General features: G+C 49.4%; 1 protein-coding gene across 5 annotated transcripts; it reads right to left on the bottom strand.

The window, feature by feature from the left end:
• Nucleotides 1–1,905: 1,905 nt before the first annotated feature.
• On the bottom strand, nt 1,906–28,240 carry SEPTIN8 (septin 8). 5 transcript variants are annotated; one of them, XM_039221368.1, is made up of 10 exons: nt 28,122–28,240; nt 16,170–16,290; nt 14,986–15,181; nt 14,459–14,645; nt 13,778–13,939; nt 13,106–13,202; nt 12,744–12,912; nt 12,382–12,514; nt 12,096–12,286; nt 1,906–3,250 (listed from the first exon to the last, which is right to left on the bottom strand). In XM_039221368.1, exons 1-10 carry the CDS (start codon nt 28,149–28,151, stop codon nt 3,088–3,090), a joined length of 1,449 nt encoding a protein of 482 aa, XP_039077299.1. In that variant the 5' UTR covers nt 28,152–28,240; the 3' UTR covers nt 1,906–3,087. The 5 variants fall into 5 exon arrangements, with proteins under 5 accessions (XP_039077299.1, XP_039077300.1, XP_039077303.1 ...); XM_039221369.1 differs by having other exon boundaries at nt 1,906–3,253; nt 14,459–14,639; XM_039221372.1 differs by lacking the exon at nt 1,906–3,250 and adding an exon at nt 6,941–9,624.
• Between the last annotated feature and the right edge of the window lie 25,037 nt (nt 28,241–53,277).

Genomic DNA, 53,277 nt, shown 5'->3' with positions numbered 1-53,277 from the left:
CAATGTTTTGTGGCTGTCCCTCTGAGGGGTCTTAGCTGGGAAAGGACCTACTGTGTGATGAGGTGGGGTGTGTTTGTCTGGATCTGACCATTGCAGCCTGTGGCCATGATGCATTCCCTGAAAGTGCTGTACTTCCCACCATCTTTCATCCCCCTAGCAAAGGATCACTGACAAGTCATTGGTGGTTCTGAAATCAGGGGCATAGTCACCGGCCAAATGGAAAGCATAGCAGTAACCTGTGGAGGAATAAAATACATCTCTTTTTGAAAAAAAGGGGAAAAATACTTAAATTTCCCAAAGAAACCCACTGGTGCTTGACCATTTGTTCCTGGCGTTCATATTCTGGTCAAATGTGTTTGTTCCATACTGCAGATAAGAGAGAGATTACTCCATTGTGTCATGATTACTTCCTTGAGACTTGCTGCCAAATTTAACGAAGAAGAGGAGGTAGGCATCCCCGGGAGTCCACTTCGGGCAGCTTTTGAGGGATAGGAGTGTTACACTGGAGCACTCAGACTTCTCGGAAGGTCTGTGGCCTTAGGAATGGTGGGCTTTGTGGAAAACTCATTAAGTTCCCAGGATCTCTGCTGTGCCACCTTTAGCCTTCTTGGACCCCAGGACCCCAAAATGGGCACTTAAAACAGCTGAATTTTCCTGGTCCAGCAAACCTAGAGGCCTGACCTGATCAATCTATCTTTATTGATTGATGTTTGATCCCACCTCCCACTGAACAGAACCATTTGTTATTGAGCTAGGAAAAAGGCCTCCCAAACCATGTGGCCTAATGTCCACACCTAGAAACCTGTTGAGACTTAAGGACTTGTCTGTGTCGCTGAAGCTGGTCCTCAGGGACTCTGGGACCCTTCTCTTGAGAGAGGCAGGAGGGCCATGTGCCACAGGTAGAGACGATGCCCCCACAAGTGCTTCAGGCTTGGTTAAACTTGGCAGTTTCACTGTAGTTTCTGTTCACAAGATTTTCTCCCAATACCCTTCCCGGACCTCCCTCCTTCCCTCTCCACAACCTCTCCCCCTTTAGGGATAGTGAAGGCTGTCATTTCCACAGGGGCCCCCTTGGCTGAGTTCAGGGTGCAAGGGATAAGAAAAAATCGCTTGTGTGTCCAGTTCTAAACCTTCACTAAAAATGCTTTTAATCCCTGTTCATTAGAATATAATGTGTGCCCCCCTCCAAAGTTGCTTTTTTTCCAACTGAAAATCAAGTAAAAGACCCTTAAAAGAAGTGTTTGTGGAGGTTATAATACTTGGTTTACCTACAAAAGTAAACTAGTCTGTGAATTACCTGGTCCTTGAATGTGTACTCACAGACAAGCCTTACAAGTCTCTCTGGGAAAAAGTCCTTGTTTTTTCAGAACCGAACCTCCTGAAATCAAGGTTGAAGGAAACGTGTTTGTAGCTACGGTGTTGCCAAAACCATGAGAGGTTTTGTGAGTGAGCCTGCCTGGTGCATACCAGGAAGCTCAAAGACCTACCTTTGCTCTCTATGACAAGTGATCACGGTGGGGCTCGGGAACAGGAATGATAAGAATAAAAACCGTGGGTGAGTCCTTGCGGCTGAATGGGGGGGACACGGCACAGCCCCACCCTCCAAAGCACCTTTGGGCATGAGCTGGAGCGCGTTTGTGGATCGAGGCCTGTTTGCATTGAAACACCATATTGTACACCTGAAATGAACATAACACTGCAATTAAACAAAACCTTGTTTGCAGGGCGGGACCATGTGACAATCACTACACGTTGTCATAACTACCTGGGGCTTGACACATGGCCAAAATCCGATGTGGTTTTTCTGTCAGAAGCATTTTCTGTGGCACGTCACTAGAAGACAACTCTCCTAGGGTCACGGATGCCCAGTTCCCATGGATAAGAAAAGAAGTTACCATGACATGATACAGGGCTTTGGCCTCTTTATTTTCTTTTTACAGTTAATTCCACGCGTAAAAGACTTCATAAAGCACTATGGCTCTGGCTATACCCCGGGCGAGCTGCGGAGGATAGAGCTGGCTATTTTGGACAGACTGCACTGGGACCTCTATATTGCGATGCCGCTTGACTTCTTGACCATAGTAAGTACGAGGAGTTTGCAGAGTCTGCCCTAGACTCATGTGTGCGCCTTCGGAACAGCTGTTCACAACGTAGGATGGCAAAGCACAGGCGTGCACATGTCCTCACACGAACCACAGGGAGGTGACCCACAGGGCTCATGACACATGTAAGAGGGAAAATGGATATCTTAAATCCAACACAGTTCCACCAGACTCCCACTTCTAAAAGACAGTAGATTAACTTTATAAAGATTTTTTGACGGCACTGTTGTGGTGAGTTTCTCTTGAAATACACACTGCAAAAATATTTAACTTTCCATTCTATGAATACTGTACATAAAAAGCTCTCTGCTTGTGCTACACTTTACACACATTCACTTAGCTGTCTTTATTCACCTACACACGATCCTTGTTGAGGCTTTAGACCATATTGATCTGGCACTTAAAAAATATCGTATTAGTTGGTATTTTTTTAGTTAGGGAATGATGATCATCCTTAAGGAATGATTCTGTTAGTAAGGCAAAATTATGCAATGTGGAAATGTATGGGGTTTTGGTCGGTTAGGAAGCATGAAGATTAAATCACTAAGGGCTGTTTCATTCTGAAAACTGGCCACTGTTGCCAAGTTGCAGTGTCTTCGGTGTCAAACAGATACAAGTAACTTTTCTGCTATCTTAATCTTGAATAGTATGCTTCTGTTTTTCAGAACTGAAACATTGTCATCTAGGTACTTTAAGCTCTTAATGACCATGCCGTGAAACAGATTGTCTTTTCTCTCCAAGGCTGAAGTTCAGCTTGGCCACAGAATGAGTATTAAGCTTCAAGTCCCGTGTGGGGCCATGGATGGGAATGAGTGAAAGGGGCTGGGCAACACTGGATGCTCCCTGATGGAAATTAAACTTGTTTGCACTTTTGGTCATTGATATATGAAAGGTATGGGGTTTTCTGTTCTAACATTAAAAACCACGGTCTCTAGTTCCACGCCCTGGTGGTCCTGGGCTGGCCCCACTTGGTGGAGCTGCTGCCTCAGAGGAATCCTTCCCTCCACGTCGCGTCCCTGACCAGGCAGCTGCAGCACTGTATGGCGGGCCACCAGCTGCTGCAGTTCAAGGGCTCCACACTGGCCTTGGTCATCATCACCTTAGAGTTGGAGAGGCTCATGCCCGACTGGTGTACTCCTATATCTGATCTGCTAAAGAAAGCACAGGTAGACATCAACTTTGCCCTGGACCAGACTCTCAGTTTTGCCCCTTTAGCTGATGTACTCTGCCCCCAAAATGGCACACATCACCCTTCATGGCCCTTGTGGGCTCCAGAAAGATGTTACGGCCACAATGACTCTGTGAAGAGTCTACCTAAGGGCTAGGCTTTGCACACTTGGCATACCCTCTGGATGAGTACAGGGTACCTGTTTCCTTCACTGGACCAACTGGGTGGGTTTCTTGACCATGACAAGAGCTTTATCTCAAGGTAGCCCTTGTTAAGAGGCTGGGGTGAGGTCCAGGGGATGTGTCCTGCTCAGGAGGAAGCACCCCTGAGCTTAATATTGCAGCGTGTAAATTTCAGACCCCTCCCTTTTATGTGACTATATGGTACGGGGTACTGGAGTCCCATGAGTCAGGCATTGAAGGGTCAGAACACCTGAGGATGGACAGGGTAAGATGGAAATGCATAGTTAGACTAATGACAGTTTTACTGGGGTTGAAGGTAGATGTCCCTGAGATGGTGGGGTTAACGCTCTTAAGTCAAATGGTTGGACCTTCCTGAAATTACTCTATGCTAACATTTAAGTACTCAGCATTTTATTTGGAATGTAAAATGGTGCTGCTTCAAGGATGACCACTCTGTTTTAATTACAGGTCAGTATCGAGCAGTTGAGCCACTGCAAGGAACTTGTAAAGCAGCACCTGGGAAGTCTGTAGTCCTCCACCGGCTCAGACAACTTTGTTTCACCTCCCAGCCTCTGTGCCCCTACCCTAGTACCCTTTAGAGCATCATGGCAACCCCTTGTTGCTGGGACTCCTCTAAATTCGAGGCTTTATGGAACCTGTAACAAGAAAGGAAGAAGGCACTGAAAAGCAACTGAGAAAAAGCTCCCGACTCTTTAGAAGGCAATAAGGAGAAAAAAGGCAGGTCGGGGGCCCTCCTAGGATCTGACAGGTCAAGACCCTGCTCGCTCCTCTCCCATGGGTCTGAGAGCAGCGTAAATGAATGGATGTTCATACTGCAGCTTGGTTTTCCTTCCCTCTCTAGCACTGACTGGTGTGGGCCCCTAAGGAAAATGGAGTCAGGCCAGCAGTGGGACTTGCTCAGGACCAAAGCGCCAGGCTGGTTCTGCCTGACCAGATCGTTCGTGCTGCTCCACCTACCAGAGCTGGCCAGGGTCTACCAGCTTCCCAGACTTCTACCAAGCACATGTGTAGCACTCCAAGTGCCAGTGACCCTGCCCATCACTGCAAAAATGGGACTGTCTCTCCAAATGTATATCCCCTGACGTGGCCATGACGTATGTCTTCTGTTCATAAGAACTGGATCATAAAATACACTTTGTTTAATGTACGGTAACTGGATCAAGCTTCAAACATGTTTTCCTTTGTTACTGTTAAGCAAAGTAGGTTACTACCTTAGAGGAGTTTTATGTTCAAGAATGATCTTGGCGGCTGACCCCTGAGAGGGAAACAGTTCTGAGAGGTTTAGGTGGAGATGAGCAGGTTCTGAGGCTGAGCTTGGTCCCACCACCTTACCGCTAGAAGGAGATGACTCGCACGGCTGTGAGGGAGAAGTCAGCTGTCTCTCGGACAGCAGGACACTATGGAGCCATTGTCTGGGCAGGTGAGGCCAGCAGGCGGAGCTGCCCCCACGAAGCTGTGTAAGCAGTGTCGGGGACATGAATGACTGAACCACACATTTAGCAGTCATTTGTAAAGTCTTGCCACTGTGAACAGTTTTTTGTAAATAGGCTAAGCCGTGAGGAATACAACCTGCTACTAGAGGCAGAGTGGTCAGAGACCACTAATAGTGTCTGTGTGAATCTCTACCTGTTCTCCACACAAACTGGCTTGTTGGAGCTTCTGTAAAAATAAACCTTAATTCCTTTCAACCTCATCAGAATCTTATTTTTAAATGTACTGGATATCCAGCATTTAGACTCCATAGTCCCATATACTTGGAATATCACTTCCTGGGGCCCGGCCACGGCTGTCTGTAGTCCAGCACCGAGGCTGAGGTGGAGACACAATGTGCTGCTCACGGCAACTCCCCTGGGGCCACAGCTGCCCCCTGCCTCCTTCCTGGTGCTGGGAGTGGGGACTGCAGCGGTGGAGAACAGGCTCATTCTGAACTGCAGGGATGTCTCCACCTCTTAACTAGGTAGCTCTGCGTATAAGCTGGATCCTCAAAGCTAACCTCTCAGAGAAAGGAGAAGGTACATCTGTGAGCCCTGTCCTGAGAAAAGGGGCAGCCTGTTGCTCTGTCTTTTAGTGACTGTATTGTCTTTGTGAAAGCAAACTTCTGCACTGCCAAAGAACCACTCGGGAGTCTGAGACAAGTCTTTAGGCTGTTGAGTCTCGCCCTGGGATTCTAGGTCCATCTTCCTCTCTCTCTCTCTCTCTCTCTCTCTCTCTCTCTCTTTTTTTAAAGCAACTCCTATCCCACCTCAGATCAGAGATTGGGCATCGTGGTGGGAGAAGTATGGACACAATTTGTCTTGTTTTTGTCCCTGTCTACAGAAGGGGAGGGACTGGTGAAGGACTGTAGCTGCAGAAAATGGAGAGGTGAGAAAACTCAGGCAGATGGGCTAAGAACAGGGTAGGGGAGCATCTTGGGCCTTTTCAATACTTGTCCAAACATTCCTTCCCCTAGATGGGTGAGCTGAGTTGTACAATGCTGTTCCATCTACCAACGTGGCCTTTGTTTCCTCTGGTCTCCTGCAGAGTCTTCGTCCTTCAAAGCTCAGTGAAGGCTTTGCTTCCCTGCTACCTGCCTCCCCACAGGGAGACCTGAGCTGCACGTTCATTAGGGGTGTCTGCATACAAGTCTCCCTGGTGGGCTATCAGCTTCATGACCCTAGTCCCCCCTCATTTTGGTCTTCCCAGTAATTAACCTAGTGCCCAATAGAGAAAGCTCTTCGGCAAATGGATCCACAAGCTTGTCATCGCTTCCCTCAACCACCAGTCTGCCCTTCCTCAGCCAAATATTCACCTACCAGGGCATCCCACCTCCACAAAACCATCTCAGGTCCACCAACCCACACCGTCGAGCTGCACACTTTAATTTTGGCTACATTTCACTATAATTCCATCATCCCACCGGGTTGCCAAGGAGCAGATATAGCTCAGGAATTAAGGGTACAGACCACCAATAATCAAATCCCAATTCTACCAGTTACTAGCTGGGTGACCTTGGGTAATTACCTCTCTGTGCCTTACCTATAAAATGGGGTGAAATAGTACCTGATCTTGAGATTGTTATAAAGATTAGAGGAATTAATGCACGTAATGTAACTGAGAACAATGCCTGACACACCATAAGAACTCAGATGTTAGTTGTCCCATGTCAAGCCTCTTCCACAAGGATGTAAACTCTTAAAAGGCAGCACTTGCGTTCTCTCATGTCCTGCACCCAATCACGCACTCATGATTCATGGACCATAGGCTCTTTCCTAACTATGACTTCTCCTCCATCCCACACCCATTCCAGAGCTTTTCACATATGCCCACAGCAGGAGTCACTATTAAAACAGAACTGCTATAGAAGGTGATCAACCCCACAATGTTCACAGGAAAGACAAGCTGTATTTTACCACAGTCATAGCAGACTAACAGGCCAGGAAACGTGTTAAATCAGAAAAGCTGCTGCCCAAAAAAGACACCACAAAAACTCAAAATAAATGCAAAATTTAATGGGAAAAAAAAGTACAAAGTGAATGGAAAGGAACAAAAACAGTCAATGTATGAAGGAATAAATGAATTAACAAGTGAAGCAGTTTTAGAAAAGCTTGTTAACATAACAGACGAGCAAGCCACACTTCCCTTGGGACTCTTATCCAGTAATATGAGCCCCATTTAACAAGCACCCAAACACAGACACACAGAAACATATATGCGGTCAGTCTGCACAATTAGAAACCACCTCGATTCGGGCTAGCCATGACCGGGGTGAACATACATCCCAGTCCGCCGGAGCCCGTTCCAGCTCACTCCTGCTGATCTGGCATAATTATTAACAGGACCTGCTTTCACTCTGAAAAGTCTCAGTCTGGGCAATAAATTACGTGATTCTACCCAAAACCAACGTAGCTCATGAGTGACATGATGGTAAATGCTGGCATGACCCCGCTGACAGCCCTAATAATGCCAAAAGATGATTCTGAAAAGAAAAGGCAAATCAGATCCTGCAGACAGGGGTCGCCCCCTGGCGGGGGTAGCTTGTTAAATAATGGCACGTTTTAAGCTCATTTTGTGCACCAAGGATTAATTTGGTCTCAGCTGAAGTATTATAATAGACTTCCAAACACAAACAGCATGGGGAGAAGGGCAGCGAGGCTCACTAAAGCCGATGGGGCCTGTGGAAGCAGCTCAGACCCCAGAAAGTGTAAGAGTGACAGGTCTCCTGAGAGATGCCAGTAAGCCCTGCACCCACGGGAAGGTAACCAGCCACAGTTCCGACCTGCCAGTACGCCCCAGGTGCAGCCCTCAGCTATGGTGAATGGGTGGCAGAATCTGTCCCCAAATTGGTCTGTGAACCAGGAGTGTGTGTTTCTTAGATAACCAGAGAATCCTCTGGGTCACTGAGCCTCATCTTCAGAAATACATTATCTGACTGAGGCGATCTTAAACGCCATGCCTCAGCCCAAATGAATACACTCTTAGACGTATCATCAAGCCATTCACAGTCCACATGTGCCTTACGTATACGCTGACTTGCCTCTTGAATGCCCACACTGAAGCCCCTGACAATCTGGATCCGCCCTTGGTCATGGCATGACACTCAGAGCAGTTTCACTCTGGGCATCCGTGAGACCTTCTCTGCTCCTGGTGAGGAGGGAGGACAAGGCTGCCTTTTTCCTGCCGTGCCTCTGAGGACACACACACGGCTCACCCCCTCCTCCCCACTCCAAATGGAGCCCCATCTCAGAAGGGCAGGATGAAGCCAGGACTTGGTCCCGGAAATCAGTAAAGCAGGCCAAGGCAGAAAGGGGGAAACAGCGATGGGAAGGAGGACGGAGGACATGAAAAACAAACGACCAATCCAACAATAAATTAGCGCGGCCTCCCACGGCTTCCGACTAGGGAGTGCACTGGACTGGGAGCTCTTTGAGGGTAGGGCTGCATGTCACTCTGAGTAGCCTGTGCCCAGCACAGTGCTCCATCAACATTAAATGAAATCCCTTCATCTACTCAATTTTTATCTCCTATTTCATCACGCCATATTCTCAGTCCTGATACTCCCAGTGGCTCGCAGACCAAGGGGAACGTAGGAGAATCGATGCCGCTAGTACTTCCTTACAAGGATCCCCTGAAGAATGCAGTGGAGGCGGGAAAGCTCCTTGGCTGGTAGTGTTTTCTTAAATAGTCCACACACATCAGACACCTTCATGTCTTTGCCTTGCGACTCGGCCAGGAAAACAGAAAACAACGACTTTCCCGGCGGAGTACTCTTTGCATTTGGAATGTGCAGGATTGGTTTGGGGCGGGGGGGGGGTCTTAGTTGGAGTCAAACACTTAACACACACGTGGAGCGGTCCCTGTGTACGGGTGGCACCTGCAGAGCACACAGACAACGGCTTTGGGCTGCTGTTCCATTTACATCCACATTGAAAACGCTGGATGTGGTCTCGCTCGTGCCCCACTTTCATCCGTAAAGAAATTCCAAACACTGTCATCACAGGACGTTTATTACCCACCTCTCCCTAAATATTATAGGGATACTTTGTACATAAGAAAGGTTTAGAGATGTTTTTAGTTTTTAAAAACTCAGGGAATCTGGGTTACTTATGAAAATAACGGGAGAGGATATTATTTGTCTTTACGCTTGTGCCAAAATAAAAATTTAGAAGTATCTTAAAAGCTATTATTGAAATTAAGCTCTAGGTTAGAAAATTAAACTGAGGGGGGATTGGGCGGGTTTTGCAGCACGTATACCGGACCACGAGGCCACACCTAGGGCACCGCGTGAGTTGCCATCTCGACGCTGAACAATTAGGCCGAGCATCACCGGCCAGGGCCTTCGCTAGAGCGGCACATGACTGCTCCGTCAAGGAATAGTGACACTGTAAATGGAAGACCAGCCACTGGCTCTGAAAAAAATAAACCTTGTCAGTTTTGGGTTCCAGCATTCATGGCTTTGACGTGTTTGCATAGAGAGGGGTGGCCCACCAGGCCTAGGGCAGCCTGGGGGTGGGGATGGGGACAAAGCAAGGCTGTAAACACTGGAGTCTGTACCGGCTCCCAGTCCGTCCTCACACCATTGTTATGGGAGAAGGGTCACAAGGTGTAACTCAAGCAACTTAACACATGAAAGTCTAAAGTCCGCTCTTGACATGTAAGTCTGTGCGTGCGTTAACTGAAAAATAAAAATAAAACAAACAAAACAAAAACAGACACATTAAAAGATACACAGACAACCGAATCAAACAGAAACAAAAGACAGCAAGTTGGATGCTGGGAAAGGGCAGTCAGTTTGGCATTTGTGGCGAACAAAGCAGAGAATTTGCTTCAGTTTGTGGCATCCCAGGTAGAGGGTTAAGATCTGATTGGGAAGTAATTTTGCAAAAATGGATTAAAATCTGAAGACTACATATAACCAATAAAAGCAATTCAACTCGGTGGTCATGAAAAACCACCCCACCCCCTGAAAACACTCCTCGCACCCCCCATTCCCCAGACCAGGATGGGAGGAAGGGGCGCTCCTGGCCACCTTACTGACCCCACTCCTGGCCTCAAAAGGCCAGCACGGGAGGAGATGTCTCTCCCAGAGGCCAAACTGACTGAAGCTTTCTGGCATGTCCAGCAAGCGGCAAAGACCTGTTTCCCAGACCCAGGCCACCCTGGAAGAGTAGGGGGACCCGACACCATGGATGAATTCACACCCCGAGAGCTGTGCTGGTGCCCTTGCAGCCAGCTGGCACCCCACCTCCTGGCCATGACCTCGCCACACGACCTTGTCTTCAGGGTCTGGGTGGTCTTCCCATAGCTTATCTCCTAGGAGACTCTGTCTGCCTTTTCTGAAACAAGATAGCCTGGGCCAAGCTGGCAGGGAGCAGGGCACAGTCTCTTTAGATGCCAACAGCTGGGATGTAGACCCACACAGCCCTTCCAGGAGAAACCAGATTCCTAGCCACTACCTTGAAACTCACATAGAGTCCAGTTCACAGAGCCCCAAGGCTCACCAAGCCAAGAGCTGGACACGGGGCTGGGGCTGGAAGCAAACATAAAGCAGAGAGCAAATTCGTATGACTGAGGGGAATGTGAGGCTAGGGTCCTCCCTGGGGACAGGCAGGGGCTCATCTCTGACAACAGTGCCAGCAGATGGGGTGGGGCCACTGGGAAGCAGGATGAGGGAGACTATAGAAAGGAGGGGGGAGTCTGTCCCAAAGCAGAGGACAGGCCTTAGGAATAAGAACTAGCATTCATTTCTAAATGCCTGGCTTTGTCCCCCTCATCTCCCCCATGGAGCAGCTCATGAAGTGTTTTTTTTTTCTTCCCTTAGATGTCTCTGTGCTTATGTGCCCTGGGGGCTGCATGTGCTGGAGGACATGTGCCTGAGTCTATGCATGTGACGGGCTGGAGTGAGAGTAAGACAGTGTGTGCGTGGGTGTGGGGAATGCAGTACTGGGGGAGGGGAGAGTGCCGATGCCACAAACAGCGTCCCAGAGCCATGGCTGGCCATGCGCTGCACGGCCTTAACCACAAGCCTCCAGGCCACCAAGGAAAGAAAGGGCCTGAGCACACACATTCCCAAACATTCCAAGAACACATGGGAGTCCAAGGAACCTGAGAATGAGGGCAAAAATGGAATCACCTGCTTAGTTCCTCGGCTGACAAGAGAAAGATGGTACCTGACACAGGCCAGGGGCAGGGAGAGGCAGGGATGGATGAGATCGCACACTGTGATGAGGTACGGGACACTGAATGGGGTGGGTGGAGGTGGGAGACCCCTAGGAACCAGGGCATCTGGACTCTAGCTGAGAATGTGAAATGAGGCTTTGAAAAAAGCAGAAGAAACATGACTCAGAGTTGCCCCCACCTGGCCAAGAGGTTCACTGCACTCTTGGAGGCTGGGAAAAGCCTCCTTACTCTCCCTGGTCCTCCCTGCTCCAACTCTAACTTCTACTTGAAGGGCAGCTCCTCTCTGGAGCAGGACTCCCAGAGCCCCTTCAGGGAGCTGCTGTCCTTCCTTCCACCAGGCAGTGAGCAGAGTGCCCAGGGGGCCAGTGCTGTCTGGGCTCAAGCATCCACCTGCCAACCGATGTGGATCCTGCATCCACTGGATCAGAGACTGAGAAGGATGCACCACACCTGCCTGAGCAAAACCCACAGGAACTTTTGGAATCTGGAAATGCAGACATCCACAGTCCGGCCCCTCTCCGGGCTTGAAAGACCCTCCCTGAGACCTCTATACGCCCTGCCTATTTGGCCTCATCTTCACCATCCCAGCTCTGAGGAGGCTCCGGGGGGGGGGGGGGGGGGGGGAGAGAGGAACAGAGAGAGAGCCTGACACAGAGCGGGGGAGGGGGAGATGGAGAGAAAGAGAGAGAGGAAAAGGGAAAGGTGGGGAGGAGGGGTAACAAGGGGTTACTTGGGCAAGACAGAGCATGCACAAATACCCAGTATCCTGAGATGTCAAGCTCACCAGTGAGAGGAAAAGAAAGGAGGGCAAGAATGAGGTGGGGAAAGCAGGTGGGACCGAGAGCCAAATGGTGACCAGGCAGAGCATGGGTGAGAACCAAAGGAGACTCAAGGAGCCAGGAGTAGGACAGAGCAGGCGCCCAGGAGGGACCAAGAGCCAGCGTGGGCAGGAGGCCCACCACCTACTTCTTCTTGTCCTTGTCCTTCCTCAGAGGCTGCTGCGAGGTGGCGTGCAAGGCCTGGGACTGCAGGGCCTCCACCGCGGCCCTCCTGCGGTTGAAGGCGCTAGTCTCCTCCTCCAGCTCCCTGCGCTTCTCCTCCACCTTGCGCTTCTCCTCCTGGTGGACCCGCTTGAGGTGCTCAAACTTCTCGTGCAGCTGGGAGCAGAAAAGGAGGAGCGGGGCTTCCTGTGAGCCGGGCCAGGCCCCGCCCTCCCTCACCCGGCCTCACCCCGACCCGCACCCGCACACACCTCCCTCTCCTTCTCCTTCAGCTCCAGCTCTGTCTCCTTTACTTTGTTGACGAACATCTGCCTCATCTCTTCCTCCTTCCTCTGCAGCTCACTCAGGAACTCCTTGCGCTTGGCCTCGTAAGTCTCCTGCAGGCTGTGGAGACCCACAGGGAAGAGGCCAAGGGTGGGATTGCGCGGGATGGGATGGGGCAGAGCCAGAGAAGGGGCATCACGCAGGCACGGGAGGGGTGTGGGGGTGCCGGGGTCCCCACGCCCCTCTCCCTGGCTCACGAGACACCCCCACCACACCCAGGTGCAGCTGTCGGCATGGCAGGCCTGCCTGTGACTGTGGAGACGAGCTCACGCCCCACGCGGGATGTCACCTGAAGGGCTGGCTGTCACCATCGCCGTCCTGGAAGCCCATCTCCTCCAGCTTGCAGCGCCGGTACAGCTCGTAGTGCCGACTGTGGGTCTGTTCTCGGAGGTCCTCCATGTTCACCCTGATCAACATCTCCCGGAGCTTCACAAAGTCACAGTGGTTCTCATTCTCCACTGAAAGCACAGGCCCGTGGGGCATTAGGCAAGCACACAGATGGGCACAGGGAGGAAAGGGCACAGGGCAACAGTCAAAGTGCTACAGGCAGGCTCCGGAGGCAGCACAGGCACTGGATGGTCACAGGGAACACAGGCCAGGGGACTGAGTTTAGGACCCCCACCTGCAGATGTGCTTCCCCGAGTCACTTACCCTGCACCACTCCCCACGGGTACTGCCGTGCTCGGACCAGCTTGTTCCCCACCTTCACCTCCTCGGTGCTGCCGACCACGGCGAAGGGCAAGTGTGCCTGGAAAGGAGCCCAAGTATGGGTGTCCACTGGGCGGACAGACTAATGGACAGACCCTCCCTCAAAGTCCTGGCCCCAGGGAGGGGTTTACCAGACCTGAACAAGGCCTGGCTAGATGCTTACTTCCCGGCTCTCTTTTGGAGAAGTATCCTAGAACTTCCAAATAGGAGAGTGGGCTGAACTTGCACTCCCATCTGCCTCACATTTGAGGGCTTCTTTCAGCCCTTGGGCTCCCCAGGGGCCATTGGAGGCCCCCTCACAGGACCTGCGAGCCTGGCTTTCCTCCAGGTCCCCAAGCTCTGGCATCTTGCCTGCTTACTCTTACAGGTTTCAGTTCCTGCCCTGCATCCTTACCTTGTGAAACTTAAGCTTGGGAAAGGCCCAGCACCAGCCCAATACCCAATTCCTCCCATCTCCAGCCCGTAGGATATAGGACTAGCTGGCTTCTAGATGCCCACCCGTCTTTCGTGAAGAAGCTAAGGCTGGAATCCTGAGAGCCAGAGTCTCTGGGGCTGTGTCACAGATGTGCCGGCTCCAAGCCCCTTCTGGCCCCGAGGCCCGTGCCCAATGCTCACATTCATGACCGCATTAATCTCCGCAACAGCCTCGTCATCAGTGGGAAACTGGTAGATCTGAACCCCATTGCTGACCAGCTCGCCCATGATCTTGATCTTGAACTTGTGGAGCTCACTCTTAGAGATGGTGTCAGCCTTGGCAATGATGGGAATAATGTTCACCTGCCAGGATGAGGGGTGAGGGGCCACAGGTTAGTTCTCCTTGACTGTGGACAGCCCTGCGCAGGCCACATCCCTGGGCAGAAAGGCAGGAGGCCAGAGAGATGGAGCTGCTCCGACGGGCAGTCCCAGCCTGAACCCAGCCACCTGGAGCCTTTCTAATGGGTGGTAACAATTGACTATGGTGCTTCTTACAGCCCTGGTTCCCTCAAAACACCACCCAGCCCTAAAATGAGTTCTCTGGGCAAATCCAACTTTGACCTTAAAATAAGAAATAATTCAGCTAGAAGGGGCTCAGGACCAGACTGAGGAGACAGAGCTCTCCAGAGAGAGCCCAGGGTGATGAGGACCCACTGGAGCAGCAGGAACCAATGCAAGAGAAAAGAGAAGGGACCAAGCCCAGGGGCTATCTGCAGGCCCCTAAGCAGCAGAGCCCCTGAGGACCACAGCGGGCAGTCCCACTGCAGCCCCCAGCCCAGCAGAGGATGATGAAGACCAGGGAACAAGTATGGGGGGTGGTACCTTGCTGTCTAGTTTCTTCATGGTCACCAGATCCAGGGACTTGAGGGAGTGCCCTGTGGGTGTGATAAAGTAGAGGCAGACGTGGACCCTCGTGTCTTGGTAGTCGAAGAGTGAGCGGCGGATCTTCAGCTCCTCCTGCAGGTAGTTTTCAAACTGCGCGTCGATGTAGTCAACTATGGGCCTGTAACTAGAGACAGCTCCATCACTCCGGAGGCAGGCACTGAGCCACAGGGCATGGGGCTGCCCCCAGCCTGCTCTCTGTGGGGACAAGCAGCTTCTGACTGGGGTTGCCTGTCTAGCTAAGTACAGGTGGCTGACCCTATCTCCTAACCTCCAAAGGGGTCCTCAGGACCTCAGGTGTTCCCCAAGAGGCCCTCCTCCGGCCCCCATGGAGTGTGGGGCTTGCCGATTCGTATGGGGGCAGCTTGAAGGGAAGAGTGCTTGAGCAGAGAGTTAGAACCAAGACCACCGTGGGGGAAGCAGAGAGGGAGATGAGGGTAGGCAGAGCCGCCCTTCCCGCCTCTTGCCTCTCATCCTTATTGATCTGATCCCCAAAGCCCACAGCATCCACAATGGTCAGCTTGAGGTGCACGTTGCTCTCTTGGAGGTCGTAGGTCTGGGGCCGCAGGCGCACACATTCCTCGTGGTGACTGGCTTCCTCGGTCTCAAAGGTCGTGTTGAAGAGCGTGTTCATCAGTGTGGACTTGCCGATGCCAGTCTCCCCTGGGGAGTAAGGAGTAGAGGAGAGGAGATGTCAAAGGTTAGAAACGGGGCTGTTCCTGGATGCTGGCTAGGATGGGTGGGGCTCAGGCACCCTCAGGCTCCATGCAGAAGAGAGGGAGAGAGGGGCAGGCCTCCAACTCCATCCCTCGCTGTTCCCGTCCCCAGGAGCCACCTCTTCTTTTTCTTCTTGTGGAAGAAAAAGCCAAAAGGCTGACTTGGACATAAGCCATGGCTACGTGGGATGTGAGAAATGTTTCCTCAGGGTGTGGGGAAGAGGCAGAGCCAGGCAGCTGTGAGATCCACTGGACATTAGCCTCTACTGTCCTCAATGGGACCCATCACCTGCTCTGCACACCACCCTTCCTGGGCCTAGGCTGGTCATAAGCCCAGCATGGCCAGGGTCTGAAGCCATCAGGGGCCTCCTGCTCCACCTAGTTTTATCCGGTTCAGGACAGGCTGCTTCCTGAGGGGCACCCACAGACCAGCAGATGCCAGGGCTTAGGCACCTGTGGAGGGTGTGGCAGAGCTCTTTGTACCCTTGACCTTGAGGCTCACGTAACCCCTCAGAGCCTCCCTGTTTGGGGCTGTATTTGTTCAGATGCGTGCTGGAGCTCTTGCGTGATATTGTAATTGGACAGTCTCGTTTACCATAGTGTTCTTGACACACAGTAGAAACACAGAGTGAATGTTTTTAAAATAAACACACAAATCTAAACCTCTGTGATAAATACGCTCAGTTTACAAAGCACTTTCACACGCCTGATCTTGTTCACTCTTTGAGGCAACCGGAGTCGGGCCCCCAAGATTTGTCCTTGACCCTGGCAGAGACACCAATCAAATCCTCACCATGACCCTCAAAGTGTCTATCTGCCTAGGACGTCCCTTGTAGTTCCACAAGCAGACAGGGCACAGAGCTCACTCCATCCCTTGGAAGGCTCCTGTCCACCCCCTGTCTGGGGCCACCCCCTGGCCAGAATATGACACATACCCACACAGAGGATGTTAAAGCTGAAGCCCTGTGTGACTGACTTGCTGACGAGCTGGTCCGGGAGACTGTCGAAACCCACATGGCCACCAAGGGACAGGCTCCGGGGCTCTGGCTCTGCATTCTGCCAAGAGAGAAAAAGGACAAGGCAGTGAGCCCCCCGGGGAAGAGGGACCACGTGAAGAGAGGCTAAACCCCAGGGACACGCACCACCCCCTGCTCTTGTCTGATTCTTAGCAAATCTCAGGACATAGTGTGAGTCTCCCAGAGCTTCAACTCCAGGACAAGTTTCCACATAGGAACCCCAATGTGCCTAAGGGCCCCTGATTCCGTCCCAGAAAAGGGCTTTCTCCCACGGCTCTTCTCTACCTGGGCTGGCAAGTGATGCCTGGGCCTAGGGCATCCCTGGCACAGGTGGCCCAGGGAACCATCTATCCTGGTTGCTACCCCTGAGGGTTCACCTGGCCTCCTGCCCAGGAAGAGGCCCCAGATGGTCCCCGCATCTTAAATAAAGATTTCTAAGAGGCCAAAGTTGGATGGTGGGTGTGTTCCTGTGGCCCCCTCTCAGACCACACAGATACTTCTACTGAAGCGGGTCTGGTCCGACCCCCTCACACCTGATTTCCATCAGAGGGCCCTCCCTCATTGAGCCAGGCTCACAGCTCTCCATGTGCGCCCCTTGTTCCCCATGTACCCAAGCATGGAGTGTACAAATGGGCCCCGCTAAAGGGGCTGATGCTCCCTCACACCCACCACTGGGTCTCAAGGCTAGTGTCTGAGGCGTCGTGACTGAGGCCTCATCCCTAAGTGGTTTTTAGGGTCTCCCAGGCTTTGGCTTATACCACCCTCCCACACCCACTCCAGCCCTGGTTGTTTAGACAAAGGATCCTGGGTGAGAGTATGGAGGCCTGGCCTCAGGAGAGGGGCAGGCAGCAGGTCCCGCATGAGCCAGGGCCCCTGGAGCTGGCCCGCAGCTATAAAAAGCAACCAGCAGGACCCGAGGCAGAGGGTCAAGGTCAGACGCCAGTTGGTGCAGATGATTTCTCGGCTTCCCTGGGAATGGGGATAAAATGCTGTCCTCCAAAGGAAGGTTCCCAGGCTCAGCTTTCCTGGGTTTGGCCCTCTTAAGAGCAGGCTGCAAACAGCTCCAAGTTGGGCAGAAACACGTCTCCTCTATTCTTGAGCCCCTCTGCCCTGACTGCCCACCAGAAAGAGCAAGGACAGACAAGGGCAGTGGGTGTGCGGACCATCCTGCCGTCCTGCCCACAGCTCCAGAGGGGCGGAAACAAGCCCAGATGGAGGCAGCCCCAGGAGCTACTGATCGGTAGGACAGTGGCAGCCCTCACGCCAATGTGGAGACCAAACAGTGGGTGCCCCGGGTGCCTGCCCCCCTGCAGAGGGATCTCGCCGGCACCTGAGCGCATTCTGACTTCTTCGTAGCTGCAGCCTGTTGACTCAGCCTGAACCCCTCCAACATTCTTTCCTCCCCACCAGAGCCCCCTGCCACATAAGCTCCACCCTCTCTCCTTGACTAATGATGCTCTCCCACTCAACCCCCATCCCTGCTCAGTCACTGTAGCCTTGTATCGATGACAGCCAGGTGTGTGCTTTGGTAGCCTAGACTCCACAGGGACCCTCTGAGCAGTGGTACTGTTTCCTCAAACAAGTCAGGGTTCCCTCTAAACCTTCTCTCTGATAACCTTCTCTCCACAGAGCCTCTGCTTTTACAGCTGACCCTTTCTCCATATCCCCTGTGTCAAGGGGATCGTGTCACAACCTCCCCACTCAAGCCCAGGTTGCCTCCAGGGCTGCAAACATAACCCAACAAAGATGCCCCAAAGGTGGCTTCCTCTCACTGGTGCCCTCATCAGAAACAGTTAATAGGGTATAGATATGCTGGGTCAGGTCCAACATCCTAGGCCCAGCATGGTCTGAGGCCTTCCTCCCAACCTTGGCCAGGTTACCTCTGAATTTGTTCTTCCAACAGGGTCCCCTTCTCCAGGTTCCAGAGCTCAGGCTCCCTTTTCCCTAGCACCCTCTCCATCCTGGCTCCGTATACCTACATTCCAGACCCCTCACTTGGCTGTGGCCCCATTTCAATGCAATATAAGTTTTCCTTTCTTTACACTTCCCGGTTTTCCGATTCTTCCACAAGCTCCCCAAGGATGGCTGCAGGCTGGGGGAGGTCAGGCTTTCCTCGCGCCCCACACTCCCACCACTATGCCCGACATGCTAGACAATGCTGCCATTTATAAACTACTGAACACTGTCTTCAACTGCTGTGGCATCAGGGGCATCTGCCCACCTCACACAGAGCTTCATTATTTAGTCTCGGCTCCACCTGCTCGTGGCAGCTTCAGGATCAAATGGAGGACAGAAGAGTGAGTCTAGAGCATTTTTCTTTGCAGGCGAGACAGAAAATCTCCAAAATTTAAGGCGTGCTGTGCTTGCAGAGAGACTATGTGTTTATTCATCCTCTTCTTCCAAGGGTGACACAATCCGGATGCAATCCAACATCCTGTAGCGTGCCGCCAAAACCCATCCCGTCCGCCGTGTCTGGGAACCACACGTGTGTGCACACTCGGCCACAGAGTTCTTGCACGGAGACAGAGGACATCCTAGTCCTGAGTTTCCCCCACTTCCTCACAGTTCAAAGCTCCAAAGGCTCAGAGCAACACTGGGGTGGGGACTTTTGCAGAAGTCCACCTATCCTTGCTCAGCTGGCCCTGGCTGCCTTCACCCACGCAACTCCGCTCTCTCTGGAGAAGTATGTGGAGTACAGGGAGGTGCTTGTCCCCAGACTGCTGTCCGGGCTGCACCCCATCACTCCAGGGACCACAGGGCTGAGGCAATCAATGCCTGCTCAGGAGCCTCAGGGACCACGGGACTGCTGATCTCGAGGGCGTGCGTGCACACCCACATGCATACACACAGAAGAGTGGCCTCTGGTCCTGAGGAGAGCAGATTGCTGTTCCTTCGTTTCCGGAGACAGACCTGACTTCTTGACTCTGCTGAGGTGTGACTCTCACTAATGCCAACCTCTCTGATCCTCTATTTGGCATCAACAACATGTGATCCAACGTGCACTGCTCACTACAAAGTGTCTGAACCAGGTGTCTCTGCAGACCCAGCCTAGAAGGAGCAGGCAGCCCCCAAAGCAGCACCATCAAGTCTCAGTTAATACAAATCAGAAAGAAATTTCAGACCTCTCAGTGTCTGCCTCGTGGCCCTACAAATGCCCTGCACATTGCAGGTAAGACCTCAGCTCCAACTCTAAAGCTAGGTCCAAATAGTCCTGAGCCATCATCAGCGCAATCCCATGGCTGGCTCAGGTACACACGAGCGACCCAGAGCGAATCTCTACGACCATCTTGTGACCACTAGGGGGACTGGCATAACACTATCGCCCACTCAGAGGATGGCAGCGCCAAGAAAATCACAGAAGAGAGAAAGCCAGTGCCTGTTCTACCTCTGGGCTTTTCCTTTTACCCCCGGCTGTATCTCCCATTTACTGCTTCAGCTAGTTGAGTGGGCCTATCCGGTACTTGCAACTGCGGACATTCTGACTGCTAGGGTTTCCAAAGTGAGACTCTGAGTGCAGAGGAACAGAGAGAAAGTGAGGAGAGTAAGGAAGGGAAGGAAAAAGTGTAGAGAGTAAAACGTCTCAGTGCTTACAACCAAAGGAACAAATGAGGACCACCCTGTGCGAACTAAGCCAAGTGGTTTATGGTCTCCCACACAGTCCTTCCCCATCCTGTGCGGCAGACACCACTACAATCCCCATTTTACAGGTAAAGAAACTGAGGTACACAGACACTAGAGAACGAGTCGGAGCAGAGCCGGGATTTGAGAGTGGCCAAGCCCTTGCCCTAAACCACCGTGCTACACTGCCTCCCCTATTCTTACAAGGCCCCCCGACTCCCTCATTCAGTCACCCGGCACACACGCGCCAGTCCCGTGTGCCCTGTGTGCCAGGCACTGACTGGGCTGCCTGCCAAGGAAAAAATGAGGACACCAGATCCCAGACATCGGAGGCTCAACCTAACACAGTTTAAATTCAAAGGGCTACAGAGGCCAGGCATGTAATGTAAATGAGTCGAGAGAAAAAGGTATAGTAATAACGACAACAACGGTCCTAACAGTTGTCAAGAGCTTACCACGTCTGACTCTGAGTGTCATCTGGGCCAGACATCAGCCCTGTGAGGTAGGCTGTGATATCACCTCCATCAGACAGATGAGACAATGGAGGCTCCAAGAGATGAAGTAATTTGCCCATGACCACACTGCTCAGGAGGCTGAAGCCAGGATCTGAACAGAGACAGCGTGACTGCGAAGCCCACGCTTCTCGCGACATCACTCTGCAGCCTGCTGGCTGAAGGACCTGCTGACTTGGCTGAGCGTGGGGTCCCTCGGGGACAGGTCAGGAACGCCAGGGAACTGCAGAGCCTGAGCTCAGTCCACGACAGCCGTGGTTCTGTGACTCTGGCCAGCTGTGGGAACACAGGCCCCATGATGCCAAATCTTGACAATTTTTCCAGAGAATCCACAAAGCTAGATTTTTACTTGCAACCCCTAATTTATAAAGGTTGGCAACCAATACAAACTGAGCACACCATGGGGGCCCGACGCAACCTGTCTGGGGGTGTACTTGGTCCATGGCCTGACGGTTTACAACGCCGCATGTGCTGGGAGAGTGAGCTGGAAGGCACGCTCATGTCTCCACTCTTGGGGCATGGAGACCTGCAGCAGAGAGCTTGCAGGAGGGGCCTTTGGCTGGACAACTCACCTCCCTGGCATGCTGTCTCACAGGGCTCTGACTGTCCTTAAAGCTCCAGAACAGAGCTGGCCACTCTGAGCTCTACATACACAATGGGAAACGCCATAGGGCCATTATCTCCTCTCTAATCACTAACAAGCTTTTGGCTCCTGAGCCAGGCCCCAGGCTTCTGTGTCATCATTTCTTTGGCACATCAAAGACAACAACCAAAATAATAAGTGCTCAGGCCGGCCATGTTCCTCCATGCCTGACCGTCCAGAACAAAGTAGAGAATGGCATTTTGTTAGACAGCCCAGTGGATAACTAGGACGTCATCTTCCTGACCAGGAAGCGCTCGCTCTGAGCTTTCTGGAGCAGCCCTAATTGCCAGCCAAAAGAAGATACTTCTTTCACCACGATGAGAGGTGGGTTTTGAGGAGAAACCACGTCTGATGGCTTACTCACACGAAAACAGGATTTTATCCAGAAGAAATTGGAAATCTGCTGAATGTGTGAACCAACAGAGCCAAAGAAGCTGTGGGTAGATAAAGAACCCTGAGATCAAACCTCTCAAACTAGGTTGGTCTTTGGGATGGGAACAGAAAGGATACCCTACCGGAAGTGTACCTGACTCCTGAATCCTGGACAAAGAACAGCTCCCCACCCCAGGTTTCCACCAGAGTTCTCTGGTGCCTCCTTTTCTCCCCCAGGCTCCCAGGCCTAGAACCCAATGGCCTGAGCACCCTGCCAGGCAAACAGGAAGCCCACTTCCCAAGAGAACTCCAGCCCTAGGGAAGCCCTATTAATCATTGAGCAATGGACCCACGAGTCATTTCGCCACTGGGAGCCTTCTCCACCCATGTTCCTGGCACGGACTATCCTATCTGCGGCTCTAGTTACTCTAAGCAGCCTGGGCCTTAAATAGCCAGAGCAGAGGCCGCTGGCCAGAACCCGTGGTCATAGCACAACTGTCCTTGAGTCTGAGAGGAATCCTAGGAATTTTCCCAGGAAAGGCTTAGGCTCACATCCCAGGATTCCACAGCAAGCCTCTAACCCTAGGTCAAAGGTTACGGGAAATAACCAAAGGGATGCGTGCAGGAGGGCAGGGGGTGGGAATGTTGCTACCCTGGGCCAGAAGGGAAGGGCAGAGCCAAGATACACCTATCCACAATCAAGAGAACACCTAGGAACAAAAGTGTCTCTTTCCTAAAGCAACAAACAAAACCTGGGGAGAAGAGATGCCTGGGTGGCTCAGTCAGTCGGCTGAGCGACTGACTTGATTTCAGCTCAGGTCATGATCCCAGGGTTATGGGATCAAGCCCCACATCTGGCTCTGTGCTGAGCATGGAGATTGCTTAGGATTCTCTCTCTCTCTGTCTCTCTCTTTCCCTCCTTCCCTCCCTCCCTTCTTCTCTCCTTCCCTCTCTTTGCCCCTCCTCCTGATTCATACGCACACATACACCCTCTCTCTCTCAAAATAAATAAACATTAAAAAAAAAAAAAAAAAAAAACCTGGGAGAAGACATGAGCAGAGATCAACCAGCACGGTGGCAATAAAGCACCATGGCAGCTAGGCCCCAACAGGAGGAGGCCACCATCACTCTCAAAAGGCCATCCCCATCTCAAAAGGAGTCATCCACTCCTGCATCCTGGGAAGGGAAGGGACTTTGGATGCAAAGCTGACCCCAGGAGTCTAAGGCCACCCCTATACTCCATTCTCTCTGCCTCCCTGTCTCACTAACAGGCACTTTCCTCCCCCTTTGTGCACAGAGAAAGTCAGGGCCACTGCTTAGCAATATGGGATAATTTGTTTCACACTTCTCATGACAAAATCAGATTTCCAAGAGGCCAAGAGAAGTTACCAATTTCTGGGCCTAAGCGGCTCACCGCAAGCCTAGGACACAACACCTGCCTAAGACTTTGTTGTGCTGTCTGGCTTTGTTGTGCTGTCTGAGAAAGACTGGTCCATCCCACCATGGAGCAGATAGGAGAGGCAGCCCGGGCCTCAGAAGGTACTGGAAACCCATGTGTTCATACTTTCCCACTTGGCTCAGGGACTTCAGCGACAGCCCCCACTGCAAAGCATAATTGATCTGCACATCACTGGAAGGAAACAGCCATGTTCCCCAGTGAATGAGACCCCCACCCTTAGAAGGGGGAATGTGGGCAGCAAAGGCGACCCTCCCCTTCTCCAATCCCAGGATGGATGCTGGTGCTGGGAAGGGGCGGAAAAATGCCAAGGGCACCAACAATGGCCAGTGGATGCTCAGAACTGCCGTGCTATAATTCTCTGTTGCTTGCTTCACTCACACCAGCACCAGGCAAAGTATCAGGCTTGCACCCTGGCCCCACAACCAGGTCTGGAAAGTGGTCTTGGGTCCATGCACAATAGTCCTCCTGAATCCCAGGCCCCAGCTGGCCCAGGCCCAGGAGGCCCCTCAAAGAATAGCTTGCAACTGGGATCTGAAATAGATCCTAATTCCCTTGTCCCGTTTCAATTTTTTTAATGTTTTTATTTATTTCTGAGAAAGAAAGAGAGAGAGAGAGAGACAGCGTGAGCAGGGGAGGGTCAGACAGAGAGGGAGATACTGAATCTGAAGCAGGCTCCAGGCTCTGAGCTAGCTGTCAGCACAGAGCCCGATGCAGGACTCGAAGCCACAAACTGCGTGATCAGGACCTAAGCTGAAGTCAGATGCTTAACTGACTGAGCCACCCAGGTGCCCCATCGTCCCCTGTTTCTATCCCTTTAGTGTGTCATCCAGGATAGGGGCCAAGAACTGCCTAGAAGCCATGTGTTCAGAGGTCTTATCTCAAGACCACCCAGGGCAATTAAAGTAAAAGCTACAGGGGTGTGCCTGGGTGGCTCAGTGGGTTAAGAGTCTGACTCCTGATTTTGGCTCAGGTCATGATCTCATGGTTCATGAGATGGAGTCCCACTTCAGGCTCCATGCTGACAGCGTGGAGCCTGCTTGGGATTCTCTCTCTCCCTCTCTCTCCGTTCCTCCTCTGCTCATGCTCTCTCACTCTCTCAAATAAATAAATATTAAAAATAAATAAATAAATCTGACATTTAAAAAAAAGCAAAGTTACAGCCAAGATGTCCCTTGCCCTGTCCTCCACCACCTCTTCCCAGCCATGGTTCCTCCTACAAGCCCTGAGGATACTGATGGCCCCAGCAAAGAACACTCCAGCTCTATCATGATGGCAAGTGGCCCTTAGAAAATAACACTTCCCCATGCGCATGTGTCTCCCTCCTGCCTGCACAGCTCCACATCTGGTTGTCTGGCAAAGCTTGTGCCTTGGGGGCCATGCCTGGGGATTCTAAGACCCATACTGGCAGCACGGGGGCAGGAAAGCTGGGGACACACACAGAGGCCAGCCAGCCCTCAGGCCCTTTGCTCTGTCATCCTGCAGCTGCTCTCTTCCAGTAGCTGGACCCGAGCCAAAGAGACATTCGTGGTAGTTAATGCCCCCAGTACACACCTGCACCTAGCCCATCTTAGGGCCCCCAACTCAGAGGGCTTCACCTTCTCTGTCATCTCAAGGGTTACTTAGGTGCTGGGATTGGGTCTCAGGCCCAAACTTGCCAATGACTAGAGACTGCATCCTCACCCAACTGCAGGCTGCTGGTATCAACAACCTGATGGGCACAAAACCTCCAGAGACCTCTACACCACCCAAAGCTTTTCACAAAAGTCAGGCCCTGGATTCCTCGCCTCCATCCATTCTCTCATCTTGCTGGCACTACAATTAGGCTCCTTCTTACCACCTTCTCTGTTCCGACCTTAGTCAGTCCCTTATCATGTGCTCCCTTGTATCACCAGTGCCTTCCCACAGCCTCCCTGCTCTGACCCATTCCAAACAAATTCCCAGGCAGACGTTCCTAGAGTTGGCGCCCACAGTAAGGCCTGCTGCCCATGAGGGTGGTGGGGCAGAGCTGCAGCCTTGCAGGTGGTGTTCACTGATGACCTCTCAACACCACCAGGCACGGAGAGCTTCACAGACGTCCCTTGCTGCACTCTCATTTCTCTCTCAGAATGGCTCAGCAAGAAGGTTCCTGGCCATTTTTATAGGACAGGGAGATATCATTCCATGACAGAGCCCAATTGCATGAGAGGGTTGCCTCCCACACCCCTTCCCACCAGCTTTTGATTCAGGGAAGGAGTAGGCACTCCCTGGATAGCCTGCTTCTTGGAGAAGTGTCAAGATTACAGGGGTGACAACGGAAGTGACAGATGGTGCTGGGGATAAAGCGGAGATGGTGGGGGGGGGGTTGGAGGTGACTGGCTGGGAGGAATGCCAGGCGCGAGGCTGCCATGCTCACGCTTCTTCCCTCTCCCCCTCATAGCTCACTTTTGCCTGGCTCTAAAGCCTCCCTTGCCCTGGAGTTTGAGCCCTGCCTCATAAGATTCTGACAGAAGGAACACAGGAGATGGCCTGGGGTGCAAGAAAGTCTGGAACCCATTAAGGAGACTGGGACCTAGGAAGGAGAAGGAGCAGAGCAAGAGGAGACAGGAGTCTGGCTGCTCAAGGAGGGAAAGAGGCAACAGAAACTCCCCAGAGGGCTGTCCCAGACATACCCACCCAGGAGATGTCAACTCTAACCCCATGACTGATCTAGGGTTGAACAGGGCCTAGCCAAGATGTAAATTGCATCTGATTCTGTTTATATCATGCTATGTGGGCAATAGGAACCCAACACATAGTGACCTTGAAGTACAAACTCTGTATGCACATCTAAGCTCCAGAACGGGACAGTTCCCAGGTCCTCCAGGGCTGGGCTGACCACCAAGCCAGCCTGGGGTGGGGTCTGGGGGGCAGTGTAGACCTGCCAAAGCTCAATCAAATCATAGTCTCATGGCCAATGCTTAACACCAAAATCAACCCTGAGGCTGGAGAGACACCTAAGCAGATCTCTAAACATGCCATAGACTGCAATTAACCTTCCACAAACTCTTTGAAGAATGTTAGTATGGTTGGGTCCATTTTATAGCAAGATAGAGAAAGAAATGATTTTCCCAGGATGACAAGCCAGAAGAGGAGAATGGAGGCCAGACTCTGAAATTCAGGCCAAACCCCACCCAAGGTCTCCACCCAAATTCAACCCTATGCAAGTCCTCCCAGGAGGCTGAGGGTGTGGGGCTCAGAGCATGGAGGGTGTGGAAAGCGTCCACCCAGCCAGCTTAACCTTACAGTCACCAAGGCTCCATACCTGAGTCAGTGCCATCTCTGTGCCTTGGCCCACCATGGAGATAATACCCGAAATCCTCTCAGAAATGCCAACATGGGAATGTGAGAGCAAGGGCTTTTCCACTCCACCTCCTGGAAGTGCGATCAACTCTCCCAACTCAGAGAGGACAATTTCTGGGTGTGCAGTGGCAGGAGCCCCAGGGAGGGGACCATGGAATGGAGCAAACTCATTTTCTGCTGCCTTCCTATACAGAGGACCAGTTTCTACCTCCACATGGACATTAGGTATCATGTGTCACTTATTGTGTCCTTACCACATGCCAGACACTGCTCTGTGTACCTCACCTGGATTATCTCACTGAGTCTGCCCAATAACCCGAGGAGGAAGGTAATATTTTCATCCAATTATACAGATGAGAACACTGACGGGTTAAATGATTTTCTCAGGGTCACATGGCTAATAAGTAGTAACCTAAGATTCATATCAGACAGTCTGATTCTAGTCACTCTACATACCGCACCCACCAGCAAGACCAACTGTTAGGGTAACCTCTGACCACAGACAAGACTCAGACATAACTTTCTGGTCAGCTGGACACGGAAAATGTACACAGACACACATGCACAAACGCTGCCAGATCGCTTGGCCTCCAGCTCATCAGCAGGTCTCTCAGGATTCAGGGACTGCCCTCCTTGGGTACATAAATTCCAATGTACATTACAGGGGTGAGGGGTGAGGGAAACCTCTGATTCTGCTCCTCCTGTATTTAAACTTACTTGACGGACACACAGCCCCTTCCTCAATGGGAATAAAACACCTCAGTCTAGAAATTATGAAACCAAGAGCTCCTGCTTCAGTTATGCATATTTCCAAAGTAGACCAACAAATGTATTTTCAGATGAAAGGGAAAATTTACATACACAAATTCAGATGACAGTATTTATAGCATTAATTACATAAGTTCTGACTCCCTTATTTAGCCCCAGAACCAATTCCTTATAGGTCACATATTCAACATTTCCCCCTCCCCCGCCAACAGCCCTGGGCCCTCCCCCCACCTTCCCGCCGACCAGGGCCTCTCATGCTGGCGGGAGGACACAGCTTCCTTCACTGTCACAGCCCAGCCTCTCAGACACACCCAGATCCAGCCTCAGACACCCGAGGACAGGCAGACACAACCCCCAAAAGGCTCCCCTCTCCCAGGTGAATTATAAACAGCTCTGAGAAGTTGGCTATGGGTAGGCTCACCCTACCGAGATCCCTGCACGGACCACCGGAGCCGGCGGCCCTGCAGAAGGCATACCGACTGGGGCCCAAACAAACATCCACTAGGCTGAATCGAGAATCGCTGGCTCCTGGGGGAATGGCTGCCTCAGACCGGACCACTGAGGCGGGAACTGCCTGGACTCGCACCCTGGATCTGAGCGCTTAGGTGGGGAGTGGAGATGGAAGAGGGGTGGAGGGGGAAGGCAAAGCAGGCCCAAGGTCTTCAGGATCCAAGTCGGCAACTACCCTGAGCTCATTTGAAAGACTCCTTCGGATCCTATAGGGCTTCATCCTCGCAGGCTGTACCCATCCAACAGCACCTGCGCGGCTAGGAATCCACCCCCCATCCGGGCAGAAACACCCCGGGAGATTGCGGGGCGGGGGGTGGGGCGGGAGATTGCGGGGCGGGGCGGAATCCTCCGGCCCCTCGCCCCCGGCCTCCGGCCCCTGGGGCTCCCAGCCTGTCCTTGCACCTGGCCCGAACCAGGCAGGTATTTATTTGTTCCTCCCTGCGAAGGGGCTCTGCCTCTCGTGCGCCCAAGGTGGACGCCCCCTCTCGACTCCCCCGGACCCCGCGCTAAACGCCGCGAAGTGCTCGCTCCGGTGTCCCCGAGCCGGCCCGGCGTCGAGGCCCGGCCGCGCGGAGCTGACAGCCCGCCTGGCGCCCCCGGCCAGCTGCAGGGCGGCCCCCTCCCCGCGCCCCGCGCCTCCCGCGCGCGCCGCGGCCCAGCAGAGCCCTCACCGAGAAGCGTTCCAGGTCAGTGGCCGCCATGGCTAGCTCCGCACCGGGCGGGCGGGCCGGGGCGAGCACCCGGGCCGCGACGGGGACCAGCCGACTGCGGGACGCGCTCCGCCCGGGCGGCTGCGGCTGAATGGATCCAATATGGCCACTTCCTGGAAACTCCCCTTGGCGGCGGCGGCGGGAGAAGTCGCGGAGCCGCCCTCGCCCCCGCCCGCGGGACCGGCCTCCCCGCCCGGCCCCGCCACGAGCGCAGCCCGAGCCCCGCTTGGACGGCCGGGGGTCTCCGCGGCTAGGTGGGAGGTGCAGCTGCGAGGGCTGCTGGGACTTGTAGTCCGCGAGTTGGGGGTCCGGGAGGGCAGTGCCTAGGGCCCCGGGGGCCGGTGCGCGTGTCTCTGGGAGGCTGGGGCCGAGCCGGAGTGGTTGTGGCTAGGAAACCAGTTCCACGGTGAGGACTGCGTGCGCCCTAGAGGGTGTCGCCGACCAAACCGCCTCCACCCCATCGGAGCCTGCAAATGCACTGGGACCCCCTGCCAGAGTGTCGACAAACTCCTTGCCGCCCGTCGAGGCCTGGAAAGACCGCCTCAGCCGGTGCCCTGGGCCCCACCTGATGCTCTGGTCTGAGCCAGGGCGGGACCTGGGGCGGGACCCGCCAGTCTGCCCAGGCGGCCTTACTTGGAGGGGACCCAGACTTGGGCTGCGAGTTGACTCCTTGCACAACCAGTGCGCAGGATGCTCTTTTCACCTCGACGGTCAAGGCACCAGAGTGCAAGTTGTCATCACCCTGCTTGCCCCAGGGGCTTGGGGCAATGTTATAGTGGAATCTGGGCTCTGTGCAGAGAGGATCTCGGATTCCAATGCAGGAGCATACTCTCCGCTGAACTCACTATTCAGAACATGCACAAATCTAAAAAAAATAACACTTCTGCCCGAGTGTTGGCTTCAGCCGGCTCTTGTTCTTTTCACTGACTAGCCATACAAAATTTAGCTCCAATTCATCTAAAACGCTCCTTTTCTTTCCCCTTCTTCTGCCTCTCTGCTGTCCCTTTGGGAATATGGCAAAGTTTGCCTCCACTGGCCTCACCTTGAGTCATTCCACCCTTCATACCTCCCCCTCATCACCTCCAATATTTTCCTAAGAAACGACTTGGCCTGTCCCTCCTACTCAGGAACTGAGTGCCCAAAGACCATATCTGGACTTGGAAACCTGGTTCTAAGAGGAGTCCCCTTCCTGGGGCACCTGGGTGGCTCAGTGGGTTGAGCAACCAACTTTGGCTCAGGTCATAATCTCATGGTCCGGGAGTTTGAGCCCCGAAATGGGCTTCATGCTGACAGCTCAGAGACTGGAGCCTGCTTCGAGTTCTGTGTCTCCCCCTCTCTCTGCTTCTCCCCTGCTTGCACTCTGTCTCTCTCTCTCAAAAAAAATAATAAACGGGGCCACCTGGGTGGCTCAGTCGGTTAAGTGTCCCCACTTGGGCTCAAGTCATGATCTCATGGTTCGTGAGTTTGAGCCCCGCAACAGTCTCTGTGCTGACAGCTGGGAGCCTGGAAACTGCTTCGGATTCTGTGTTTCCATCTCTCTCTGCCCCTCCCCTGCTCGGACTCTGTCTCTGTCTCTCTCAAAAATATACAAAAATAAATAAACAAACAAACAAATAAACATTAAGAGGAGCCCCCTTCCTGCCCCTTCCACTTGCAGGGAGGTAGGTGACTTTCTCTCTCTGCAATGCCTTTCTCCTCTCTTCTCTCAGACCAGACAAATTGTAGCTTGTCACCAGAGTGAACTGAGTCCTTTCCAACTCAATGTGTTGTTACTTTGTTCCTCTCTATCATGGTGTTTCATGTGCTATATAGTAGTTATCTACAAGAAATAGGCAGGGTGGTGGCAAAGTGAGGTGAACAAATGACAAACCACCTGGGTTGGAGTCCCTAGCTAACTTTTTAACCTTATGTAATTAACTGTCCCTCTTTTTCATCATCCTAAAAATAAGAATTAGGATACTTCTGTCACCAGATTAAATGAGACAAAATAAGTCAAGGGCTATAAACTATACTTGAGAGGCACCTGGATGGCTCACTCGGTCAAGCATCCAACTTCAACTCAGGTAATGATCTCATGGTTCGTGAGTTCAAACCCCACATCCAGCTCTGTGCTGACAGCTCAGACACTGCAGCCTGCTTCAGATTCTGTGTCTCCCTCTCTCTCTGCCCCTCTCCCACTCACACTCTGTCACTCTCTCTCTCTCTCAAAAATACATAATAAAAATAAATAAATAAATTATACTTGAAATAAAATGCTTGATGAAATGTACCTCTCTAGACTATAAAAGCCTTAATGTCAGAGCAGGTAGACAGACAGAGATAGAGACCAATGTTAAATTGATCATCCTCAACCAAAACTGCTGTTTCCCTTTCTTTCCCCATAAGTGGCAAGAAATCTGTCCCAAATGCCATTTTCTGCATCACAACTCTCAGAGATCTGCCCTAAATTATCTTTAAAATGATCTTTTTCCCCCTAGTTGGGCATGTTTCAAAATGTCTACATCTAGTAGTCCCAGCTGATGGCCATGAGAAGGAACAACCCAGATTACAGCTGACTTTCTTCTCTTGGGATATGTTCGCTTGACTAGGAGAATTTATACTACTCCCCAAATCCTGAATTTCTTTTTCTTTCTTCCTCTTCTTCTTCTTCGTCTCTGTGTTCTTGTCCTTCCCCTTCTTCATCTGCTTCCTCTTAACTCTTCTCCTCCTCCCCTTCCTCTCCCTTCCCTTCCCCTCCAATGTTACTACTGGTCAAAACTACTGAAGGAATAAGAGTTAACTGTGGGGAAGCAAGATGAATGCAACAGTCATTTCTTACATGAGGCAAAGTGTTATTTCTTATGGCAACATTTCCATGTGTTCTTCATACACACAGGAGAAGTTCATAGATGTTATACACACACACACACACACACACGCACACACACACACCATGGTCTGACAGTTAAATAACTGTGTATATGAATGCTGAGTTCCATATAGGGGGAAAAAAAGATTTCTGTAGAAGTTCTTAGATCTTTTGATAAGTATTGTCAGTTTTGATATGCATTATCACTACCTCAGAGGTAAAAGGAACACGCAGCTCACTTCAAATTTAGTTGACTCCCCCTCTGCCCCCACCCTACAGATATATCCAGCACCACACTGAACTTGAACATGACAGAACTCACTGCTCCTTGTCTTTTACATTTGTTTATGGTTGCTTTTGTCATACAAAAGTTTAAAATGTTGGTGTTGTAAAATTTACCTATTATTTCCTTTATGGTTTTCCCCATAAAACCTCCTTTTAAATTTTTTTTAATGTTTGATTTATTTCTAGGGGAGAGAGAGAGAGAGACAGCGAGAGCAAGGGAGGGTCAGAGAGAGAGGGAGTGACAGACTCTGAAAGAGGCTCCAGGCTCTGAGCTGGCAGTCATCACAGAGCCCGACGAGGGGCTTGAACCCACGAACCGCGAGATCATGACCTAAGCGAAAGTCGGACACTTAACCGACTAAGCCACCCAGGCGCCCCACCAGAAAACCTCCTTTTAAAAAACCCTTCCCTCTCTCAAATTCATAAAGATATTCCCTTTGTATTTTCTTATAAAGCGTTTTTTAAATTTTTGTCACATTTAGGTCCATCAGTGATTTGTTTATTCGTGTAGTAAGCCAATTGTTTCATTTCTCCCCAATGCCGTACAATACAAATAGCATCACAGGCTAGATTTCTGTATGCGTATGTGCAGGTCTGTGGATCAGCTAGGATTAGGTTCCATTGCTTCCACAAAATAAAAGTTTCTTTCTTTCCCATGTTATCCACAGAGGCAGTCTAGGTGATGTGACATTATGTACACACCTTGTGTGTTGCTTTGGTTTGAAAGGTCTTGACCTCATGGTCCCATATAGTGATATCTGCATTCCTGGCAGCAGGAAGGAATGAAGGTGATAAAGAGAAAATGATCAAATACTCTTAAACGATTCACAAGCTGCCACATGGTAGCCAAAGTTGGGAAATGGGGTCTTCATTCTGGCCATCATATATATGCTAAAAATTCTATACAATGTTAAGAGAGTAGGCACCTAGGAAATCGCAACCTTCTCTGCCAAATCTGCTTTTGAACTATTTATTCTGTTCCAGTAAAGTGACCGAAAATTTTTTGTTTTTAATATTTAAAATTTTTATTTGTAGATGTATCAGAAAATTAAAATATAAAAAAGTAGGGGCACCTGGGTGGCTCAGTCAGTTAAGCATCTGACTTTGGCTCAGGTCATGGTCTCACAGTTCGTGGGTTCGGGCCCCGCGTCGGGCTCTGTGCTGACAGCTAGCTCAGAGCCTGGATCCTGTTTCAGATTCTGTGTCTCCCTCTCTCTCTGACCCTCCCCTGCTCACGCTCTCTCTCTTTCTCTCTCTCTCTCTCAGAAATAAATAAAACGTTTTTAAAATTTTTAATAAAAAAATATAAAAAAGTAACGAGCAAGAAGATAATCAGCTGTATACGACCTTTCAGAATCAACCACAGAAATGACCATGACATTATATCATTTCAGAAAGCTCTCTGAGCATAAAGATCGGAGGAAAGATCACAGAGATACTTTATAAGAATTGGACTTTAATATAGATGCTATTTAATTAAAAGTATTACATTTGATTTTACTTGAATTTAAAAGAATTCCAAGTGAAACTGAAGGAAGAGTTGACCTTCAAATGATGCTTCTTGACCACAAGAGACATTACTTGTTAAAAGGTACCTCTGAGGGTAAACATAAATGGTGAAAACCATTAAGATATTCAGTCATTTTTTTTTAATGATACATTTCAGGGGCACCCAGGTGGCTCAGTCAGTTGAGCGACGGACTTTTGATTTCAGCTCAGGTCATGATCTGTTTCATGAGTTTTAGCCTGTACTAACAGTGCAGAGCCTGGTCAGGATTTTCTCTCCCTCTCTTTCTGACCCCCCCCCCCCCCCCCCCCCCCCNCCCCCCCCCCCCCCCCCACCGCTCGTGTACTCGCTTGCTCTCTCTCTAAATAAATAAATAAACTTTTAAAATTGATACATTTCAAGTGTGTGCATGCGCATGGGAGCATCTTAGCTCTCAGGATTCTTTCCATTTTTCCATCTCTCTTGACCCTGCCTCCTGATTTTTGTTACTTCTATTATTCTTGCTACATTCTCCAGGTTGATGACAAACATATTCTGTTCTGTAAAAACACAATTGGATAGTTACTTGGTATATATTCTAGATTTAAACGAACTCCAAGTCTTTTATCAAAGCTTTTCCATTTGCAAGTTCTCTGTTTCAATTCATCTCTTCATGCACTGAGTTTCATCCTTGAGCTGTGTTTTCAAGAAGGGTTTTGGATGTTTAAGAAGGTCTGTCTGTTGCCTTTACACTGGAACCATATCTTGGCTGGGTATAATATTCTTGGGTCTCACCTTCTTTCCCATAGAATATGGTAGGTTTTGCTCTTTTTTGCTCTGGAAGAAATCTGAGACAAATCTGAACATTCCCCCTTAGAGGTGACCTCTTTTTTCTGCTAATGTACCTAAAGAAATCACTTTTCATCATTTTTTTTAGTTCAATAATTTAACTAGAACATGTCTTAGTATTAAACATTCTGAATCAAGCTTTTCTGGAACATAATGTGTCTTTCAATCTGCAGTTATTGTTTCTGCTGCATTAGACATTCTCTTTTGGCTCTATTTTTGGTTTTTCTTCTTCAGGGATATCAGTTCATCCTTATATTGGATCATCTTTGTATGCATTCCATTTCTATTCCTTCTACTTTCTTAACTCTCCTTACTTTGTTTAGCTGTACCAATTCAGCCATATGAGTTTCAGTATGGTTAATTGCCTTTCCTGTTAGTTCTAATTTTTTTCTTTGTTCTGTAATGATGTTGTTTTTGTCCTCAATTTTTTTCCTTGCCATTGATTCTCATTTTATTATCCCATCTTTGAGCCTTTGATAATTATTTTTTAATTTGTTTAATGTCTATTTATTTTTTGAGAGAGAGAGACAGAGAGAGTGTGAGCAGGGGAGCTCAGAGAGAGAGAGACACACACAGAATCTGAAGCAGGCTCCAGGTTCCGAGCTGTCAGCACAGAGCCCGGCAAGGGGCTCAAACCCACAAACTGCGAGATAGTGACCTGAGCGGAAATCAGACGCTTAACCAACTGAACCACCCAGGTGTCCCTGATCATTATTTTTTAAGTTTATTTATTTTGAGAGACAGAGAGAAAGGGAGAGAGTGCATGAGCAAATGAGCCAAGGAGGGGCAGAGAGAGAATCCTAAGCAGGCTGTATGCTGTCAGCATAGACCTCAACATGGGGCTCGATCCCACAAATCACAAGATCATGCCTTAAGCCGAAACCAAGAGGTGGATGGTTAACTGACTGAGCCACCCAGGTGCTCCAAACCTTCGATTATTAAATTTGTGTTCTTACTAAGTTTTTTTCTATGTGAAGCAACTGAAAGGAATTTCCTTGGGGTGGGGGTGGAGGAGTCTTTGTATTTTGCATCCTGTTTTCTACCTATTATTTGCTACATGTGTTTGCATCCATTTCTTCACATCTTGATTTGATGGCTCTGTCCAGACTCACTTTATGCTGCTGGAACATGATAGCAGGAGAGAGAGGCCCATTGACTATCTCCCCCCTGTTTGAGACCAGTCTGTTTTTCCCTTTGAGCTAAGTGAGAGTCAGGGTGTTTGGATTTTATACACTTTTTGGTAGTCAGAAGGGAAGGAAGGCAAAGAGAACTCAACCAAAGCAGAGTGCAATCTTTGTTGGAATACTGGTGTGTGCTCCTGTCCTGAGGTTCTTTTTTTTTTTTTTTTAATTTTTAATGTTTATTATTTACTTTTGAGAGAGAGAGAGACAGCCAGACCACAAGAGGGGGAGGGGCAGAGTGAGAGGGAGACACAGAATCTGAAGCAGGCTCCAGGCTCCAGCTATCAGCACAGAACCTTGCGCAGGGCTCAAACCCACAAAGCATGAGATCATGACCTGAGCTGAAGTTGGATGTTCGACTGATTGAGCCATCCAGGCACCCCTCCTGTCCTTAGGTTCTGATTAACTTCCTGCACAAGGCTCAGGTCACCTGATTGGGGATGGAAAGGAGAATACTATATACCTTTTACAAGGAAAGGGGGTAACCCAGGCTTTACATCAATTTCTCCAGTTGGAGTATTATTCTAGATGTTTTATTTCCATCAACTGAGTCAGCTCCATGGGTCATGCCCCCTGCTTCCCCTATTTCTCCCCAGCACACTTTTTAATATGGTTCATTCAGAAGAGGAAGAATGTAAGGGCATGACTCACATCTGTTTCGTTTCAGATTCAGGAGTACTAGGGAGAACATTCAGGATTTTGTCCATTTCCGGAGGTTCAGGACAGGCGAAGGAGCAAGAGACGCCATACCACTCCATGTCATTACAAAATTTTCTGTATCTTTCATTGGATTCCAGATGTGTAGTTTATTGTACTGGTTGTTGATAGTAAATTTCCACTGTAATTTATCTTTCTTTTGTTAGGAACTGGGAAAGACAAACACTGCGGCAAAGTTTTAATCCACTACCTATATCCAGAAGTGCCCCTACATATTTTTAAAACAGTGCTTGCTATCACTGGTTTTCACATCTGACTTGTATAAATAGCTGCAAAGCAACGCAAAACCAAGAGCAGATCCAAGAAGCCTACCAGGCTAGGCACTGAGCACTGAGCTCCCAAGTCCCGGGATGTCCCAACCAGGCAGGCAACCTCTCCCCTTGTGCAAGACATGACTCTGAAAAGCTGGATTTAGAAATTAAAGTCAAGCAGTAGTCCTGCCGTGTTGAAATCCAGACCAGGCATCCTGGCCTATTGGAAAAGTCCATCCTGGAGAGAAGGAACCATGTTGACTTCTTCCAGAAAGACTGGCCAGAGTTTGCAGCAACCGGAGCCCCATGTGGCACGAGGGGAGAAACAGGCAGAAAGCCCTGCCCTAGCCTCATGGGCTTCCAGTTGTCCCCAACCTCAGAGGTCCACAGCGGGAACCACACGCTGGGGGTGGGACAAGAAGCACTTCAAAACTTAGGCCTCCCTGCCTTGCACCAGAACAGTGTCCATGACATTACTACAAATGCCTTGGAAAGCCCTGGAGATGAGAATCTCTGCCTATTTTTCACAAAAGTGGTTCTCCTAGAGCCTGGGTCCCTGGCTCCCCTGGGAGAACCCCAAGACCAAGGTTCACGGGACACATCCAGGTTTTTTTTATTATTATTATAAGTTTATTTATTTTGAGAGAGAGAGAGGATCCCAAACAGGCTGCACACTGCCAGCACAGAGCCTGCTATGGGGCTCAAACTCACCAACTATGAGATCATGATCTGAGCCAAACCAAGAGTCAGACACTTAACCGACTGAGCCACCCAGGCACCCCTACATCTGGGTTTTATAGGGCCTGAAGCTTATAGAATTTGGAAGACTTTCTTTGAAAGAAAGAATCCACAATTATAAGCACAAGATTAGGTATGGAAGTGATTATTTATTTAGAAGGAATTAGAAGGAACCCACGTATGTGGGCGGCCTGGAAATTTAAGCTTTGTGTGTTTCAGGAGGTCCAGGAGGTCCAGGACGCCCTCAGTACATGAGCCACAGAGGCACCCATCAGTCCCCGGTCCCTCAGCCTGTAGGGACTCCTGAAGCAACCCCTGTGGTCCAGAGCTGCCCGCTGAAGAGGACAGCCCACTCGAAGCCTGAGGACAGGGCTTGACACCAACTTTCCAATGGACTCTATGTGACTTGTCAGAAGAACACCCTGCTGGCCCGCCCCACCCCCATTTCCCTACGGGGACATTGGGTCTCCTGAGGGGAAGCACTTCTGCTCCTCCAAGGTAGTGGTGACCAAAGAGAATTCTCTGGGGGAAAATATGTCAACTGCCCAGTAACCAGAGGGGTGTGGTCTGTGTAAGGGAAGGACCTCAGATGCTCACAATGTGGAGAGGCCAGCCCACCTCATCATGGCCTCCATCCCGGAAGGCAGAACAGGTAGGATACACGCAGGTGAGAGGAAGCCCCACCTGGGGACATGTCAGACACACATGAGAATTTAAAAGCTTGTGTTTATTTGGGAAAATGTGACCTTCAAAGAGCGTGAGGGAAATGGAGAGAGAATAACTGCTTCATGCTGGCCAAGGCACTACAGGAAGCAAGCCATCGGGAAAGGAGACAGTTACCTGGGGAGAAGCAAATCAGTATGCGGGGTGAGGGTTTTCAACCCAGGCCCAGAGGGCCAATGCAGAATAGCGGGGAGAAGAAGGGGTACAGCTGGAGGGGCAGCCCCCCACCCTGCAGACAGCTCCATTCCATCTGCTGTATATAGTGGGCCTTCACTTCAATGAAGGATTCCTCTGCAGCTAAATATAATCCTGAAAAACCACATCTCTGGGGGGAATTTATTCAGACAGACAAAATGGGTCTGGAAAAGGCTGCTGCTGGAAGGAATCCAGAGAAACCAGTGAGTCTGAGTCAAAATAGCTGAGAGGGAAGGCTTCACCTGGAACCGAGGGGTTGGCCAGGGAGTTTGGAGGAATGAATTCAAGGGACCTGAGAGAAAGTACTCTAACTTGAATTTGGAACAGAAATAGGGACGCCTGGGTGGCTCAGTCGGTTAAGCATCTGATTCATGATATCAGCTCCGGTCATGATCTCATGGATCGAGCCCTGCGTCCAGCTCTGTGCTGACAGTGCAGAGCCTGCTTGGGATTCTCTGTCTTCCTCTTCCTCTGCCCCTCCCCACTCTCTAAAATAAATAAATAAATAAACATTGAAAGAAATAAAAACAAATTAGCAATAAAGAACACACAGATAGAAGATGAGGCCAGCTACCTAAGGAATGAAAATAGAACTAAGAACCTGGTTAAGGTAAAGAACCCAATCTAGATAAAATGATAAACAAGAGGCGAAGGCCCCATAACTCACCTGTTTGGTTCCTAGTACTGCTTTACTAAGTATTCCTCCCCTGCTTGGACAAGACAGAAGCTCTTGGGAAAGCAGGCAAAGGTTTGAGGGGATGCTCCTCCAGTCCTTGAGGTGTGACAGAACTTCCGCTATAGGACTTGGGGCCCATTGGCCCAGGACCTGCGTGGGTACAAGATATTAGACTGCCTGGGCGGGGGATGGTGGAGTAATCAGAATAATGACCTCCTAACGATATCCCTGTCCTAATCCCAGAACCTGTGGGATATGTTTCCTTACATGGCAAAAGGGATCTTGCAAATGTGATTACATTAAGGATCCTGAGACAGAGAAATTCTCTTGGATTATCCAGATAGGCCCAATGGAATCATAAGAGCCTCGCAAGAGGAAGTGTCAGAGGAGAAGATGTAACAAGGGAAGCAGAGACCAGACAGTTTCTAGGAGTGGAAAAGGCAGAGAGAGGGCTCAACCCCAATGCCTGCCAAAGGACCACAGGCAGCCTTGCCAACACTTTGGTTTTAGCCCAGGAAGCCGGTGTTGGACTGCTGACCTCCAGACCTGTAGGACAACAAACCTGCATTGTTCAAAGCCACACTGTTGTCACTTCACAGCAGCAACAGGAAACTTACACAGTTGAAATTGTGTCTAAGTATGTGTGCACTCTGAGCTTGAGTTGTCCAATTCAACTTGGCAGGGACCCCACTTGCCAGCTGAGTGACCTCGGGTAACTTGATTTACATTCTGTGCCTCAGTCTCCTCATGTGCAAAACGAGGCTAATAATCATTTCCACCTTTACTGTGAGGATTAGATGTGATGTACTTAGAACCACTTCTGACATGATAAACTGTCAATAAATGTAAGCTGCAGTTAATATATTATTTTTATAAATGCTCATCACAAGATTTATTTTCACTCTCCTGCTCTCACCTTCCCAACCCAGGATTCTGGAGTGAAGCTTGATCAGAAGACAAAGCATGATTTCAGAGTCACAGATATTAAGACTGGGTATGAGCACCATTCATTCACTCATTCAAACAACCGTTTGTTGGGTGTCTATTATGTGCCAGCCACTGTTTCATTGCTGAATGAATGGAGGGAGGAAAGACGACAAAGGATTTCTTTTGTACGTCGCTTTTGCCTTTGGCCACGGAAGAAAATCTTTCCCAGATGCCCCATAAAGATTCCTCCCTGGGGTCTCAGTGACCAGAAGTGAGTCACATGATCACTCAGGAGTTTTGGTTGGCTCAGACTATAATAATATGTGTTGGCCGAATTATTGAGAATATTTAAATCTGCTGTAGAAGGCCAAAAAAAAAAAAAAAAGACAAAATTCATAAGATGTGTTAAGTATAGACAGTAGTTGGTAACTTGCAAGAAGTGCTAGACACAGAATAAATGGAACATATGGGTGTTGAACATAGATTAAAAAGATACAAGAACACAAGAATGTTACTTGCACACAGAAAAGGATGGAAAAACCAAGTTATAAGGTTAGGATCATGCTAACTCCAGATTGACAGCTGTCATCCTCAGCTGCGGATGACCCCCACCCCCTTTGGTGGCCCTCATTATGATCCTGTTCTGGCCCCTTGTGTACTCTTCCCTAGCTGCCCACGTGCTATGATCGTAGCTAGGAGTACTTACTGGCCCCATGTTTCTTTGATAGAGCATCTGTTGGCTCCAGGAAATTTCTGCTGGCTGAGCCAATTTGTTCAATCTCCACTCTGGCTCTCACGACCACACTGTCAGTGGGGAAGGATAATGGGAGGGAGGGAGCGGTGGGTGGAGAACGTGAACACCATGGGACACAGGACTCAGGCAGTGTGCTTCCCCCACCGTGTCCACACCTCACCCTACGGGGGTCCCCACTCCAACTCTTCTCCCTTGCTTCCACTGCAAGCCTTAAACTGAATCCTCAAACTGAGTGTTTCGACCATCTTAAACCGGTCTATAAGTTCATGACCTCTGTTTATGACCTCTGAACAGCTTGCTGGATGGAATACTTAGAAGCAGCATCGCATCAAGATAATTTCCCACGTGACAAACAAATAATGATTTGTCCCTTAGGGCTAGAAGCATTGCTGTCTGAACAAAAGCGGAGTCCTGTTAGAAAGAAGAGGGGAATGGCTATTGGGTAAGTGCCTGAAGTCACAAGAGTTAGTTTATCCTAAACTGGTTGCCAGAGGGGCAGGGGTGAGGGATGAAACATAGGTAAAGAGGGTGGGAGGTACAGGCTCCTAGGTACGGAATGGATAAGTCAAGGGGATGAAAGGGGCAGCACAGGGAATACAGTCAATGGTACTGTAAGCACTGTATGCAGACAGGATAGTAACACTTGTGGTGAGCATATGTAACATTAAGAGTTATCCAATTGCTATGTTGTACACCTGAAACTAATGTAACATTGTGCGTCAACTACACTTCACTGAAAAAATAAAATAGAAGGGCCTGGGTGAATTAGTTGGTTAAGCATCCCACCCTTGATGGATGGGATCAGCTCAGGTCATAATCTCATGGTTTGCAAGTTCAAGCTCCGCGCCAGGCTCCATGCTAACAGTGCGGATCCTGCTTTGGATTCTTTCTCTCTCTGCCCTTCCCTTGCTTTGTCTCTCAAAATAAATAAATAAACTTTTAAAAACAAAAAAAATCAATAAAATAGTCTGTCCTTCTGATTCCAGGTCAGACACAGTTCGTCTGACATAAAAGAGTGCATTTTTCTGATAACTTGCAGATACGGGCCCTTTAGAATTTGTTCTCATCTGTAAAGCCCCTCCTGGAATGGAGGGGAAATACTGGCTGATTTTTCAGGATCTGGCTGGCCCATGCTAGGATGATTGTAGACAGTTTGACACTGACTAAACAGAGGTCATTCAGTCATTCGAGAAACAAAGATTTACTGAGCACTTACCGTGTCCCAGGGACATGAGGATAAGGCATGGTTACTGCCTGCGAGAGTTCACAGTTCAGTGAGAGAAGGCAAACAATATTGACTATAACTGTGCACAGCTGAACTTGACCACCACTTTGAGAATATGCCTCGGGGCGCCTGGGCGGCTCAGTTGGTTAAGCGTGCAACTTCAGCTCAGGTCATGATCTCGGTATGTGGGTTTGGGCCCTGCATCGGGCTCTGTGCTGACAGCTTGGATCCTGGAGCCTGCTTCAGATTCTGTGTCTCCCTCCCTCTCTGCCCCTCCCCTGCTTGTGCTCTGTCTCTCAAAAATAAATAAACATTTTAAAAAAAGACTCTTCCCTGAACAGGGGCAGGCTCAGTCGGTCAAGCATCAGACTTTGGCTCAGGACATGATCTCACAGTTCATGAATCCGAACCCCACGTCGGGCTCTGTGCTGACAGCTCGGAGCTTGGAGCCTGCTTCGGATTCTGTGTTTTCCTCTCCCTGCCCCTCTTCTGCTCATGCTCTGTCCCTCTCTCTCTCTCTTTCAAAAATAAGTAAATATTAAAAAAATAAGAATCTGCAAAACGTGTTGGGACTCAAATAAACAGGCACAAGCAGCAGCATTATTAAGCCCAAATCCTGAGCCACCTGGTGCCAGCAACCTGCTCTGGTCTATCACCACCACCCTCCCTCCTGTTCCCCATGTCTGACTCACTCTTCTAGCCAGCCTCTGTTTGGTTTTCTGTTGGTGTCCAGAGCCCTAGGTCCCAGCTAACACCACTGTGCCTTCTCCCTGTGACTTGGCGATCCTGCTGAAAGGCTGCTGGTGAATACCCGATGTCCCAACCTGTCACCCGTCTTCCCAGTGTGTGCTCTGTGCTGGCTGATTCCACTCCAGTCCGGGGTTCCTAGGGGTCTTACAGCTTCCTGGAGGGACTCACAGTACCCCTGCCGGGAATCCGAAGGAGGATGCGAGGAGGAGAGCGTGGGAGGGAGAAGGCTTCCCTGGGGATGACATTTGGGCTGAGGTTTACACACTAATTTGCTCTGGTCACAGCAGCTACAAACACAAAGGATCAGCCCACCCAAGGCAGAAACATTCTCTAGGAATGAAGCCAGGGCCTTGGGGAGTGACATGAACTCTTCCAGGCCTCTGCTGAGAGAATGACAGCAGGTCAACTCACATTACAAAAAACCCATCTGCTTTCTCGGCATGCTAATGCTCTGCCTGGAGTTGCCTGACAGGGGAAAAAAGTATCACAAGCCATGCTGCTTGACAGCACTATATCCTGATGTTTCCATGCAGACCTCCCAGAGCTGCTTAGAAATTCTAAGCCTGCTCCCAGCCACCGTCCTGGACCATTCCCCATGCCACTGCTCCAAATATTAGTCACTGCTCCCCCGCACCCCTAGCCCCGCCCCACCTCCATCCCCTCCACACTCAGCCAGTATGCCTTGACCTCTTTCTTACAAAGAAAATCCATTCACTCAGTCAGCAAACATTAAGTAAGGGCCTACTGTGTGCTGGAGCCACAGGGATAAGTCTAGTATCCCTCATAGTAGAGCCAGAGAAATCCAGGCAGAAATCCAGACAGGCAAGGCAGAGAGGCAAACAGGCTGTGTTGTAAGTGAAGCTGTTAGGCAGGGACCAGCTTCCAGAGCTCTTACCCCGAGCCGTGCTCTCCACAACTCACCCAGTCCAACACTGATGTCCAGCAGTACTGCCTGGACCACCTTCCCTATTAGCTCCCGGATGTAGTGCCCAGCTCTTCCTCCGGGAGTTCCCTGTTATCATGGTGGTCGTTCCTTTCTTTTCCCAGAGTTCTAAATGTCTCCCTCCCCTCCTCCTTCCACCGCCTCATCAGGGCGGCTGCCTCCATCTAAACAGCCTTGTCTTCACCCTCTACCTCCTCACAGCCCCTTCTTGTCTCTCTCCTTCCCTTTCCCATCCAATCTCTTGAAAGAGCAGTCTACTTTTCAACTCACTCGGGTGTCTTGTGTCTTCTGTCAGTCTGTCCCGCGTCTCCACAAATCCAAGGAGACTGTTCTTGTTGAGGCCACCAATGACCTCTTATTGGCCAAACCCAGTGGCTTCTTTTCAGTTCTGGGCCTACTTTGCCCACACCGCACTAGGCTCCTGCTACTTTCTCTGTTAATGTATGCATACTCATTGAGCAAAAGGGCCAAATATATCCAAAGTTTAGAAATAGGAAAGAGTGGGAGGCCCATGTCCCAGCCTCCTTCTCCACTCCCATGCATGTCTTTCCAGATATTTGTCCACGCATAAACAAAAGTCAAGTTCATTTACATTTAGAGTTTGTATTTTTAAGAAAAACAACACAACAGGGTGCCTAGGTGGCTCAGTTCTTTAAGCATCTGACTTTTGGTTTCGGCTCAGGTCATGATCTCCTGGTTTCATAAGTTTGAGCCCCGCAGTAGGCTCTTTGCTGACAGTATGAAGTCTGCTTGAGATTCTCTCTCTCTCTGCCCCTCCCCCCTTAAAATAAATAAATAAACACTAAAAAAAAAACAAAACATGAAAACCTGTACATCCCACTGTACAGGCTCTACCCCAGCACCTGATTTCTTATTCCTCTTCTCTACTTTATTCTTTCCCCTTAGTGCTTACCAGTTACACTTGCTATGCTTGTACTTGCTTCTAATATACTGTGTGTATTTCATTTTTCTTATTTGTCATTTGTCTTCCCTGCTGTATTGTGAACCCCACGAGGACAGGGATTTGGGGCTGTTTTGCTCACTAATGAATCCCTGGGCCTGGACAATCAGTAGGCCCTCAATAAATATCGGTTGAATAAAATCTCTGGGTTTATTTCGCAAACACCACGCACGCACTACACTCCTCGTCAGTATGTACAGTTCTTCTTTCTTCATGTTTCCAAGGAGATGGCCATGCCGCAGCTTAGCCAATTCCCGATGTCCTTACATTTTGACCCTCTTTCCTCCTTTGGCTTTCCTGACTCTCCTCCTGGCTCTCTGTCCACTCCTTCCTCTTCCCCTCCACCTGCCCCTTCAGGACTAGTGTTCCCCAGGGTTCTCCCTGCTCCTGCCCGCTCTTCCACGCCTTCTTCTAGATGGATCCGCCCACATCCTCAAATCATCCACTTTCTAGAAGCTCGTGTCTGCCATTGTTCCAGCCCCGATGCCTCTCTTGAGCTCCAGGGCCTCATTTGCAGCTACTTCCCGCATGGCCCACAAACACCTCTTAATGTAAACACTCAATTTGTCCAAACTCAACTTGCACTTTCCCCTTCTTTAATCTTTCCTGTCTCAGGAAACAGCAGTGCTGTTTTCCTCTTCTCTCAAGGCAGAGACTCGGGAGTCATTTTGGAACACTCACTGTCTTTCATCTCTTTCTGAAGAGTCACCAAATCCTGTGTCCTCAGAAACAGCTCCAGGGCCAGGCTCACCTCTTCATCCCTCCTGCCTCTGCCCTAGTCCAGGGCTTTTCCATCTTGCCAATCGGTCTCCCTGACGTGGCTCTCTCTAGCTCATCACCCACACTGCCACCTGATAGCTTCTTCGAAGCCACGCCGGCCACACATGAACTCCTGGCTGCCGCCAGAGAATGTCTTTGAAGCAGGAGCATCAAACTGCATGAGGCAGATGAGGTCCCGCCTTCAAGGGGCTCAGGGTCTGGAGATAGGCACCGGACAGGTTATGAGAGCAGATGGAGATGCGTGACAGAGGGGAACGCCGAGAATGTGAGGGGGGCCCGAGCTAGTGGAGGAGCAGAGGACCAGACTGGAAGGGATACAGATTGGAAGATGAGCAGGAGTGACCAGGCACAAAGTCTGTGCGGGGCGGAGGTGGGGAGGAGAAATATTCTGGGGTGAAGGAACAGAATTCAGAGCAAGCAAGACCCATTGCAGGAACCGAGAAGAGCCAGAGGTCAGGGAAGAGTGCTGAGGGACGAGGCTGAGCCTCCCAGTTCATATTCATGTCCACGTTTTCCAAGAGCTCATTACAATAACTATAACGAAAATTCATAAAATATATTTCTTTCTGCTCCAGTACAGAAGAGGAGGAGATATGGGCAAGATTGCAGATAAAGGATTTCAATACATTTCTATAAGGCAGCAAGAGGAAGGAGGAAGGTTTAGAGATGAAACAGAGAAGGTGAAGTCCAGACTCCTCACAGGGGATTACATCCACCTGTCCATACTCCCTCCCAGCAGCTGGACTCAGAGACCAGGGACGCCACAGACAGCAGGCAGCAGAAGAGGAGCTAAAAGCCAGAGGTTAACTGGCCACCTGCATATTGAACATTTGCCTCATCCCCCTTCCCAAGCAAGGTGGTTCAGGGTTCATTTTAAAGGGCCCACACCACGGGGCACCTGGGTGGCTCAGTCGGTTAAGCATCCGACTTTGGCTCAGGTCATGATCTTGTGGTTTGTGATTTCAAACCTGTGTCAGGCTCTGGGCTGACAGTTCAGGGCCTGGAGCCTGTTTTCTGTGTCTCCCTCTCTCTCTGTCCCTCCCCACTCGTACTCTGCCGCTTTCACTCTCTCAAAAATAAATAAACATTAAAGTTTTTTTTTTCAAGTAGCATTATCTAGGCTAACTTTATCTAGATGTACCTTAGACACATCTAGGGGCACCTGGGTGGCTCCTGTTGGTTAAGCGTCCGAGTTCATAGCTCAGGTCGTGATCTCGAGGTTCACGAGTTCCAGCCCCCCATCAGGCTCTACAGGTTGGGATTCTCTCTTGCTGTCTCTCTCTCTCTCTTTCTCTCTCAGAATAAATAAACTTTAAAAAATAAAAAATATTAAATAAATAATCCACAACTAGACACGTCATAGTGGTATGTCAGAACTGTAAGGATAAAGAAAAGATCCAAAAAGTTCCCTTAAAAGAAAAAAATAAAATAAGGCCCTATACAAGAAAATGTCAGAGCGGCACTGGACTTCTCAACAGCAACATTGGTTGCTTGGAAGAAAATGGAGCATGTCTTCAGAGTTCTCACGGAAAACTATTTTCTTTCTTCTTTTTTTTTTTTAATGTTTATGTGAGTGAGCAGGGGTGGGAGGGAGAGGAGAGAGAGAGGGAGAGAGAGGCGTGGGGCTCATCTCACAAACTGTGAGATCATAACCTGAGCCAAAATCAAGAGCTGAACGCTCAACCTACTGAGCCACCCAGGCACCTCACATGGAAAACTATTTACACCCCTGAATTCTCTACCAAACCAACCTGTCAATTCAGCATAAGGGAGAATAAAGACATGCCCAGACATTTCAGAACGTACAAAACTTACTTCATATTGAGTGTGGAAAAAAAGAGATATAAGATCCATGAAGTTAAGTAAAAATCCTTAGTCTTCAATATGACTTAGACGTTTTGGTGTGAATTCATAATGTATTTTCTCTTTCTAAAAATGCATTTCTAGGGGCTCCTGGATGGCTCAGTCAGTTGAGCATCTGACTCTTGATTGCAGAGCAGGTCATGATCCCAGGATCGTGGGATCAAGCGTTGTGTTGGCTCCACACTGAGCACGGAGCCTGCTTAAGACTCTTTCTTCCTCTGCCCCTTCCCTACTTTCTCTCCAAAAAATAATTAATTAATTAAAAAATAAAAATTCATTTCTAGCTCTATCTACTAAAAAGGTTTGGAAATATGACCAACCCGGTAGCAATGAGAAATGGTTTATTACATGTCTAGGACAGGAAATAAATAAGATGAAACTGGAACATCTATCATTTCAGGTACCAAGGAAGAAAAAAGGCAAGAGTCTCAGGAGCCAACTGAACAAAGATTGCACTGGCAAAAGAAGAGATGGTGTGAACATCCATAAGGATCATAACTGTAATGAATCAGAACACATCAAACACGCTTAGGTCTATGACTAAAACTTCAAAAGTTCACAGGCTACCTTTGGGAGATGCTAGGGACTCATTATTTTGAAAAATGGCAAATGAAGGGAATTTATCTGGCCTTTTCCATAGGAACCTCAGGGTAACTGGATAGTAAATGAGGGGACATGTCTCTCAGAAGTCTTCCAGCTACTAAGTGAAGGAGTGACAGGATACCACCATGTTGTGATCTGCGGGAAATCAATGCATGTAGGCGAGGGTCACCAGCAGCCGCTGACTTCATGAACAGAGAGACACGCAGACATTTTGTGTATCCCTCGGGGAATGAACAATACCACCTAAGAAAGTGCCCGCAATGGGGCGCCTGGGTGGCTTAGTCGGTTAAGCATCCGACTTTCGCTTAGGTCATGATCTCGCAGTTCGTGGGTTCGAGCCCCGCATCGGGCTCTGTGCTGACTGCCAGCTCAGAGCCTGGAGCCTGTTTCAGAGTCTGTGACTCCCTCTCTCTCTGACCCTCCCCTGCTCACGTTGTCTCTCTCTCTCCTAGAAATAAATAAAAAAATATTTAAAAAAAAAAAGAAGAAAGTGCCCGCAAAATAATCAAACTTGAATCTGATCAAGACCCTAGATGTAATGACTAATTCACAGGAAGTACAGGAGATCAAAGACTGTGTCAAATGTCACAACAGGAATGCAATCAGCAAAATCCAGATTGTGGGAAATTTTACAAGAAAAACAAAACCGAAAAACAATTATTTTCAACAAATAAACTATAGGGGAAAAAAGAGATGGGGGAACTATAGATTCAAAGACACTCAAGAGGCACACCATACAACTGTAATTGGATCAAATTCGAACAAGCAAAAATTTATATACATCAGGACAGTCTGAACACTGCTGGTGATTTGATGATACTAAGAAATTATAGCTATCTTTTAGGTGTGTTAATAGCATAGTGATAATGTTTTATAAAAGAGCCTCTACCTTTTCAATATATATTCTTTTTTTAAAATGTTTATTTGTTTTGAGAGAGAGAGGGAGACAGAGAGAGACAGAGCATGAGTGGGGGAAGGGCAGAGAGAGAGACAGAATGTGAAGCAGGCTCCAGGCTTTGAGCTGTCTGCACAGAGCCATATGTGGGGCTCGAACACATGAACCATGAGATCGTCACCTAAGCCAAAGTTGGACACGTAACTGACTGAGCCACTAGGGTGCCCCTATTCTTTTTATTTTTAAGCTTATTTATTTACTTTGAGATACAGCTGGGGAGGGACAGAGACAGACAGACAGAAAGAGAGAATCCCAAGCAGGCTCAGAGAATCCCACTGCCAGCACAGAGCCAAACGCAGGGCTCAAACCCACAAACTGTGAAATCATGACTTGAGTGGAAATCTGGAGTCATATGCTTAACCCACGGAGCTACCCAGGTGCCCCCAAGATATATTCTTACATATTTATTTACTGGTGATGTGATATCTGTGACTTGATTTGCTTGAACATAATCTGGGGTAGTGAGAAATGACTACAAATATAGGTGAAATAGAGTTGGCCAAGAGTTGCTAATTATTGGAGATGATCGATGGCTATATAAGGGTTCATTGCATTAGTTTCTCTTCTTTTGTAGGTGTTTGAAGTTTCCCATAACAAAAAAATAAAAAAGGTAAAAAAAAGAAATCATCCCCTGAGCATTCTTTCTTAGGGAATTACTTCACAGCATGCTTCAGCAGTTACTAAGAGAAAGATACAACACTCAGAGACAGTGTATCTAACCCAGGAGAGCAGTTAAAGGAAGTCCCAGGATGAGAGCCCAGAGCTGGGCAAGCTGGGGCGGCTGCCCAGTGGGCATGACCAGAGGTGGGGGCGGGGGGAGTTAGAGAGAGGGATTCATTAGAATAGGTAGTATAACTGATGGCTTGGGAAACTCACAGATCAGAAAGAAAGAAAGACAAGACAATTACATTTCCAGAAAACCAAGAAAGTAAACTAGAAAGGCTGAGTCAAATATGAAGCAAACTGAAACATAGCCTGGATAGGAGCTGTGCTGAACAGTTTTTGGTGATTATCATAAAGTAAAAAACTGAACTTTTTTTTTTCTTTTTAAAATCAGCTTGGAGAAAAATTATGGAAGATTTCACTGTGGTTAAATGGAAAATAAACATCATAAAAATGCATAATGCATAAGGCACAGAATGGTTGGGGCAGGGAAGGTGGGTGACAGTTGGGAGCTCTAATGGTGTCATCTTATAGAGGAGGAAGTTAGTAGTAAACCTGTTCAAGATTGATGGCACAAGAAGTTAAGGTTTAAGTATACTTTTTGAGGATTCATGGGGCGCCTGGGTGGCTTAGTCGGTTAAGCGTCGGACTTTCGCTTAGGTCATGATCTCGCGGTTCGTGGGTTCGAGCCCTGTGTCGGGCTCTGTGCTGACTGCCAGCTCAGAGCCTGGAGCCTGTTTCAGTCTGTGACTCCCTCTCTCTCTGACCCTCCCCTGCTCACGCTCTCTCTCTCTCTCTCTCTCTCTCCTAGAAATAAATAAAATATTAAAAACAATTTTTTTAAATTAAAAAAAAGTATACTTTTTGAGGATTCAAAATAAGCCTAAGGAGGAACTACAAATAGTCTGGCGATAGAGAAGAGAGACAAAGGTAAAAGAAGTCAAGGAGACTTTATATGCATATATATATATATATATATATATATATATACACATCCCTGCTATACTAGGATATTCAAGATTGATACACCAAGAAACTTCAGTATAAGAATAATATTTGGGGATATAGAGGTAACCAGCAGAAGTACAAAACCCAGAACAGCTGAGAGTTTCTGTATGGGAGAGAGGGGTTGGGGGGGGGGGGGTACCTGAATGGCTCAGTTGGTTAAGTGTCTGACTTTGGCTCAGGTCACTATCTAATGGTTGGTGAGTTCAAGCCCTGCATCAGGCTCTGTGCTGGCAGCCTGCTTTGGATTCTCTCTCTCTCTGTTCCTCCCCTGCTCACACTCTCTCTCTCAAAAAGGAATAAATAAACATTAAAAGAAAAGAGATCGAGAGAGAGAGAGAGAGAGAGAGAGAGAGAGAGAGAGAGAGAGAGTGTGTGTTTCTAGAAAGGAAGCCTGGGGTGGGAAGGGCTCTGTTGGAGCACAACTGCTTTCCATGCTGAGCTCCTCTGAGCATGTAGTGCTTTGATTAGAAGCTCTATTCTAGAGGGTCTTGTGAGCCATTTAAAATAGAGTTCTACATAGACCACCAGGTGACATGATTAGATCTGTGCTCTAAACAGATTGCTCCGGCTGCCAGCAGAGAATGGAATGGAGGCCAGCCAGAATGGGGGCAAGGAGGCTCGGGTGTGAGGGGGCGGGGCTGGGGCAGGCCAGGGGAACAAGAGCAGACTTCCCGGCTGGTGGGAGTCGAGAGAGCGGGATGGATTCAAGAGGTAGCAAAGAGGGTTTGGGAGGATCATGTCCAATGCCCGGGTCTCTGCCAGCTGAGTGAGTGATGGTACCTTTTTATGAGCTGGAGACCCCTGGGGGGAGGGGCAGGAGGGCTCAAGAAGACGATAACCAGTTCAGTTTGGACATGTTCAGTTTGAGTCATCGAGGATGTGTGAGGCCTTTAATAATCTGGCACCAACCACCCTCCCAACCTGTTCCCGTACTCGCCTACCGCCCCCTGCCATCGTTTTCCCTGTTCTCTTGTCACCCTGAGCTTCTTGCTGTCCCACACGCAGTCTGTATGTCTTTGCTTCTGCAGATGCTTCTGCTGCGAATGCCTTTCTCTCCCTTCTCAGGCTGCAGAGTTTCTGGTCATAACTGGGCTCTTGTCTTCTCAGGAAGCTTTCAGATTTTAGGGGTACCCAGGTGACTCAGTTGGTTAAGCATCCGACTCTTGATTTCAGCTCAGGTCATGATCTCACAGTTTTGTGAGTTCGAGCCCTGCATTGGGCTCTGCATACTGACTCCAGGGAGCCTACTTGGGATTCTCTCTCTCCCTCTAGCTCTGTCCCTTCCCCACACACGCTCTGTCTCTCTTAAAATATATAAACTTTAAAAAGAAAGGAAGAAAGAAAGAGAGAGAGAGAGAGAGAGAGAGAGAGAGAAAGGAAAGAAAGAAAGAAAGAACGAACGATAAAGAAAACTTTCAGATTCTCCCAAGATATGCTCCCTCCTCTGGGTGCCCCCATGGGCTAAAAGACCTCGGTCTAGCCCCGAGCACATCCTCCCATACATCTCTTTTTATATGCCTACTTTCCCTACCAGGCAATTTTATAGAGGATCAGAAAGGTCGCCTATTATCCTTTCATGCTAGAAGTATGAAGATATTTCATCTTGTTTATCAGCTGTCAACTTGGTGATGACCACCTGGAGTGCCACTTTGCAGATGCTTCTGGACAGATGCGGGCAGTGTAAGGCGGCGGTGGGGCTCTGGGAGTGTCAGAGTCGGCCGTGGGTGGGGGAGGAGCAGGCATCAGGAGCGCCTTGAATGAACTAGCAAGAAACACCCTTCTCAAGTGGAGGAAAAGAGTCTCCTGACCTGCGTCCTCAATACTTCCAGGGCCTCGCAGAACGAGGAGCCTACCTTGGGGTCTGGGTACCTTCACCCTATTCGGGAACTTTGCTTCCAACATTTGATCTGCACACCAGGGCTCTCCAACATGCAGCCACACAATGAGTTTTAGCTGAGACATGCCTGGGCCAGGTCACTTCGCAGCCCTGGGTCATCTGAGCCCTACAGAAATGAGGAAAGCCATTTCAGGAGGGAATCTTCCAGTCCAGCAAGATTTGGATAAAACCCTCATTTTTCCCCCCTAACCTTTGATATTCGTTTTCCTGTAGCTATCATGACAAATGACCACAAACTAGGCAGCTTAAAACAACAGAAATTTGTTTTCTCACGGTTCTGGAGATCAGAAATTGCATATCAAAGCATCAACCAGCTACACTCCCTCCAGTCACCAGGGGAGAATCCTTCCTTGTGTCTTCCAGCTTCTGGTGGCTCCAACCGTGCCTTATCGTTCCCATCTCTGCCTCTGTCTTCACATGGCCTTCTCCTTTTCTCTGTCTTTTCTGTCTCTTGTAAGGACGCGTGTCATTGGGTTTAGCATCAGACAGATGATCAAGGATGTTCTCATCTGGAGATCCTTAATTACACCTGCAAAGATCTTTTTTCCAAATAAGGTCCCTTTCACAGGGCGTAGACGTCCCACTTTTCTGGGACACAAACCTATTTTGGGGGGGGGGGCCCTACACCTTCTGAGTGGAAAAACGACAAATAAGACACAGGATTTGTTATCTGTGAGATGTAAACAATTTCTCTTAATGGGGACATAAACGATGCTCTTTAAAAATTTAGACAGAATAGTGAAAAACTGTCCCAAAGAAGCAGCAGCAAAAAAGCCCAGTCCAACAACATTAACATGATTGTTTTTGTCTTCACTGTCACAGCCCCACAGAAGGCTCTGTGCAGACTGTGGCCTAATTGTCTCTTCCCTGAAAAGCTTCTAAGGCCCAGTATGTTGAGCTCCGAGGACAGTAGAACACTGTGATATTTTGCCAAAATTTTCCAGCCAAAAAAGAAAGGATTATTTTGCCCAGGAAATTTGGTCACCATTGCTAAAGAAGAGAAAGGTCGGGAAAGGAAGGAGAGAGGAAGGAACAGTGTGCTGAGCTGCAGCCTTCAGCCTCTGTCTGAGAGAGGTTTGTGTTTCAGAGACCAGATGGCGAAGCGGAACCTTTATTCTTGCAGAGCGCCACCAAGTACTTCTGTGTATTCGTCCCTTGCTCTCGCTCCAGCTGTTGCATCTGGGACCAAGCCTGCAGGGTTAGTATAGCTTGTGCCACTAGCCTTGCTAGGCTCGCCTCCATTCCATCAGTACCTGAGAAGGTCACCAGAAGTTTACATTCAGAAAAGCCCAAAATAAGCAGTCCTCTCCTGGCCTCTCTCCTCGCTTCTGCAACAAGAGGCCTCTCGAACCAAGGTAACCTCCATAACGCGTCCAAGTTGGTTACCCCTAAGTGAGACTCAGCTATGGGGACAGTGCCTCCACTCCCATTTTGAAAAGGAACACTCAAAAAGATGAGAGTCACTGTCATGTGACAAATTGTTACTGTTTCATCATTACCAATAGCTGTTGAACATACTGAATAGCCATTAAATAGTTATTGATGGGGGCGCCTGGGTGGCTCAGTCGGTTAAGCATCTGACTTTCACTCTGGTTGTGATCTCACAGTTGATGAATTCAAGCCCCATGTGGGGCTCTGTGCTGACAGCTCAGAGCCTGGAGCCTGCTTCTGATTCTGTGTCTCCTTCTCTGTCTGCTCCTCCCTCTGCTCATGCTCTGTCTCTCTGTCTCTCAAAAAAAAAAATTTTTTTTTGAAATAGTTATTGATGACAGTGTCCTCTGACCCCATTCTGAAACAGAAAAATCAAAGCGAAGTCACTATTATGTGACAGATTGTTGC

The sequence above is a fragment of the Hyaena hyaena genome, unplaced genomic scaffold (genome assembly GCF_003009895.1).
Source record: "Hyaena hyaena isolate Hyena2069 unplaced genomic scaffold, ASM300989v1 scaffold_978, whole genome shotgun sequence".
Classification (NCBI taxonomy): Eukaryota; Metazoa; Chordata; class Mammalia; order Carnivora; family Hyaenidae; genus Hyaena; species Hyaena hyaena.
The sequence above is the reverse complement of the archived record's forward strand: the minus strand, read 5'-3'. Positions and strand labels throughout refer to the sequence as shown.

Bases quoted from the DNA above. Each gene is read 5' to 3' on its own strand.
- SEPTIN8 (XM_039221368.1), bottom strand. From the start codon at position 28,151: ATGGCGGCCACTGACCTGGAACGCTTCTCG. The intron at 16,291-28,121 runs GTGAGGGCTCTG...CTCTCTTGGCAG, and splicing joins CTGACCTGGAACGCTTCTCG to AATGCAGAGCCAGAGCCCCG. The intron at 3,251-12,095 runs GTAGGTGGTGGG...TTTCTTTAGCAG, and splicing joins AAGGACAAGGACAAGAAGAA to ATCAGATATAGGAGTACACC.